General features: G+C 34.1%; 2 protein-coding genes across 10 annotated transcripts in view; one reads left to right on the top strand and one right to left on the bottom strand.

Moving 5' to 3' along the window:
• Positions 1–24,203, top strand: part of Tbc1d8-9 (TBC1 domain family member 8/9) — a 57,798-nt gene extending 33,595 nt beyond the window's left edge. For all 5 annotated transcript variants that reach the window (XM_069847806.1, XM_069847805.1, XM_069847808.1 and 2 more), the window contains 10 exons: positions 1,824–2,027; positions 2,115–2,373; positions 3,490–3,562; positions 4,366–4,521; positions 12,245–12,430; positions 13,808–13,996; positions 15,996–16,302; positions 18,686–18,877; positions 21,191–21,324; positions 22,666–24,203. In XM_069847806.1, the coding sequence (XP_069703907.1) occupies positions 1,824–2,027; positions 2,115–2,373; positions 3,490–3,562; positions 4,366–4,521; positions 12,245–12,430; positions 13,808–13,996; positions 15,996–16,302; positions 18,686–18,877; positions 21,191–21,324; positions 22,666–22,875 (1,910 nt within the window). In that variant the 3' untranslated portion in view covers positions 22,876–24,203. The remainder of the gene's footprint in view (positions 1–1,823; positions 2,028–2,114; positions 2,374–3,489; positions 3,563–4,365; positions 4,522–12,244; positions 12,431–13,807; positions 13,997–15,995; positions 16,303–18,685; positions 18,878–21,190; positions 21,325–22,665) is intronic.
• Positions 24,204–39,536: 15,333 nt separating this feature from the next.
• Positions 39,537–70,405, bottom strand: Pc (chromodomain protein polycomb). 5 transcript variants are annotated; one of them, XM_069847800.1, is made up of 9 exons: positions 69,795–70,405; positions 64,853–64,896; positions 63,100–63,223; positions 60,816–60,948; positions 52,966–53,034; positions 50,138–50,486; positions 46,052–46,350; positions 43,836–44,093; positions 39,537–40,190 (listed from the first exon to the last, which is right to left on the bottom strand). In XM_069847800.1, the coding sequence occupies exons 3-9, from the start codon at positions 63,165–63,167 to the stop codon at positions 39,693–39,695; spliced, it is 1,674 nt and encodes a 557-aa protein (XP_069703901.1). In that variant the 5' UTR covers positions 63,168–63,223; positions 64,853–64,896; positions 69,795–70,405; the 3' UTR covers positions 39,537–39,692. The 5 variants fall into 5 exon arrangements, with proteins under 5 accessions (XP_069703901.1, XP_069703903.1, XP_069703900.1 ...); XM_069847802.1 differs by lacking the exon at positions 63,100–63,223 and having other exon boundaries at positions 50,306–50,486; XM_069847799.1 differs by lacking the exon at positions 63,100–63,223 and having other exon boundaries at positions 43,836–44,090; positions 69,795–70,404.
• Positions 70,406–72,089: the final 1,684 nt, after the last annotated feature.

The following is a 72,089-nucleotide window of genomic DNA, read 5'->3' as shown; positions in this document are numbered from 1 at the left end:
CAGAATTGCAGGGTAACTTCCGGCGTTGTACCTTGGACTCATTTCGCCTTCATTAATTTCATCTTCATCTATCATCTTCAATAGTTCCAAGTCGACCAGGAGGTTCAGCAGATGTGGTGCTGTGATTCACTTACAGGTGCATCTGCCTGGGGTGTTGCATATGATCCCAGGGCTTTCACAGTGGACTATGACAGCTCAGGGATCTGGTAGTTCTGTGTAGCTCCCTTAAACAGATGGTGCCATGATGGATCACGGTATCTATGATGCTGTGATCTTCAGGTCAATACAGGGAGCAGCAGGACGCAGTACATGATTTGCGAGCAGATGCCATCAATCTGAGGAGAGCATGGAATGTCAACAGCGAGACTCCGTCAGACCTGGATGTTGTAGCTGAAATGATAAGATGGCACCAAGCAGTGAATTACATATTCACAGGAATGTGGACCTAAGGGCTACAACAATCATACCACAATAAGGAGGTCGACACAATAAGCCTCAGACAGTTGCAGAGCAAGCCTTCAGCTTCTCCTCAGAGAAGAAAAAGAAAAAAAATTATAAAAATATATTGTCGCTGCCCCTCCAAAATGCATTATGTGTGTGTTTTTTTTTAATATTTTGCAGGGGAAAGAAAGAAGCATTTTCATTTTTAATTCCCTTGATTTTCAAAGCTATTTCCGGTATAATTTCAATCATTAAAAGAAAAATAATGAAATTATACTGAAAGTAGCTTTGAAAATCAAGGGAATTAAAGGTGATAATGCTTTTTTCTTTCTCCTGCAAAATCTTTTTAAAACACATAGCGGATTTTGGAGGCACAGCGACGATATATACATGTTATTTTATTGCGGAATTTAACATTAAGCAGAAGTGAAAATAACAAAAACGTTACACAATAATTAATAATTATAATCAGTATCATCATCCTATCAATTACTAGACCATAAGGCCTGTTACAGTCTTAAGTTTTTCTAGTAAATATGATAATGATGATAACAAGTCAGCATTATACTATTTATACTACATGTTTTACACGTTTCATAACAATTAAGTTCCTTATGATGTTATCAATGATATTGTTCTGCATAGTTTGTTTTCTTGAGCTGTGATTCAGAGGCCATATACATGAATGAACTTACTTACTGTTCACTTGAATAGTAAAATATCTTACTTCATTATAAACTATGTAGATGTATGTAATTGATATTCCCCATAGTCACATAAAATAGCTATTCGTGTATTGTATTTCTCATATTTTGTTTCTTATTAAACTGGGCTTTTTAGATTTATAGAATTGTAAAAGGTATAAGTGGTTTATGTTGAGACTCATATTACCTATTTGTCTAATAACCAAAATTAAATCTGTTGTGGAAGTGAATTTCTGTCTCAGGCTTTCCTTTTCCCCAGAAATATTGCATTGTGACTATTCTACCAGTGAAAGTAAGTACCTTTGCACTCTTGGATTGTGAATTTCTGGACTTGTGCCGCGTTGTCTCAGTTGCTGGAGCTAACGGTTTTTTCATCCTGCTATGATCGAAATGGTAGCTCCAACAACTGAGACAACGCGGCACAAGTCCGGAAACTCACAATATAGCCATGGAAGCCTACCCCAACACCTTTGCACTCTCTTTTATTTTCCTTTTAGTAATTCTCTTAAAGAACTTCAGGTTTCAACAAAGTACTCGTACATTCATTGCAAGTAGAGGAATGTGCAAGTGTAATTTTCTGCAACTTAGGACAAATTGACTACTTCTCCCCAGCCTTCCTTCCTTTTTCATTCATGACAAAATTGAATACAGTAATGCGATTGATTTCATTTATTCTAGGTGCTATAAATGAGATGGCTACAAACAACGGGTTGTACAGAACATTGGTTGATCAGGCTCTTGGTAAGCCTTCAACTGCCAATGATGAGATAGAAAGGGATCTCCATCGTTCGCTTCCAGAACATCCAGCCTTCCAGTGCGATATTGGAATCAGTGCTTTGAGGAGGGTTCTGTCAGCTTATGCTTGGAGGAATCCTCAAATAGGTAGAAAGTAATTTATAACCTGAAGATATTGTAATGTATTACACTTGGAGCAAAGTGTACGCAATGTAATTGTTTCTGTTGTACCAGGCTACTGTCAGGCTATGAACATAGTAGCATCGGTATTATTGATCTACTGCTCAGAAGAGGAGGCTTTTTGGCAGTTAGCAAACCTTTGTGAAAGTTTGCTTCCGGACTACTACAACACAAGAGTTGTAGGAGCATTAGTAGATCAAGGAGTGCTTGATGATCTCACTTCAGAACATCTTCCCAATCTCCATGCCCGACTTGATGAACTTGGAATGATTCGAATGATATCCCTTTCGTGGTTCCTCACAATCTTCCTCAGGTATGTTTTGTGTTAAGTATTTCTTAATTGCACTGATTCTAATATAGTCTAAACAAGGAATGATTTACGCCTATTGCAGGGTTTATATTTTATGTCATGTCTGTATCTATGTCTCTGGTCCTTCATTATGAGTATGCATGAACATTATTTGAAGCATCACGTTGAAATTAATAAATATGTATCAAAACAATGTACACATAGTTATCTACTCATGTCTTCGTCGAATATGGACATTTATTGTAGAGATTAAAAGGAAAATCTTATATGTAAAACCATAAAAATTCATGGAAGGTTGTATGTTAGAGCTCGTAGGAAATAAGCGTTTTGATCTTGTAGAAGAATGGAAATTTGGAAAAATACAGTAAGAAAGACATGTAATTCTTGCATGTAAAGAGCCTTCAGAAAATAAAGCATCCAATATGCTCAATATAATTTTATCATTTCTATATGTTATGAACGTGACAAATGGTCAATTGCAAGGGTTGTTTGGAGTTGAAGTGCTCTCTATATTTGTTTATACTGTAGTTGTCACAAGGTGGAAGAAAAATCTTTTATATATCACCCATTCTTGGTTATGTTTACTCAAATAAATTTTGTCTTTATATAATTTTAATTTATCAACTGTAATGAAAGGAAAACAAATCCTAATGTCATGTGAATGGTAAAATTTTTTTAGGATCGTATCATTACATAAACTGAACTGGATTGATCGTCTGAAAGATAGTTGAAACATTGTTAAAAATAACACAGAATGTTTTTTTTATATAGAAGAACGAGTAACGGTAAAAGTTAACTTGATAAATGTTTTAGTTTCAAATTATGGAAGTAATGGTGAGTTATTTTTAGGAATAAGTTCTTTATCTACTATTTCAGTTTTCAGAGGATTCAGTCACACTGTCTTGTGTAATTTTGTGCATTAGATTATTTTGCTTCGTTGTACAAATTTGTAGCTTAAAAACAAAGAATTTAAATTCATCAGTAAGGGACATTTTTCAAATATCCAGAACTAACAAGAGATATGACTAATTCTCTAGCAGCAATAGAGCAATGTTAATAGCCATAAGGAAATATTTTTCTTTTAATTGTAAACATTAGAATAATTATTTTCTTTTGCAGTGTAATGCCTTATGAGAGTGCTGTGAATATCATTGACTGCTTTTTTTATGATGGTGCCAGAGTTATATTTCAGGTAAGCGCTATATTATAAGATTTCATTATATGCCAAATATAAATAAGAGGAAAAAATTTAAAACTTCGTAAAAACATTATTTGACATATTACTTAATTTTCTCTGTAGAACTAATAGAGTTTGAGGTACTTTTCTTATTTTATCAACTTTTTAATGCCACCATTGAAGTCCTTCGCCTCTCGATTTAATTAGCCTACATTACAGTTTATATTTCATTGTTACTTTCAGTATCCCAAACTCTCCTTCCAGTACAGTCCCAAAAATAAAAAAATACTGATGTTTGTAATTAAAATCTTTCAACACGAAAAAATAAAACAAAAATTGTAATAAATGAAAATTATTCATAACCACCATATCAGCTCAGAGTTAAAGGGATTATAAATATAACCTTAAAAAAATGTTATTTAATTTTTTCCTTTCTTCCCTTTCCTCATAATTTGACTGTAAATTTTTTAAGTCCCTATTATTTATACTAAAATATATTGCAGTGCTAGCTCACACAGCTGGATATTTTTTTCAGGGGGAGATAACATTCAAGTGGCTAAATTTTTTTAGTAAAAAAAAAGTGATTGTGGATAATAAGTAGAATTATTGCATGAGGATAATGGTACCTCTATAAAACCTGACCCAACGTCTTCTTTATCAACATTCAACTAATAGTACTTACTTTCCTAATCATGTTAAGGAAGTAATATTAAGTGTTTAATCAGAGGAAATATTTCTGAAATCAGATAATGATAATAGTGATGTAGGCATTGGATTAACAGCTATTTATAAGATTTTCTGTAATGGAACATTTTCAGGTAGCATTGACAGTGTTGGAAGCAAACCAGGACAAGCTTCTCACATGCCGGGATGATGGAGAAGCAATGCAGCTTCTTGGTGATTACTTGCAAGGAGTGTATAATGAAGAAGGTCAAATAACACTTCGGAATAAAGATGGCGAAAACATAAATAAGGTCTCAATTCTTGTTCTTTGCTGTACTTATTTATTTTGTGGCAGATTAAGCTTTGTCTTATGATTTATTCTCTTCGACTTTAAGGAAGAGAAAGTTATATAATATGATGTTTAAAATAATTTCCTTTAATTTAATATTAAAGACATTCCTGACACTTGTGTAAATTGCATCCAATTTAGGTATAAAGATTTAATCTGTATTAAAATAACTCATTCCAGCTACAGAATTCACATAGGGCAGAAAGTTTAGCTGCAATATATATATAGTCGTAATCATTTCTTTTAGAGTTATCATTGATTGAATGACTACATCTATATCATTAGATTTGAGGCCTCCAGATTCAAATTCGACTTAGGACAATGGACTTTAAAGGACAATAAAATTATATGTATAACTTCCTTCTATGTAGGACTGAAGACAAGTAGAACAGATGGTTCTGTGACATATTATATTACAATTTTCGATTTCTAAGTGAGAGATTTCCAGTTACAGTTTATTGGCCTGTTGAAGTAAACTCTACCAATAGCCATCATATTCTGTTGACCTTCACTTTCCAGGTAGTTACCCACCTTAGAAATAGACAGTGGTGTCGTTCTAATTTTTTAACAACCATTTCTTTCCACTAATTACAGCAAATTTCATAAATGTGATATCAAAAATATTAAATAAAGTAATAATAAGCAGCTACAAATAAGGAAAATTGCAATGCATCATGCTGTTACAGAATTATGTGTAAATTAATTTTAAAACCCCAAATGCTGACTTGCGTCATGAAGAAGTCAAGTACGGAATATTCACAAAACCAACCGTCTTTGAATATCTGACCACATTGACAAATTGTTTGAAACATTCTAAGATGCGTCTACATATTAACTTATACTATGTACTGTTACATCAAGCTGATTTATGGCCGTGTGCACCATTCTCGATCATCTAGCCCATTTATCAGCAATCACGGAAACATGGTTAATTCTTGACAATGATCAAGTTACAGATGCGGTGCACCGACAGTTTCCCTCGATCAACTCAGTACCGTCAGCTGACGGTACGCTCGCTTGAGGAGAATCATCTAAGCGCTAAGTTACCGCGTATAAAACAGCGAACGAACGCACTCTATCAATTATCACTTCGTTTTTGTTTGTCGGACTGCTTTCAAACATCCTCACAGTTTTCAAATAACAAGTTTCAATAATCATGGAAGAAAAAAAGAAAAGAGCACCGAACTTCTCACAGTTCGAAGTGGGAATTCCTTTAGAACTCGTCAGCAATTATGCATCCATATTACAGAATAAAAGTACTGACGGAAGTTCTCTAAGAGAAAAGCAGGCTACCTGGTTGGATTTAACCTCACAATTTACATGAGTTATACGTGTTTACATAATTCCACATAATTTGTAACGTAATTCATACAGTGGTTATTTCATATTATTGATAATAATTGGGAAAATTTCAGTATACGGATATCTCACTGACAATTATCTTGAAATAGGCTACTAAAAAGAGCAGATTTGTGTTTGTCGAATGCTCATCATCTTGCTTACGAAAAGACACATTTCAGTGCCAATAATTTATTTGGGAAAATTTCAGTATACGGATACCTCACTGACAATTATCTTGAAATAGGCTACTAAAAAGAGCAGATTTGTTTGTCGAATGCTCATCATCTTGCTTACAAAAAGACACATTTCAGTGCCAATAATTTATTTGGGAAAATTTCAGTATACGGATACCTCGCTAACAATTATTTTAAAATTAATAAAAAAAAAAGAAAACAATTCGTCTGTGTATGTCGAATACGCAACATCATGCATACGAAAAGGAAGTTTTTAGTGCCAATTTATTTTGTGTGCACAAGGTTGGAATTTTGGAGTAAGAGGGAAAGGAAAGTACCCTTGTTCTGAAATTTATCCATTTATTTTGTGTTCACAAGGTTGGAATTTTGGAGTAAGAGGGAAAGGAAGGTATCCGTGTAATTTCTCTTAATTCAAGCGTAAATAGCCTAATTGTCCAAAATGTCATGTAGGTCCTAATAGTTTCAAACGGCAAATCTATAGCTAATAAGTGATAATCTCGCATTCTACAAAATGGTCATTTAGTTTTGCTATATTATTACCAGCATAGAATAACTGCTTTATTATTATGTTAACAAAATTGGACAATTAGGCCTAAATAATATTTTGTCAAGTAAAGTCCCGATCTTCCAAAGCAGAAACATATATAAAACATTAGTATATTTTGAGAAAAAAGAACATTTTTATTATTCATCTACAAACTTACTCTTTCTACAATAACACCAATTCTGTTATTTCCGCAGTAATTTGCGTGTTCAAGATACATCATTTCATCTTCAATTCCATCTACGTCAAATCGTGCTGCCATTTTGGTTTTCTCGACTTGACCATGTTCAATTCAAGATAATCGGTCCCACACCCGTGATCAAATTTGATCATCATCAACTTGCTTGTTTTACTTCGATCGAGATTGATACTCCGCAAATTGGCGTTGAAGATGGTCAAGTGCCGACTTAACCACGGTCGAATTTTAATCGAGAATGGTGCACACGGGCATTAATGCCAAATGCTCAGCACATCACCGCCACTTTGTAGCAATGCTATATTGTTTTTTTTTTTTTATGTACGGAAAATACTCGTCTTTTACAAAAACACTCGTAAACAATGTCGTATTGCATTTTCTCTCTGCCAAAAATCCAATATGGTGTTCCTGAGAAGTGGCAGCAGCAAGTGTTACCATGAAAGAAGAGTATTTTCCCTGGACCAGAAATACAATTTGGCATTGTTACGCAATTGCGGTGATGTACTGAGTATTTACCAATTTAACTTTTCACTTTCCGAAACACCAACCATTGTATCATCTATTTTACTTTCCTTAGATGACTCCCATCAACCAAGGTGTTAGACAAGGATGCTGTCTTTCCCCTCTGTTGTTTATTATATATATGAACCATATTTTTTACATTTGGAGACAAAGTCATCATACTGGAATTCAAATTAATCGATACACTAATGTTTGCCGACGATCAGGTTATTATCGCTCAAACAGAGGAAGCTTTACAGAGAGCCATTTATAATTTGCAAATAATCGCCTCAGATTTCAATATGGAAATCTCAAAAGAGAAAACGACAGTCATGGCATTTTCGGGAGAGAACCCAATTCCAAGTAAGATCATGATAAATAATACTTTAATTGAACGTGTTAATTCATTTAACTATTTAGGTTATAACCTCTCTTACATCACTGATGAAGATATGTCAAACAAAATATCTAAATTTATAAAAATCACTGGCGTGATTAACACCATCTTCAAATCATCCCATGTTCAGAAACATACAAGGCTAAAGGTATATAAAACACTAGCTCGACCGGTCCTCACTTACGGTAGCGAGGCATGGACAATCAGAAAAGCTGATGAGCAGGGAAAGGATTTATATGTAAATACATATTTACTTATAAAGCTAATATAATTTATATTTTGCATTATCTTTATGTTTCACAATGTGTAGGGTTGAAAAATCCTACTTTTATTTTCCATATTTTTCCATATTTTAGAGTTTAGTACATATTTTCGTTAATTTCCATATATTTTCCATATTTCATATAAAACAGTCCATATTATATTAGGTTTAACAATAAAACAAAACAAAATTCCATTAACTTTTAAAAATACATTTCAACAATAGAGATTTAAACACATGTTCAGTAATCCCTTTAACATCAGAGTTATTTGAAAATTAGCAGTCCTATCAACAATGGGAAAGTAAGTTACAAAACTGTATTAATTTAATTTAAAATTTTTAACAGACTTCAGTTGTGCAGCTCAACAGTTAAATGCCAGTCAGAGTACACATAGGTTCAGTTTTGTAAATCATACTATAAAGACGGTAAATATGCCAAAAGTACGTCATTCAGTCAATTTAAAATCAAAACTAACAAGTTACATTTCAGAATTTAAAGAAGATGGTTTATCAACTGACAATAAAATATTATTTTGTAATTTGTGTCAGTGTGCAGTATCATCTACACAAAAGTTCCTGGTGCAACAACACATTACAACTAGTAAACATCAGGCCAACAAACAACTAAATTCCAAGCAGAGACAATTGTTTTTAACACAACCAACAACATCGAATGTAAGATCTGAGTTTAACATCGACCTGTGCCGTTCTCTCATCTCTGCTGATATTCCTCTCTACAAACTAAAGAATAAGGTCTTCAGGGAATTCCTTGAAAAATATACTCAACATACAATCCCGGATGAGTCAACACTTAGGAAGACGTATGCTCCATCCATCTACGATGAGACAATACAGAAGATAAGAGATGAAATTAAAGATAGTTCAATTTGGGTTTCCATTGATGAGACTCCCGACAAAGAAGGTAGACTTGTTGGTAATGTAGTTATCGGTTTGTTAAGTGAAAAATATTCTGAACGAATTCTTTTACATTGTGATGTTCTAGAAAAGTGCAATAACAAAACTATAGTTAAACTGTTCAACGAAGCTATGGGTATCCTGTGGCCAAAGGGTATTATGTACGATAATGTGTTATTCTTTATTAGCGATGCTGCCCCTTATATGGTCAAAGCTGGACAAGCATTATCTGTTGTATATCCTAAATTGACTCATTTTACTTGTGTGGCGCATGCATTTCATCGTGTGGCAGAAGTGGTCAGAGACAATTTCCCTAAAGTAGATTTGTTGATTTCATCAGTGAAAAAAGTATTTCTCAAAGCTCCCAGTAGAGTTAACGTGTTGAAAGAAATGTACCCTGAAATTCCATTGCCACCAAAGCCAATTTTAACTAGATGGGGTACATGGCTAGAAGCAGTTGAATATTATGCCGAACATATAGACTCTATTAACAATGTTCTCCTTGCATTGGACTCTGAAGATGCAGTCTCAATTGATACTGCGAAAACAGTTACCTGTGACATAAGTGTGAAGAATGACTTAGCTCACATTCAGCATACATTTTCATGCATCATAAAAACGCTCAAAAGTCTCCAAAATAGGCACCTTTCACTATCTGAAAGTTTTGAAATTATAAATAGTACTGTGGAACAACTGAATCGTGGTAGAGGTAAAGTTGCAGATGCAGTAAGAGCTAAGGTGGACACTGTACTTTCAAAAAACCCTGGATATGAAGAACTACAAAAGGTTGTTGCTGTGATGAGTGGTGAATCAACAGTGAAGATTAACTTGGACTTATCCCCAGCAGACATTGTGAAATTGAATTATGTACCAGTTACTTCTTGTGACGTCGAACGCTCTTTTAGTCAGTATAAATCTATCCTCAGAGACAATAGAAGAAGATTCACTTTTCAGCACTTGAAAGAAATGTTTGTAACCTATTGTTATGGTAACAGACAATAAAAATTGTGTTTTGTTGAAACTACATTGGAAGATAAGGTACGTCCATTATATTTTTTGTTTAGTTTGATTAAAATGTACCAATATTTAACGTACATAGTCATTTTTTTATAATTTTAAGTCCATATTTAATTCCATATTTTGGTAAAAATCCATATTTAATTCCATATTTTGGTAAAAATAACTACATATATATTTACATATTTCATATATTTTTAGTCCATATAAATCCGTTCCCTGCTGATGAGCAAAGGCTAACGACAGCTGAAATGAGGTTCATGCAACGAACAGCAGGATGCTCTTTACTAGAACACCGTAAAAATGTGGACATATTGCAGGAACTAAAAATGGATCCTATAGTTAATTTTGTTCAACAATATCGACTTCAGTGGAAAAAACATGTCGAAAGGATGGATCGCACTAGATGGCCTAAACAGATTCTTACTTATGTACCAAGAGGAAAGAGGAAATTGGGAAGACCACGCAAGCGCTGGCATGAGACCGTAACAGATCCTGTAGGGTCTAATACGTGAAGGATATGATGATGATGAGATGAACCACTACCACCACTACTAAAAAAAATTGATCAAATACTGTACTTTAACATTTCAGTGTCAATTAGATTCAAACATAAGCGTAGCTTAAAAATGATACCGAATATACAGGCCCAATGACCAATAATACACTCAGTATTGTTAAAACTCGTAATTAAAAAATAATTTAATTGAAATGGAATAAAACATTGTAGAAGTATTAAAAGAGGAAATCTAAGTACCGTATCTTTTAATGTGCTTAATAGTGTATTTTGTAGTTGAAAGTCAATTTATTTTTAAAATATGTTTCATTGTTGTGTACGTTATTAACATTGGAAGTAAAAAGTAGTGGAGAAAGAGTACAGCTTTGTAAATATTGCATATTGGTTCTGTTATTTGATTTGCAATATTATCTTCTTTTGGTATACCGGTGACCAATAACATGTCTTTCTCTAGTTTGTCAAACCTTTTCAAATGTGATTCTAAATTATATTCACAGCGTTTTTCTAATACCTGTTTGAAAATTAATTAGCAATTAACTCATAATCGGCCCTTAGGCATTTAACTTATTTTTTCAAAATGATGGATAAATTTTATACCCTCTGTTTAGGAAGCTATTTCTCTATAATTTTCATCTTTTTATATTTCCCGTTCATCTGTTGTTGTCTAGTGCCTTGCATTTGGCAATGAAGCCATTAGCAGCCCGTTCATCTGTCTGGAGGATTATTTTCTGCTCAAATTATGTTAAGAAGTTTGAAAAATTTCATAAAATTTTTACCATTACATTTAAATAATTGTATGTTAAGTCCCATCTCCAGGGCACTTATTGGTTTTAGATTTTTTTTAACATGTCTATTAATTTGGAAAAAGTAATGTATGTTATTATCAGAAGATGCATATTAAAGTTTGCATTGTTTTGTTTCAAGAGAAATTGAAAATATGTGAGCTGGTATTCTTTTTTTATTGTTTATTTAACTATAATGATAAATTATTAATCTATAAAAGGGGAAAAAAAATAACTATTTTAGTTGTTGTTTGAAATTGGGAGTGTCTGTCCTTGTTACAGACACATTTAAAATGTACAAAGTGTAAAAGATATAAGCTGACATACCTATTAGGCCTACAGATTGTGTGGTACAGTCCGCTGAAGAACAGAGTCGAATAATGTTTTCTTATACTGTATATGTTTATATATTGGCTTTGTAAGTCTTATTCTTTTGAGAAACAAACATGAGCAAGATCACGAAGCAAGAATCAGTAGTAAACAGAACTGTCAGCATTAAACAGCTGATCACAGTAAGAGTACGTCACTTGCAATTAGATAATAGACATAGACGAGGTTGGTGAATTTTCTGTTCATGAGCTTAGTGATATAACCTTAATTTAAGCAGAGTCATGATGTGTCCTGAGAGCAGCATTCATATTTATAAAAAGGCTCTTGGTTTTTTTTTTACACTTTCATCGCCTGTTCTTGCTCAGTATTAAGGTTAAGATGGAAATGCAGTTGATGATGTGACCAGTAGCTATTATCCAATAAAAGTGCGCGAGAGTAGAAAACGTTTCCAAACATTCTGTTTAGTGAATTTTTCTGAGCCATCTGTAGAACTTTAGCAGGTTATATTGTCTACACGCTGTATATCATATTGGTCTCAGTAAGTTACTGATAAATTTTGTATTTTTACTTTGCAACTTACTTCAGTAATTATTTTTAAATCATATCCCTTCATTCTTGTGTATTGAAGCTGAAGTATTTTTCTTATGACATGACGTCAAATTAAATTACTTATTTTGTATTGTTTACAGAGCATTTCAGTGCAGACTTTGGTATATGATGCATACAGTCATTATGGGTTCCTAACAGCTGGTAGCATCGAGCGATTAAGACTCAAATATCGTCTCAGAGTAGTGCAGCAGTTGGAGGATGGAGTGGGAAGGAATGTGGTGCGCAGTGTTGTAGGAGATGGTTATTTCTGTCAGGATGAGTTGCAGGTGAGAAATCATGTTATTCAGGAATTGTAATTTACAATATTTAATCTACATTATGTAGATTGTTGTTCACATTGTTTAAGACAATGAGCCTCACGAAGATGACACTTACTTTCTCATAAATTTAACGCATTTCCTAACATTTCAGTTCCTTTATCATGTTTCGACTGATATTGTTGTTTATAGTTTATATTTTCTTAAACTTTTTATTATTATAAAATCATTTAATGTGCGCTTAAGTAAGGTGATGAATTTTCCCGTACCTTTCCTTTTCTGGATTGCACTTAGAAGACATTCTCTGTAATTCCAAAAGTAAAATATTATACTTAGTTTTATTAATTGTGCGGCTTAAAAACGTGGTTATTACGTAACTAGTGATTCACATTATTTACATGAGTCAGCTGTACATACATTTTAATCATTTCTATATTGTTTTGAAAATCGGCATTTAAAATTTTTATGATTCCTAAAATATATTAGTAGTCGAGACTTTTTATAGATTCCTGTCTACTTCAGTGGTTTACTAACGCATAACAAATGTTTTACTCCTAACATCAATAAGGTGTAATGGTTCATTCGCTCAGTCTGAGCTTTGACAAATTGACAACAAAAATAGAAATAATTTCTCTCATCAGAACTTTTTTCAGTCAATATAAACTTTACCATCTCGGTTCTCAATTTATTGTACAAACCAGTAATATAAACAATCACGACGAAAATATTATCTGTTGATTCTTGAACTGGATGCATTGGACTTCATATTATCAGCATCATGCTGGATATATTAAGAATATTGATTATATTTCATTAACATCATTCCTGAGTAAATTGTCTCGCAGATACCAAAGCTGTCGCAAGCAAAGAACCGACTTCTGTCAGTTCTGTAACTCTATTTTTGAACTCCCTTGTACCTGCTGCCCACTTGGAACAGTCAATAGAAACTGAATTCGTCACTTACCATAAGGCAAGAGATAGCATTGCCACATAGATCCCTAGATAAGTTGTCCTTCTATGCTTGACAGTAATGCCCACTTACTGCCTACTTCTGAGGAAGAGGAGGAGAATGCAGCTAGCTGTAACACCACGCCCTGGTCATGTACCTACCTTCCATGTGCTTCACTAGAGATGTCAGAAATCATTTCTTTCGCTGCGACAACTGTAAATATGAACAAAATCCGTCCAGTAATTTGTAGAAATGGTTATGTACAAACGACAGTGTGCCCAGAACAACTTCTTCGGTATCAGGGATACTAAAAACATGCTAAACTCTCGAAATTGATTTTTTTATTCCCCCGTCACAATACTTTCTCTTTATGCTTCATATAGTGAGGAAGTAACATCTGCCTTTGAGATCTGATTGGAAACTTACCTTTCATGCAGGATCTATTGGTGTTAGTCAGAGAAGAGCTGCTGAGTCAAAGAAGGGTGACTACAGATAGGTATGATCCTACTCAGCCGCCTTACGAGGCATATAAAGTCGACTTTGAACTGTTCCGACTTTTATTTGTTGGACTCTCTCCATGGGGGAAAGGTACTCAGGCTGAATCTTTGTCGGCAAGAATCTTTAGGGTGAGTTAAATACAACATATTTTATTAGTGTAGAAAGTTAAGTTTCTTCTTCATGACATTGGGCTTACAAAGTAATTATTCCCCCCCCCCCCTTTAGTTGGTTCTCTTTTCTTCTTATCTGAGTGTGTAAATTAAACGGGATTACAAACTGAGCTGCAGTAATACGAAATACAAGTTAAATCATATTTTCACGAAATAAAATTATTCGCCCATAGTACCCATAGCTTATTTTGAATGTAATTAGATTACAGTTGAAAATTCATTAGTTTCGTATGTCCAACAATTCTGTCAAATTGGCGAGTGGATTTTTGGAGTCTAAGTCACAAAATATTTAATGCTTTTATGTAGTTCAGTGACTTTTATTTCGAACTGAACCAAAAATCATTATTGTTTTCGAATGGCGATTGTGCTCTTGAATTTTTTATAATTTCTGTGAGATTCCAATGTAACCCACCTAACTGTTCCTTCCTTACACATTTAAAAAAAAAAATTTACATTAAATGTTTTTTGTTCGACCTAGATTCTTTCTCTTAAAATTACAAACTTCTAATGATAAGATGAATTAAATAATATTCTGTACGTCAGTCTAAATGAGAGAAGTACTACCACTGTTTTTCATAGCACTTCTGACTCTGGCAGATGTGTTTGAATTGTTGCATTCTAAATTCCAAGAACCCCTGCAAGGACATGCACTCTTACATCTTTTAACTTGCTTTTCCTATTTTCTCTCTCATTGAATGATTCATTCATTCATTCATTCATTCATTCATTCATTCATTCATTCATTCATTCATTCCATTAATTCGTTCGATCATTCATTCTATATGACCAAGAATAATTCAGTATCCCATGTCTAAGTTCTTGGATAATCGTCATACCGTATTCATTAACAAAAATCATTTAAGCAAGGTACCTGTAGATGATGATAATTTCTTTTCGTAAGGAGTTGTTAACTCCTTGCCCGATCTCTAACTTTCAACCTGAGAGCCAGGGTGCTTCTCATTATCTGAGCCTTTTCTGTAACCTACAACGTCTGATAGTGGCTAAACTGTGACTAGAGTAGACGGCATTTCGGAAGGCAGTCAGCTGTTATATGCGCCATAGCATTTTTGGTATGTGACGTCACAAGCTTGTACAGTAGAACCAATCAGAATCAATCTATAACAAGTACTTCCCGAGTTCGTTTGTTCACGTGTGAGTGTTTCAATACAGTGAATAAGTAAAACTAACATTTACTGTGTGTAAGATAAATAAATGGAAGCAGAGACTGTAAAAAGACAAGTATTGTACAGACAGGCGCGGAAAATAGTGTTTAAGGTGTATAATTATTTTAAAAACGTTGACGAGCAGAACGCTGCCGGCCATCTTGATGCTGGCTGCAATGTTGCCAACATGCAAGAAATGACTGCAGAAGTATGTGTTGTGGGATTGAGAACTGTGCAAAGAATACTGTCAATGAAGGAAAGAGGGTTTGTTTCGTGTCATGCATACAGTAATCAACAGCTAAGATCATTATTGTCTTTTGATAATTTAAAATCTCTCCTGCGCTATTTGTATTGCACGTGCGCGTGAAGTACAATGTGGCAATGTTGTACGCTGCCTTGCTCTCTCTGTCTGTCTCTTTCAAAGCAAATGCTAGTAGACTACCGCCTTCCGAATTGCCGTCGACTCTAACATAGCTCTCTTTGCTATTACTGGTACACAAATCCTGTTCCCACTGTATGTCTGCAATGAGAAGTGCTACTACTCTGACTAACACAATGTAATCCATTATTATGTAAAATGGTGAACATAAATGCCATTCTTTCGTTTTACGATGTTATTTTGGTCGTGTTTAGCATAGTTGAGAGATTTATTTTATGGTATAGTGAAGGATTAATTGATATATGATTGGCAAATGGTATGAAAAATCCAAGAATCAATGTTTCAGTTCTTTAAAAATTGAAGTAATTGTTGTACAAAAATCTTTAAATATAACTTCAACCTATGCTATTTACAGTTAATGGATCGCAATGGAGATGGTCTGTTGAACTTCAGAGAATTGGCAGCTGCCCTTGGTATGACGTGTACAGCTGATATTACCCAGCGACTGAAGTTACTCTACACCTTACATTTATCTCCTCTTCTGACATCTTTGGAAATAGAATCACCTACCAATTCAGAAAATGGCGCAGAGGTTGCTGCTGAAGCAACTGATTTCTTTGATAGTATGGAGCAAAGTGTCACTTCACTGGAGTCAGTCTCGAGTCAAACAGAAGAAAGCTCTACAATGGCCGTTCGTGAGACAGAACCTGAGCGACCACAAAGTATGTCTGGTATTCTCGTTATGTTTGAATTCCGGAATCAAAATTTAATTTAGCAAATTGCTTTACTAAGTTTGTTAAGTCTGTGTTGATGTTAAGAGATATGGTGCTATCATGATAGTTGGGTTGTAATGTAGCTGTAGGATGTTTCAGCCATTTTTATTATACTATTTTTAAAAGAATGAGTAATTTCTGATAATTGTCTCTTGTGATACTGCCCATGCTTTTGCTGTATTATTGTGATTTAATTCGTAACAGTCCAAATGCTTCTGATTATTTTATATCGTTATTTCTTTTGACTGAGCGAGTGTTATGCCCTAACCTAACATACAGTTGTTGTTAGAAGATTGTGTCAGCTATGATTATTAAATAATTTTTATTAGCAGTTAGTCATGTCCCAGACTAGTCTTAAACGAAAAGAGCTTGACCAAGAGTTCATCCCCCTTCTGCTTCACCCTTAAAATAAAAAAAAGATTGGATAATACAAAAATGGTTCTTCATAACCAAGCCCAGTGTGTGCATTATGCGTTGTGAAGTCCAGCTTATATAATTTACGTTTCTAATGGCTATAATATGGGAGTTAGAGATTGGAATTGTCTGCTATCTTGTGCTTATTTTTCATACTGATATGACTGTCGTAATTTGAGTCTGTTCATAGTCGTTGATTTCTGTGTTTCATTACAGTAAATTTTGCAGTGCACCATAAAATGTCTTCACACCTATCATAATACTAAAACCAAGTTTCACAGCTTAAAAATTTCCTCTCAGTGCATTGAACCATTTATGTAGATATTCATGTAAGTTTGTTGTATCTCCAATAAAGTTAAATCCCAACATTTAGAACTACAGTATTTATTGGTTCAGTCTTCATGAAAGTTTAGATGGTACTTCCATGATCTTGGCACTACAATGAGATTATGTGTTTATCACCACGCTCCGATTATGAAAGTATATTATATAAAAAGTTGAAAATCACATTTTATTTTAAATGCAATTCTAACATCGAAAAGCTACTTCACATGTTTTAGATGTGTGTGCACAAATAAGTGAAATACCAACTGATATGCAATCATTTTATTGATCTTGTCTGTATGAATTCACGAAATTTCTACTGGAATATTTCTAGCTAATTTACAGAATTCTTACAAAAAAAAAAAACCTAACGAGTTTGTTGAACTCATTTGTTACAATGACTGAAATATTACAAGAGTTTTACTGTAAATAAGCAAAGATTTTTCTGTTTGTCTTAGCTTTTAAGATAGAACCCTTTCAACCATCTATAAAATGAATATAGACGTCTTTGCATTGTTAAAAAAGGTAGCCAGATGATGGTGATGGTGATGGTGATGGTGATGGTGATGATGATGATGATGATGATGATGATGATGATGATGATGATGATGATGATGATGATGATGATGATGATGATGATGATTCACTACTTTGTATGTGACTTTGAGATTGAATACAAAGATCTACACTTTGCAAAAATATAGGCCTTTAGATAAAATAGAACTTTGGGTAAGCTTTCCCAATCTTGTTTAAAAATAGTGTTTATTAAAAGTCTAGCTTTAAATAAACGAATTTAAAAAAAAGGTAGACATATAAACCATCCATTTGTTTACAGGCTGCACTGTGTTTTAATATCTAATTACTCGCAATTGGCTTAAATAGCTGTTCTGAAATAAAAACTCTATGTAAAGAACTCTCAAAGTGTGTATTTGGCACTACATTGCTGCTAAAGTTGCACTTGTTGGTACAGTACATCAGTAGTGGCATAGCCATGGGACAAGCTAGCTCTTGAACAAATACTTGAATACCATTATGGCGCCTCTCCATTACAGTGGCTCCATAATAGGTTTGACACACTTTTCTATCTGTTTTATATTCCTTAAGAATATAAATTCTTTGGCTGGTGGGAAAAGGCACACAAGTCAAAAAAATGAATTTTTCAGGAGAGACTTTTTTTTTAAATTTACTCTTAACTGAATATAAGTATAATAATGAAATTCATGTATGTTGGTTAAAGTAAAGACCTTTTTCAATTTAAAATACAAGAAATTTTATTATTTAAAAAATTAGAAAAAATACTTGACTTATGTGATTAGGTACAACAGAAAAATAGACTTTTCCCGCCAACCAAAGAATTGTAGGTGATACCAAACCTTCGGCACTTTTATTCACAGATACAATCAAAGAAGCCTAAAAGCCATTTCCCAGTGCATACAGTTAATAGGCATACTGCAATACTCAGCTGCATTTTAACGAACACTAGGACTTGTATCACACACACATACACAGCTATGCAGTATATTCACTAACGCATTCATTTTAGATCGTGAATTTGTTTATGTTAATGTATTCTATATAGTTCTGTATTAAATAGGAGAATGTTCATGGGAAGTCCGAAGCATGGGAAGCCTGAGGTCTCTTGTTGAGACACGTGACAGCCGTCCTGATCTAAAGAGTGTGCCCAGGATGTCACAGCCACATTTTATTATGCTCTGGAAGACCATGTATGACCTGTTTCAAGCACAACCAGAAGATCAAGATACTTTCCATTCAATAGCTACAGTCGGTATGTACATAGTATATGTAGTTATAAATATAAATAGAAAATAATAAAAAATGAAACTTGCAAGGTCGTACTTAAGTCAAACTCTAAGAATGAGCATCAACTTACAAACCCAAAAGAAAAATCCAGTAATCAGGAAAAATCGATCTAGGCCTACATAGAGACTGAAAGACAACATGTATGTATTGTAATTGTAAATAGTAATTGTAAACAATTTTATTATTGCAAATATACAAACAATTCTAGCACTCCCCTGAAAGAGAGTGATATCGTACTCAGGGGAAGATTCAATACATAATAAAATTACATAGATAAATTAAAATAAATAACATCTCAAATATTAATATTCACTAATAACAAAGTACTTACATTTTTAAATTTAAAACTCTGTGAATTAAATAGATTATGGTATTTCTTTATTAATCTGTTATAAATTCTAGGTCCAATATTACTACTATTGAAAGCAGTGCTCGTTAAACACTTAGGTTAAACGTGTTGTATCCATGCCTTTTGGTTTTGTGTTTGTGAGTATATGATATGAAATTCGTGTGATTTTTACTATGAAATATAATAATGCATTGACATAAATTTGATATATTTTCAAGACTTTAAATTCTTTAAACAATTTTTCGGAAGGATAATTAATAATTTTCTAGACATATGAGGGTGGATCAGAAAGTAACACACAATCATTTTTTTCTGCATTGGTATTGCGAATGGGTTGTTGACATTTCACCGAGATATAGTTTGAAGTTTTCACTACAGACACAATTTGTTTTGCTTGTGCAGCTCAGTGAGAGAACATGAACTATGCAACAAAGTTGGCTCGCATGTTATTGTCAACTTGTGAAGAGCAGCAAAGTGATGTGCGATTTTTATGAGCTAAAGGACATAACCCCAGTGAAATTCACAGGGACATGTGTGGCATGTACGGGGAAGACTGTATGGACCATAACAACATCTCCAGGTGGTGCACATTTTTCGCAGATAGCCATGAGAACCTTTGTGATTCACCACATTTTGGGCAGCCGGTAATAGCTGCAACCCAGCAGAATGTCACAGGCATTGAGGCAGCAATTTTGAATGACCAGCAGATCCAACTGCGAACCTTATCTCAGCAGTTCAACATTTCATACGGTGCGGTGTACGATATTGTGCATGACACATTGAAATTTCATAAAGTTACTATTCACTGGGTGCCTAAGAACCTGACAGATGACCACAGAGGCCAGCGAATGATGACATGCTTGGACCACTTAAAGCATTACGCTGCAGAAGGGCATGACTTTCTGAAAGGAATTGTCATTGGTGATGAGTCCTGGACGTACCACTACATGCCCGAAACAAAGCCAGCCTCTATGGAGTGGAAACATGCTGCTTCCCCAGCAAAGAAAAAATTCATAGTGACACAATCTGCTAAGAAAGTGCTTTTGACAATCTTCTGGGATATGCATGGTGTTTTGTTGGTGGACTTGCTAAACACGGGACCACTGTGAATGCTGCAGCCTACATTCAAACGTTGGTAAAGTTGCTTTGTGCCTTTCGTGACAAATGCCGTAATATTAATGTTGACAATGTCAAACTTGTTCATGACAATGCTCGCCCCCCCTTGTTGCGGCTTCTGTTCGTGAGAAAATCAACACATTTGGTTGGGAGGTGCTCCAGCATCCACCATACAGTCCAGACGTTGCACCATTCACTTTGTGGCCGATGCAGAAGTGCAATCAACTGTCCGCAGATGGCTATACTCCAACCGAATGGACTTCTATGAACAGGGTATACTGAAATTGGTACCACGATGGGAGAAATGTGTTGAGAAACTTGACGCCTATGTAGAAAAGTAGCTGAAAGATGTGTATTTTTTATTTTTGTTTACCTATTAAACATTTTGTTTTAAAATTATTGTGCGTTACTTTCCTATCCACCCTCATATTTTAATTATACTTCTTTGTAACAAATCTAATTGAATGAGGTCAGTTTCATAAATACTAGCCCATCCTAATATTCCATATTCACATTAAAAGTTAATATTGTTTCCCCTCCAAATATCGACTTGTGGTTCCTTCAACTTGTGGTGATTGCTTTAGATCTTCACTTATTCGACATTTGAAACTATAACTGCCATGAACATATATATATATATATATATATATATATAGACACACATACATACATAAAAGTGGTGTAATAAAAAATACTTGAGCTTTAGTCGAATAGGTTGTAGAACCTAATTCTAAGACAATCATCATGATTACAACCTTGTATTATGATTTAATAAAGAATTATTCTCTGTATTCAGATAAATTTCGTTTCCAGGAACAATATTACTACAGCTAGGAGATGTTGGAAAACGATTTTATATGGAAAAAGAAGAATCTGCAGATAGTTTACTAGCTGCTGCTGCAGCACAATGGCCAGCCTCTCGTCCTGATACCCCATCGACTGACCAGGTAACAAACATGTTGCTGTTACTTTTAACTAGAGACGAGATTTTTACGTACTAACACATATGAATAAAAAGTGTGTTAAGCAGTCTCTTTGTGTGGATTACAAACTCCACGCTTGTATCAAAAGACAGTTTAGTGTCCTCCTCAAGATGGTTAAAAATAAAGACTGGAAACCTTAATATCCGGACTTCCCAACCAGCATTCTCGGGAATGTTGCTTGACCTGTAGAATGCAGGACAGGAAACAAATAACCTCACTATTTGGCTTGGAGATCATTCATTCATCATCTTGTATCCCTATTATCTATCCCATGCTAATCTGTTAGTAAAATACTGATAATCGTATTTGTGGTTATACTTGATGGGGCACAAATAGTAATGTGCTTAAAGTTTTCTCTGAATGGATCAATCAATCAATCTTAATGTATCCAGCTGTTTGCTGACAACATAAAGTCCACTATAGTCCACTGTAGTCTAATTAGTTGTTGTTTTTCACGAGAAATGAGGGGTATTTTGATCGGTGTTCATTATAGATGCCTGTTGCTAGTAGCCAGAGTTGGGGTGTAGTCAATATATACTGCAGGGCCTGTGTCTTTTGCAACCGGTATTGATGAGTTTAATTTACTTCTTTTGTGGTTTATGGATGGACAGTATAGAAGAATGTGTTCCAGATCTTCATCATGATTATTACACCACAGACAAGTAGGATTATCAGAAATGTGAAATCGGTGTAGGTACAATTGAGTGACAATGTGATCTGTTCTGGCTCTTGTTAAAAATGTTTGAACATGTCTGGGCAAGTTTTTGTACATTTTCAGGTCATTTGGTTTCTTTTGTACAGACTGTAAAATTTTGCCTTTGTCAGAAGAGAGCCAAATGTTGATCCATAGGCTTGTAAAATGAGACTTTACTGAAGCAAAAGCACTGGATAGAGATATCACTTGAAGAGGTCTTGGTTGCAAATATGTTGCCTGTTTTGCAATATTATCGACTTTCTCGTTTCCAGGTATACCACAATGACTAGGTATCCATTGAAATGTTATTTCCTTTTGGAGTTCTTGTAGTCTACTTAGTTGTTTCTGAAGTGGAATAATTCTATGATTCTAATAATTCTAGGATTCAGATGTGTTATAATAATCAAGAACACTTTACATACAGCACTCTGAATGGATGATGACAGTGAATTTGTGAAGAACATTGCAATATGGTATATGTTCACCACAAATTTCACTTGGAACTGCCTCTTGTCCAGCATAAAAAGTCAAGCATTCCAGCAAAATTTGAGCTGTTGCACCTTATAATTTCCTGTTGACTACTTTAAAATCTTATTATCTTATTTCTACAGTCACCTGACAGAAATGGGAACCCTGGCTGCAGTCCTGATCCACATTGGTCCATCACTGTGGAACAGTTCCTGGCAACTACACTCACTGGTCAGCCTATTGTGGAATTCTTTAGCCGACAGACCTCATTGTCAGATGGAATTATGAAGCTCAGAGGACGAAGATTCAATAGGTTACATAGCTTGTCTGATACAGCATTTGTCAAAGTGTGAAAATGATAAGCTGATACATACGACTTAAACTGTGAATAATGTACAAAGAACTTTTAATGGTATCTACTTTACATAGTACATGTATTGCCATACTAGGACGGGATCACAGGAGCATTTTAAAATCCTATCACTTTAGTATTAGTATCATAAGCTATTAAATCCTTATTTTAAAGGTGTGCTCGTTTCTAGTTAACTTTTTATTGCACCAAGAAGCTCAACTACTGAATAATCTATCCCTTTTTATTGTCATAACCTAAGGGTATTGCTATAGGGAAGTATGTTTTTTACCTTAATACAAAACTGATGTATGTAATGTTTCTGGTTTTAATAAATAACGTTATTTTTAATTTTTAAACTCATAAAAAGGACGTAATTTTCTACTTACATGTTGCAAAAACACTTTTTTCTCTAAAATTTACATTCTAACAGCACAATTATAACAACTATTAGGAGATTTTCGTGTTCATCTGTAATTCTGTCCTAGCATCAAAGGCATAATATAATTCAATGTTGTAATCGAATAAAATTCTAGGATTCAGATGTGTTATAATAATCAAGAACACTTTACATACAGCACTCGAACAAACAGTATGACAAAAGGTAAAATAAAATTGGGAAAAGAGACTTAAAGAATGATTTTTATGTATGACCATTTTCAGTATAGAGCCTATTTGGTGGTTCACATATTTTCTGTTTAACCATTAAAGCTAAGCTAAGATCTCAGTATAATGCTAGATATGTATATTACTACAGTGTAGCAGTTTTAAGCTAAAATTGGGTTTCATGAAAGGCATTGTAACTAGGAGTTGCCAGCAGCAATGAAACCAGAAGCATAAATATAGAACTCCTGTATACAAATTTAAAATAAAAATCGTATTTACTACAGTTTTTACGAATTCAGTGGTGAATACGGTGTTTGATACAGCTTTTCATTGTAATATATTTAAGTTCATTGCCTAAATTTAACATTTTTATACCCATAAATTATCTTATTGTAATAAAATTCTAACTGCCTATTTCGTTCTATCTGAATATATCTGGCAACTCTAAGAATTTGAATGGGAATTTATACTCGTACCAACTACATTGAATCACTACGTATTAAAATGTGCTACTTGAGAGAATGTGTATAATGTATATATATCTATATATAATGTAATATTTTTTGGTAGCAAATTTTTATTGCATTTCAGTGCCTCTGCCCTACTGGTCATATTTTATTTAGATATTTTTAACAGATTATTTCATGAAATTTATAATATTGTTTGCATATAAGATGTACATGTGTATAAGGCAGAGGTCCAAATACAAAACTGTATAAAAATTTATTTGTAGCTTTGTTTTATTTTGTGTATCCCCTTCCCTACTACTAGCTATTAGTCCCCTTGAGGGGAGAGGCACGGACTGGAGACTACTCTCGCACGCGCACGTATGTCTCTCAAGTGGGCCCATTATACTACCCAAAATGGAATGGTGTGCATGCCATAAGGCCTCTCGTGCTAGATTGTCTTGCAAGCCACCTCTGAACTTCTCTACAGCATACAGAATCCTTTTAGCTTTCTGTGTAAGCATCACCGTGATCCCTCAATTCCACCCCCACGAGCTGCCATGAGCCCGGAGAGAGCCCATGGTACATTCGTAGCACTACCAGCAGCAACTAAAGACCACATATCATGGAGTCCAAGCTCCGTGACAGTCCACAGCTGATTCTACATCAAAGCAAGCCCGAAATATGAGGAAGTAATGTAGGTGATGATGAGAGGAAGTGTAATTATGATGGCGAAATGAAAGTTACCCAGCAATTCTGCTTCAGTTGGTTGAGGGAAAACCTCAGGAAAAGCTCAACCAGCTAAAGCCTTGGTTTCTCTGAACCGATGCATACGAGTTGCAAGGCCTCACACAAATCCAGACTGCACAAAAGATAGTGAATGGTTTCAATAACTGCCATATCTTATTAAACAGATTACTTTACATTGGATGTAATATGTTTGGGCAAATATAGCCCTACTGGTTAATTAGATTTAATTTTTGGTCAATGTTGAGGAGATTTAATTTCAAAAGGCAACACAAGTTATCTTTCCTGTGGCGTAATTCATTGTTCTTGTTCAGTAGAGAACAATGAAAGATTGCTTATTGAAATATTACAATCATTCAATTCGCATGACGAAATTAGTACAGTGAGCCATCGAGATCGAAACTCAATGTAGCACACATCATTTTATGTAGATGGCAGCAAATACACATACGTGGTACAATGAATATAGCCACTGTACGGGGACGGGGGAAAATTTAAAACTGTTTCGACCGTGGCCACCATAGAATAGAATACACGTAAATCATACAAATAATACCATAACTGTAAAGTTTTTGCTTTGCTTCGTACGGTTACAGTTGTATTATATTTGTTTACGTTCTTAACGTACCATATTCATATTTCGATTTCGAAGATGAATATTTTTTTTTGTATCACACAAGGACCAAGACCAGAAATAAAGAGAACATTTTTGAAATAATATGAGAAAATTAGTTTAAAATATGATGTTGTAATTTCGTCCGTAAAGGTTGTGGAACTTGTGGCGGCGACAAAATGAATAAATTTGTAGTGGCGCAAATGGCTAATGTACATGCGTACCGTGCTTACCGCATAATCACTTTCAGGTGCCGGAAATATTTTAACTAGTGGAGATTCGTAGGTATTCAGCTTAATGTAAAATGTGTTTACAAAATTATAAAAATTCGCGAACAAAATGTATTTTATCTGTGAATGTGCATCAATAAACTGGATATGAGTGACAAAATGCAGTGATTATATTCTGAAACTTTTCTGTTATATAACTACAGCATTCGATAGATGGAAGATGAAACTTCACACTCCCGCTCTCAAGTAAGTTTTAAAATAAACGTCATTCTTTGTATGTTTCATTTAGCAGGATGATAACCAAACATTAATCCTTGTATTGTTTTGACAGTATTGCCGTAGGCCTATATACATACGTTGTTTGTTATTTTCAAAAATGACAATATTTTTACAAATGAATTGTCATAATACTTCTATTTTTGTTTTATTTATTCAAATTTCGAGTGAGAAGGAAGGTTCGAGATGTGGTTTATTTGATAAATTTGACGTATGTCGTATAAGTATGCATAGTATGTAAAAAATATAGTATTTTACGGTACGGTACCTACTATTTGTCCTTTTTGGTGTAAATCTATAAAGCAAATTAGTGTACTGGGTGTTCAGTTCAAAATGTGTCTTGGCTCGCTGTATGCCGTCATGTGGCTAGCTGATGAGCCTAGAGAATTCAATCTTCCTACACTTCCGCAGCTCAGGTGTATAATCTAAGAGGCAGAGAAGTTGGCTATAGCAAGTACGGCGTTCATTCTGAAGAGTACGTGCCGATACGTACGGTAACGCCGGTAGTGGCAGGAATGTGAACTGTTTGGAAATACGTACTGTCGGGATATGGGGAGAGGGTTAAGACGATTACTTACGTATTTGTTGACATTAACTTCGACGGTCAACATGGACACGGAGCATTTGATTTGTGTTGTGGAATGTTACCGTACGCAACCGATGATAACAAATACCCTGCGTACGACTTGCCGGCGCAAAACACAGTTCGAAAGAGGTTATGGTAGCACACAGACCGTACAGACCGCCATCTGTTGCTACGACGTTCAAGTTATACCGTACACGTTCTCAAGTTCAGATTGAAGAACGCCTTAAATAATAGGCAACTTCTCTAACATATAAATAAACTGAAACTCGCTTCAAATCGGTGACCCAACAACAGTGACGTCATGACACACTTTGAAATGAACACCCAGTATTATTAGGGCCAACAAGCAACACTCATTTGAAGTTTAGACCTCTAGAATAAACTAAAAATACTTAGTAGTGCTTTGTCTCTAGGGTCGGCATCTTAATAAAACTGTTCTGAGCTCAAAAATATACAAGTAATATTCTTATCCTAGTTAATGACATTTTCTACGATTGGGGCAAAGGGATGAGTGCAAATAAATAGATTTCTTATTGCTACAAATCATTGCAGTGGCTAACGACATGTGGGAACTAACAGATATGAAGTTAATTTATAACTTCTGTATGTAAATCTTGCTTAGTTTCGTTAAAGCACTCTTGATTACCAGTACCACAAAAGAACGATACACAATTTGATGCGAAAACACGTGTAAGTTCTACAGTAATTTTTTTTATAATTTATTCTCGTTCTTCAATTTAATGTAAAAAGACATTAATTGTGGCTAGAGGCCTGAAAACGTGGTGGTTCATAAAACTTGACTAAGTTGATTAAAAAAATGAAAACATTATTGCCCACTAGTATGAATTGCTCTTTGTAGTCACATAGCCATTTGTATTGAGTATCCATGCTACTCTTCAATTGAAATTCTTGATTCCTAGTATGAATTGCCTTTCAGTGTAAAGCATTGTGAGAGCAGACAATCGTTCTTGAGCCATGGTTATGTTGTATGTTCTGTCAACAATCTTAAGACTGGTTGGAACCTCAAAAGTGACGCCAATAAGCCATCACTTATGAGGCAACTTGAGAAAAAGGAATTGGCTGGGTCACTGGTTGAGAAGAAACTGCCTTCTGAAGGATTCACTGGAAGGAATAGTGAATGGGAAAAGAATTCGGGGCAGAAGAAGATGTCAAATAATAGACGACATTAAGATATATGGATCATATGCGGAGACCAAGAGGAAGACAAAAAATAGGAAAGACTGGAGAATGCTAGGTGTACAGTGAAAGACCTGCTCGTGGGCAGAACACTATGAATGGATGAATATGAGGCAACTAAGCAAGGTTACCTCTCCATTGCATACATCACTGACTAGTAATACTCAATGTTTTTATTTTCTTTAACATAGAAAGCATCCTTCTGCTTCTGATGTATTCATTGATTTATTATTACGGTATTGCATGTAATAGCTTGAGACAGTCACTATACATTTGGATTTAATGTTCCTAATTATGTTAGATGAAGGAAAAAAAAAACAATGCGAGTAGTTTTGCATTGTATAACTTTCTCCAATCCCCTGTAACTTCATTCCTCTTACCCTCAAATATTTTCCTAAGCACCCTATTCTCTAACAACCTTAAACTAAATTCTAACTTTTAGTTTTTTTTTTTTTTTTTTTAAAGCAGACTAGATGACAAAAGCTTCTCAACCGAATAATAGCATGTTCTGCATTTAATTTCCTCCCGAGTGTCATTTATATTTGTTACCGTGGCTCTGAGGTATTTGAATTTTTCTACTTCTTCAAAGGATAAATTTCCAATTTTTATATTTCTATGTCGTACTATGTTCTGGTCACAAGACATCATATACTTTGTCTTTTCGGGATTTACTTCAAAACCTATCTCATTACTTGCTTCAAGTAAAATTCCCGTGTTTTCCCTAACAGTTTGTGAATATATTCACGTCATCTGCATAAACAAACAACTGATGGAACCCGTTCAATTCCAAACCCTATCTGTTATCCTGGACTTTCCTAATGGCATATTCTAGATCTAGAGCAGAGTTAAAAGGTTGTTGTTGTTTTTTAATGCCAGGCGTTTGACAATAAAGCCATTTGACCTCTTGCACTCCAATATTTTTCAAAGATATTATCAAGAGTTAAAAAGTAAAGATAATAATGCATCTCTTTGCTGTAGTCCGCAGAATTGGAAAAGCGTCAGACAGAAACTGGTCTATAGATACGGACTCTTGCTGTATGTTTCACTGAGACACATTTTAATTAATAAGACTAGCTTCTTGGGAATACATCATTGGTGTACACAGAATTTTGTCAAGGGGGGGGGGGGTCATTATTAAAATTGTTTACAATTTACATTATCGATATTACTGGATCATTCTATTTGTAGACAATGTCTTTTTCTCTCTCTCGCACAGAGTAACAGCATCGGAAACCGTGGATACCCAAAGTAGCGCAATCGGCCGCCATTGTTATTCCATTTCAGTACACTGGATAGGAACATTTAAAGAAAAATTCAATATATAAATATAATGTCAATTAAAAAAAAAAACAGTTGAACGTAAGGCACATGATGTAATCTTCTCTTTTCGGTGCATGATCTACAGGTGTTTTTATATTGAATTAACCCTGGTAGGCATTTAGCTAAGAAGTTCATTAATTCTATAAAGACTCGTGACATTCCAACTAGTAAATCTCATAATTTCATTGGGCTCTCAATTGCTACAGTTATTTGTTTTATTTATTTATTTTTTGACTGGGTTGTCTGTTTTTCGTACCCTATTTTAATCTTCTGATATCTGGTTTGTTTGTTGTGGAATCTTCTTTTATTTTTATTCTTAGTTTACATGCCGTAGTTCTAACTTTTGTTTGACCGATGGGTTATCTGTATATATTTGCATGGTTGTTATATTAGATTTGTTTTTATTGCTCTTAAAATTATCCTTAAGGTGTTGTTTTATATTTTCTCTGATTTATCAATTGTACTGTCTTTTGCTGTTATTAATATGTCTCCATAATGCCACCATGGTAGTCCAGTGGCTAGAGTGTTGGACTCGTAATCCTGTAGACCTAGATTCGATTTCCAGTGTACCCCTTCCCCCCCCCCCACCAATTTATGACATGTTGGGCAAGCCCATGGTCCAGGTAACACAGGGGTTTTCTTCAGAAGATCTGGTTCTCGCGTGGCATCCCAACAAATCTACATAATTTCATCTAATCTCATTGCAGGTGTAGGCATACTATAGATCAGCCTCCTATTGCGCACCCTAGACAATGACGCTGTCAGTAAATTGCTCTACATAACTGGCTTCTTATTGGTGAATGACGAATAGTCAAGTTCCCGCCATTAGTTAAAAAATCAGCACTGTAGATCATTGTGGATTTAATATAGGCCTATATGTTTTGTTAAGTGAATTCATGTTGCTACTCCATTTTTTCCAACGAGCACAGAATACATAGAGTAGACACTAGCATCTTAATACCATTGGACGGAGTGAAGCCGGTTTGATGGACCTGACGCCATCTTGTTGCTACCAAAACATTGCAAAATAGCTATTACGTTATAGAAGATCTTATGATAATAAGAATTCCATATGTTCCTAATTTCCTGGAGGACTCGCACTTTCTTGTTTGTTTCATAATACAGAATCGCTAGGCACGTATTTTTAGCAAAAATTACATAACTGTCATCGATAAATCACATATATACAGGTTATTTAAATTGACAGCTCTTCAAATTGCAGTATGGTATTAATAGGTAATCTGGAAGGTTAAACAAACAATAATGATAAAAAAGGAAGAAACAGTTTGACCTTATTTTGTTACTAGTCCAATAAAAATGCTACCCTATAATAATTACTTTTATAGGTTGATCCATTTGCTTCGATTTAATAATGCAACTTGCTTCTTAACGCAAATTAGCATTCTCTTCCTTTTGCCAGTATTCCGTATAGATGTCCCGATTTTGTTTAGAGAAAAAGTGGAATGCTCTTAACCATATAATATTTGATAGGCTCTTCGTTTATAGTATATAATTAGATTATAACGGCGAACAAAAGTGAAGTTTTATTACCAAGTGGGTTCAGTTAGTTCACGACCGAGTTAATGAAGCTACTAAGTCTGCAAAGCATAAGTCTGATTTCGTGATTATAAAAATTAATTACAATAATATTAATACACTATTTCTTTTTCATCAAACGAATAGGCCTACGTGCATTCGGTTGAAGAGAAACCTCGGTACACCCATTTTCTATAGCACGCGACATAAACTTCCAACTTGGGTTGTTAGGTTAGCTTCGCTCGTAAATGCTAAGTTTACAAAGCGTGTCTGATTTAGTGATTATAAAAATTAATTACAATAATATCAATACACTAATCCTTTCTCTTAATCAAACACATACGTGAACAATACGAATCTAACCGACTAACCTAGGCTAAATCATTCATTATCTACCAGTAATAAGTACATTTCACACATGCATATTTACCTGTGAAAAGTTATTCCAGGAATTTTTTGAAAACCTGTTTGTGCAGCAATACGCAGCACATGTAGGCATATTTAAATTACTTCATTTATTAATTAAAACAACGATGCAACGTCACAATCAACTGTCCATGTGCTAACCGGGAGCCCAATGTTTTGGTAGCATCATAATGGCGACTGTCTACAAAAGCGGCTTCACCTCCAAGCTGTTCATGTCTACTCTATGCATTCTGTGCTCGTTGATTTTTTCCCTGCCAGACATTGGAATAAATTCTTTTTCTTTCTTTCTTTTTTGTTCCTATTTCTTTAATATGCTCGTACCAAGACAGTTTGTTGTTTTACACACCTTCGTAAATATCTGGTGGTGGTAGTGTTCTCAATTTGTTGTCCATCTATTTAGTTGATATTCTTCTTTAGTATTTTTTTTATAAGAAGCATTGGTAGAGGGTTTTGGATACCGGTATATTTATTTTCACGAAGTTGTTTGTGGTTCACATTTGTATTTGTTTTTAAGATTTCATTTATGAGATCTGAAGTTTCTCTTTGTGATTTTTTGTGAGATTTTTTTTACCGTTGTCCATATCCTTTATCCTGCAGATCACTAAACAAAGTTAGGTAGTAAGATCCTTTATTACAGTAGGCCTATCATACACAGCAGCGGCCTATGTACTGAAATGCCATCTTTACTGCGGTAATATGTAACAGTAACATAAAATGCAGTATAGTAAAATTATATTCAATTAAATTTATACTCACACAGGTAGCACTAACTTGCTATTCCTTAAAAGGACAGCTGCTGATAAAAGATGCAAAGGATATGTGGAGGATGTAAAATGTGCATGCAAATGCACGCAGCATGCCCAAACCACAACAGATGGTACACATGAAATCAAGAGTCAATGGCAGATAAGAGTAGATTCTAGATTCTTAGCTATATATGTATAATGTATTGACATATCATCAACTTTTACAAAAATTTTGTACAACATACAGTGAACAAGGTTCAATAAAATAAAGTCTCTGTTATTCTTTAACTTTCGATCTAATCAACTGAAGCATAAATATCTATCATATCCAGGTAATTTAGACACCTATACACCTGGAGAAACTAACGAATATGGCAAGGCCAACTCTTGACGTATGAAGTAAATTGGAGAGGGGAGGAGGGGAGATGAGATGAACTGTGTTATACATTGAAACGCAGTGATTTTATATCCACTGCTTAACACTTCTTGCTTTTTTTTTTCGTGGCATTACATTTTATGAAACTAAAAGCATTGTACATCTACTCTGCTTATGAAATTTCTCAAGACTGGAATTCAATTCACAATATTAATGTGATATACAGTGAAAGTTCGCTTTTACAAGTACAGAATATGATTAAATGCTAATAGAATAAGAAGTTAATTGCATAAGTTATAGGCTAATAGATATGTTTCACATCCATATACTTAATAACTTGAGTCAATGCTCTTCGAGGAATGCAAGTGGCATAAAGGGAAAAATAATTCTTGTTAATGGTATTTAAAATGCGTAATAATTAAAAGTATTTGAAGAAGATTGATAAATGGGCAACTTACTAGTGTTATATATTTAAGCACATGGGCTTACAGCTGTTTCGGTAAATACACCATCGTCAGAGGCTCTGGCGATGCTGTATATACCGAAACAGCTGTAAGCCCATGTGCTTAAATATATAACACTAGTAAGTTGCCCATTTATCAATCTTCTGTAATAAAGTGTTAAAACTAGTGTACGCAAGACTCAAGATGGATAAAAGTAATTGTTTTACATTGGTATCACATTAATTTATAAAATTAAAATTTATGTTTCAGCTACTTACGTCATATTCTTAATTTTGTTCTTCCTAATTTTGCAAGAATAGGATTACTTTATTATTTAAAAGAGTTAATAGTTTGTTGAATGCTCATGAGATGCAATTTCGGACAATTAAATAGTTTTCTGATAAAGATTGTTTCGAAGGATAAAGGAAATTAGAAAGGTCTAGACATAATAATAGATATCAATTAAAAACGATGTAGTTCCTATACTTCATTAACCAATGTTACAACTCTTATCAATCATTCTGCTTACATCTCTATAAAAGTGAATCACTTCAATACACTGTACAGAAAACAGTTGGGACCAACATTTTGTAATGGTAAGTTCCTTGCAGTACTTTAAGCACGAACTTTCACTGTGGATCCTCAGTCCTGTTCGAAAGTGATGGAACATTGTTCTAGTTTACAAATATAAGTCCTGTTTTAATACTGCATATGTATTACACACGGTAATTTTAGTCACCGGCAATACAGTTCAGAAAATATGTCCAGTAACAAACTTGTCCTACAATACATTCACTGAACGTAATGCAATTTTACATAGTTGCACAGATATACTTAATTATTCAAACTGCAACGTATGTGCAAGATTTTAAAAATTCGTAGTGACTGTATAGTTGGTGTTAAAATAATTACAACTCTTGAGTATGTAACAGAAATATAAACTACTGGAAAAATAAATCAGATGAGTCGTTTTTACAGAAGTGTACAAACAAAAAATATTTCATATGCAATATGAATCATCATTAGTTTCAGTCCCATAGAGTTTAATATCGCAATCTGTTTCAGTCATATCCTTGTTTCTAACAAATGTGAAAATTATTGTAGATGATTTGTACCTTAGCTGTATAAAAACATACAAACACAATTACACATTCATCCACTCAAGTCAATTTACATTTCTTGCATACAATTAGCACATCATACCTCACTACCACTTATTTTTAAGAATACATTATTAAAAAAATAACAGTACTGACTAATCCAAAGTTACAACCCATATCTGGAGAACTTCCACTACACCGGTCCAAAACTTTCTTAACGTTCAACATATACAAACATATCTCAAATCTACATGCTCTAAAAAGAGAGCTACCCTGTAACATATTCAAACATGGAAACAAAACAAGCTTCCAAATAGTGCATCTCAATATAATCTGTGGTAGATAAATTACAAGACAGGGACATAAATGATTGTCATAAGAGAATCATGATTTTTTCCTTCATAATATTTAACACTACTGTACTTGTTCTTATCACCACTTCAACAAATTATGCTTATAATTATCTGTACTCTGCAAAACGTAGATTTATATAGTGGAGTGTTAATTATGCAAATGAAGCACCAATAAAGATTTGCACAGACACAAAACACAATAATTTAATAACTGTATCTGAAAACGTGAACAACTGAGTGGTTTTCTGCCATTTAATATTTGTCTCATCTAAGTGTTTTAGCACAAATGTGTATGCAAATATACCAAGACTACTGAGCTAAAATACTGTTGCGTCTGTTTGTTCTTAAGCATTGCGTTAGAATGTAACGACAAAGGATAAAATGGATAAGTTTAAGTATTTAATTTCACTTAAGTCTCAATTCGCGAAATTCAAAGATGATTTCAAAGATTTCCTGATGACAAGTTTCCAAGTCGTATAGCTAGTCACAAAGTGATAAATATATTTTAAGTAACAGCATTGTTAAAAACAAGAAGCACAGACGTCAGCATATACACAAAGTCCTACCAAAGAATACTTTTATGACAATGCTTTAACTAGAGAATTCCTCTAGAAAATAACTTTGGCACCTTTTGCAGAAAACAGAGAATGTCTTGCAGTTCTGTATATACAACGACAGAATTAGTGAAGATAAAACCATAACAAAATTATTGTGGTACAACTGGACGATTCTATAGGTTGACATTGATTTTATGAATGGGTTCTAACATGTAATTTTGCCTATTTTAAGGATGATCTGCCAGAGTACATATAGCCAATGTTTTGATGCAAACAATTCATTTAATGTTCAATAATAATTTATTAGCAATAATGTGTGGCTGTCTGTATCTCCTAAATTAACACCACATTTCTGGGCGAATTTAAAAAAAGAAAAAATGTATAAATCAAATACTTGCACCCTGAAACAATAATATTCTTGAAAACATTATTTCTATTTCTCGAAGGGAACTGAAATGAGTGATGGGTAATTTCTTAATGAATTGCCCAATATGTTTGGAAATGAAGGCAAGCCTTCCGAGCATTTCCTTGTTTAATTTTTATAAATAAATAACTTTTGAGCGTTTGCTTCTAGCAAAATTAAATATAGCCTAAATTGTTTGCTGTTTCATTTGCATTACATACATTAAATGTCCTTATAACTGTTGAGTTAAAGCATTTTCGCCAACAAGAAGCCCAAATGGTGAAAAAAAACCACTCAATTGTTCATTCTGTATGATGTCACGTATACAAAATTATAAATTATGTTTTATTTAACGACGCTCGCAACTGCTGAGGTTATATCAACGTCGCGGGTGTGCCGGAATTTTGTCCTGCAGGAGTTCTTTTACATGCCAGTAAATCTACTGACATGAACTTGTCGCATTTAAGCACACTTAAATGCCCTCGACCTGGGCCGGGATCGAACCCGCAACCTCGGACACAGAAGGCCAGCACTATGCTGACTACACCACCCAGGCCGTCACATATATATCTTCAATCCAGGTGTATTAGCAATATTTATAGTATTTAAATTTTCAATCTATACTCTGCTAGATTATTTATTTATGCATTTATTTATTTTAATCAATTACATTCTCTGTTTACTTTCCAACACAAGTTGAAGTTATCTTTGCATTGCTCATTGGATTTATCTTTTTCCTTCCTTACTTTGGAAGCAGAAGCAATATATAGATAGAGTCTGTAGTAATGGCTAATAAAATTGGATCAAACACTGTCTATAATACAAATCTTATGTGCTACACTTCGTAATCATGTAAATTTCGTATACTGTAAAACTCTGCAAACAAATTCAAGATAAATACCTAATTTTCTCGTTTACCAGGCATGTAGATTCTTATAACATCTATTTAACTTTCACAGAATTTAAATCAATAAACTGCTAAATAATGGAAATTACATAGAATGTCTCAATTTTCTTTAGAAGTGACAATTACTTAAAAGCATAAATAACCATATATTCCAACACTAAACATATGAAACAAATTAAGTGAATATACTTATCTCTGACAACTTCATAAATATATTCTAATAATTTAATGGTTATCTTTCTAATTTCCAGATAATTTTCACTCACCCCACAAAATAAACACATCGTAACAATCAATTATTCCACAGTTGATAAATATTATTAATTCTTTTTTAAGATATGCTAATGCTTGTAAATTAATGTGACAATGATAGATATAATCGTAGAAATATAATTGCTGTCCCCTCCGAAATTACTAACAGTGATATGAATGATATACATAAATTCGGAAGTCTTTAGTATTGGGATGAATGATTGTAATGCTATTCAAGTTGAAAGTGTCCTCAGCAGGTACATGTTAACAGTTTTACATGAAAATAAACTTCCTTAAATGGTGCATAGATAATAAAGTTATATTTACAAAATGCATGCATGGTATCTGAGAAATTTCAGTATTATTAAAGTACGGTACAATTCCTATATTAGTTATTCAACTCAGTAAAATATTGTCATCATGAATGAATCTGGAAACTGTCAGGATGACAATTTTTCAAATTGTTAACATAAAACTTACTTTCAAAAGATGGTAATGTACAATTTCATGCAGACAAATGATATTTAATTCGAAATCTGAGGAAAAACCGTGAAATTTAAATATTTCTAGTCTAAGATGTGTGGACAGAAACATAATATAATTAAATTATGTATTTTCTGTCCATGTTTGATTTTGCCCTTTATATTGACCTGTTGAGTGGAAGAAAAGGCCTCAAGACCTTAACTCAGCCAGGTAAAATAAAATAAATAAATAATAAGTATTATTATTATTATTATTATTATTATTATTATTATTATTATTATTATTATTATTATTATTATTATTATTATTATTATTATTATAAGCAGAATTTGAATCACCAATTGAAGTTTTTTCATCGTACTCCCAATTTACCTTAACATTATTTTACCAATTCTCCATCATGATTATAGTCATAGTCTAACAAGGGAGAAAACAATGGTGAATTATTTGGAAGAGTTGGCTTCTTCTTCTGACTCCTTGGAAGGTTGGATCTACTCTCGTTTTCAAATGAACAGCAGGATGAAAATGTTATTCTACTTACCATGTGAATTTAGCCATTTGCAATGACACCAAGAAGTAGAATACCCCTTTCAGTCTTTTGCTCATATTAAGACGAGGATGGATTTAACATTCAAATGCAGTGATTTTCACATATTTTACTAGAAATTATAAAAGTCTAACCTACACTTCTGAATGAGAATAAACATTTGAAAGGGACTATTCTTGCCATAATAGAACCTTTATCATACAGTAGAAGCTTTATAACTTCAGCTAAATACAAACTAACATAAATAGTTTTATTTCATTATTGTGAATCAGTATAAAAACAATATCAGATTTTACTAATCTGCAAAATTGTTACTTGTACATTTCATACATACATACATACCGGTACATAAATTTATGTATGTATATCAGCTTGCATAAATTATCTGTCAAGGGATTATGGAGAATTGGTGCAATGTCGGCAAGGAAAACTGGAATACCCCGAGAAAATCTGCCCTAACACGGTCCTTGTTTACCAAAAATTTCACTTCGACATTTCAATATTTGAAATTAGGACTCCAATGTGGAAAGTCAACAAAGTGTTTTGTGCCAGTCTGAATGTACATGAATAATAGCCATTTGAATGCGAATAAAACTCTCTGAAGCACCCAATTCTTGAAAAATGATAAAAACAATGTGTATTAAACTGTTCCACAAAGCAAGATTTTTACGTATAAAATAAAATTAAATTAAATCACGTGCATTATAATGCAACACAAATATTTTTTTAACAATTCTTAAAGTTATCTTGATATCTATGTTTATTTTTCATTTGGATCAATCAGCACTCCACTGTACTTAATAACATAAATTCCAATATAATATGTTTGAAATTCTTTTGAATTTCAAGACTGAGCATAATGCCATTCAAATGACATAAATCTTTGTACTTGACAACAGAACTTTCATCATATAATTTAGAATACCAAATTAAATAGCAAGTTACGTTTACTAGACTGTAAATCCTCCCTCCCATCCCCCCATCGCTGAAGTCACTTTACTAATATCTGCATTTCACAACCACAACACGAATATTCCATATCAAGAACCGTCATAAACAAATGGTTTTTCATAAGAATTACAATTACACGTTCACTCATGAACCAAGTTCATCATTACCGAAGTCCATTATCTTATGTAATTAAAGGTACTGTCATTTTATGAAAATGCATCAACATGCCTCAGAATTAATACTTGTTTCAGAAAATTAATCTTGTGAAAGTTTATGAAGAGACAATATCACAAAAACTATACCAGAAAACTTGAACTGCACTGTATTTTACTAACTTCTGGATTCTCGTGCTCTAAGAAAATTCGGCTCATATACACCACACATAAAGTGTGACATTTTTGTATCCCAGTTTTCAATGCAACTAGCAGTACCCCTTTGCCTGATGTAATTCAGGTTTGCACAAATTTGGATTGTCTTATTGAAGTTATATGGCTTACGTATGAAAAAATTCAAGTGTTGAAATATTATTTCATTTATTATTATTATTATTGTTATTATTATTATTCATTTTACTGACGAATACTGGATTGCTCATTATTGACGCAAGTGCCCCTCTAGGAGTGACACATTGAATTTTAGACCTATGCCATAGCAGAGCCTATGATATATCATCGGAGGTGATCTATATTGCACCAGAAGCAATAGTGGAATATCCCAATAAAACTTACCACCAAACACAATCTTTGATCTTCACAAATTCCATTTAAATTTTCTGGGATTTGAACACAGGTCTTTGGCATAGAAAGCCAATGTTGTTGTTACTTAATTAATTAAAATATAAAATAAATAATTTCTTAATATTGGAAGGTTTACTGATAAACCATAATGTAACTACAACATTGTCAATTTTCAATTAAATTAATAATGCCTTTCTGAGATATGGAATAGGCCTAATGATTTCGTCATGAAACACCAAATAATGGTTGATTTTCAACTTTTCAGATATGATAATCTGTATTCGTGGACTCTCGACCTGAAAATGTGAAAAGTTTCATTCTGTAAAGCAGAATTCTTTATCCCCCAAGATAAAATGATAGATGTAGATGATGACTAGTAGAGTTGAAGTGACATGGTCAAAAAATGGTCGGTATGTTTTGCTAGAAGCTCTCGCATTCATACGTACAAGCTTCATTTACATGCCATAAATCTAAGACACAGGAACTCCCAACTTTACTTTTCTTGCGAAGAAAGTCATGTTAAAAATTTTACCACCAGCAGCCAGGTCTGAATCCACAAACTGTGGATTTAATGATCTGTATGGTAACCACTCGATTACAAAGGACGACTAGATTTTAGATTATACATACTTTCCTCAATATGTATTGAAAAGCGTGTAAACCTGAATTACAGAATTTGGAGGATGGTAGGAATACTCTTGTACTATTCCTTCTATTGCATCAGCACACCTTTGCAATAAGGTAATTGTAAGGGGTAGGCTTAATAGCAAGATGTATTTGGTGAATGAGCCTATTCTTTATCAAATAAGCAACTCAATTTGATCGTAGACATTTCAATCAAAGATAAAAATGTTTAAATATTTTAATGTAATTTTACATTAAGTTATTTGAAAATGATTTGAAAGGAAAAAATATGAACTCAACACCTTTTCCTTAAGTTTACAATAACTTGCACAAGACAAGTTCATTATTGATAAAGTTTATCACTTAATATCACTCTGGTTAGGCAAGTCTCTGTTTCGAAAAAAGCCTTTTTCAGTCTTGCACTCTCGGATTGTTACTGTCTTGAGATTAACTGTAACATCTGTTATGAAAACTTGGTCTGCCACAGGATTCCTTGCATGCCAATACTCTGAACCGGGACTCATCATAACTTGAGGAATCAGTGTTGGAGGTGGCTTATCTACATCGTCCAAACTTGGTGTATTAACATTATTGTTGTTGTTGCTGCTGCTGTTGTTGTTATTGTTGATACTGATATTGCTATTCTGATGGGTATATGGACTATGTCCATTCACCAGACTTCCTGCAGTGCTACTGCTGTTGATCATAGACTCTCCTGGTTTATCTATTTCTGGAGGATGAATATTACCATTAATTTCTCCAGAAGTAACAGTACTGCCATCTTGCGAATTTCGCTTTTGCTTCTGAGAATCCTCTATCCTTGAAATTGTGGTTTCTGATGTTACGCCATCTGTACCCTGTAAAGAATTAAGCAAATTCTTTAAGATCTATTCAGCAAACTGTATTCATGTTGTAGTGTCTGCACTGTAACTCATGAGAAAGTTCTTGTTGGGGATTATTCCCCTTGGTAGGGTGCAGGAAGGAATGTTTTATAACCAAGATCAGTAGTGCAGAATTTTTGTTATTATTGGTCGACTCATAGGCCTATTCTACACGAGCTGTTAAAACGGTGCTGTTTGACTGCAAACACCCCTGTGCTATCAAAATGACAATTTTCAATCTGCATAAGACAGAAACATGTGGTCGTGCAGATGTGAATAGGAATTTCTCTGTATTTTGTGTCTGTGTGTGGTTTACGTTCTTTCTCGTTTATGTACCAATCGATTATGCTGTTATTCTCACTATCTTTAACATGGAGAATTTCTTTGTTATGGTAGATGACTGCTTTAATGTAAAATGTATTATTCCTACTTATTAGGTTGATGCATAAGTTCATAGCGTTTTTGTTCGACATTAAAAAACACTGCATTGTGGTGAGATTGTTTATCGTTTGTCATTTGGAGTGTTGTACCTGTAAATATGCCCTAAATTTTGCGAATTTGAAGAAAGTTCGTGCTATGTATGGGCTAAAGAAGATGGAGTGTAAAGAGGAAATAAATGAACACTTCCGACATGTTCTCTAGTTGAGTTTAACAGAGGAGGAAAGGCATCAGAGGCAGCTCTGTGCCATATAAGGGGAGAATGCCATTGGAGAAAGGACTGCAAGAAAATGGTTCTGTCGTTTCAATACATAACATCCTGTACAAAAGTTAGTATCCATCCACAAAAGATTATGTTATGTATCTGGTGGGATAAAGAAGGCATCGTGTATTACGAATTACTTCCTAGGAATGTTAACCAGCGAATAGGGATTACAAAGAATGGACACTGAGCAAATTTTCCTGTGTTTTGTTTCTCTGTGCGCCGGCATTTAGTTCCACTTTCAAGCACTAGAGGTTAGTGTAATCGAGCACACGCTAAGATAATAATTGAGTATAGAGTTGAGACACAGGATCCAAACATCGCCTACCTTATTGCATAATCCAGTAACGCTTTGCTTCAAATAAATTTAAGTTAACAGTTTTTTCTTATTTCTCAGTGACAAACTAGTTGTAATAATAATTTTTTATATTTTATATATAATAAATTATATTATAAAATAATATAATACATTATAAAATTATGTATCAAATTCGTTTAATACTTGTGTACAATATATTATAGATATATGGTTCTACTTCTCATAGTTTTGTTTTTCCATTTTCAGTGCTATCAAATCATTACATATTTCAATTGTTGTTGGGGTCAATGTCTCAACTCTCATTATAAAGGAACTCTAGAGTCTACACATTACAGTTAATGACGGATTTATTATTTCATCGGTCCAATTTATTTTATTTGAGTACATAATGTACCTAGATGTATTAATTGTATGTGTTACATTTCCGCTGTGTCGACTGCTAGCTGGTGTGATATCAGTGCCAACTCCTGGGAGAAAGCAGAATCTCACACACAAACTGGTTTGAAGGTCACTGAAATCAGTCCTGCTACATCAAAGGTACCAACGTGAAGTGTCCATACTGTATAATTAATCTATACGCTGATGTAACCATAACTACTGGTATTTACTGTCAACAACATAAGAAATCTTGCGCCCTCAAATGAAGAAAAACGATTAAGAAGACTACATCAAATGCTGCTGTAACACGAGAATGCATGCCCGCATTCTGTTAACATGATAAAAGCAGCTATCCAGGAGCTTGCTTGGGAGGTGATTCCACATCCTCCATATTCTCCCGATCTTCGCATCCTCAGATTTCTACCTTTACCGCTCTCTGTCTTCAACGAAACTCCTTTGATAACGAGGATGCTTTACAACCTTTGTTTGAAAACTTCTCAACTCCAAACTAGTAAATTTCTTAAGACGTGGAATCGAAAAACTACCCCAACATTGGCAAAGAGTCATAAATAATGTAGAAGAATATAATTTATTTTTGTCTTCTATTCATCTCAAAAACTTTTGTTACAGTGATAAAACTGAACGAACTTTTGTATCAACCCAATATTTTCTCTCTTTCTACCTCCCTATCTAGTTTTATCTTAATTATTACAAGACCTAGTAAAAGCAAGATGCAAGGAAGTTCTATTTGGGCTTAAATATCGTCTCTTGCTGCCTCCATCACTGTCACAAGTTTTTTAGCTGCAGTAATACTATTCCTCACGTTTTGCAATTATTTTCACTCACTATGCCAAGTAGTTACGTTAGGATAAACATGTTCTTTTTCCTTGCATTAGATTAAGAAAAATTATTCACTATTTTGTTAGCCCACGAAATTACTTGACTATCCATACTTTACAACTGATTTACCTCGCATTAGTACAAGCTATATTACATTATGGTATTATAAGATTGGGTTGTGCTTTTACTACCTCCCTCATGCCAATAACACTCTACAGAAAAAAATAAATAAATATATGTCTTAATAAGTCTCTTGATTATCCCTCAGAACTGTGGTATTCTGAATTTAAAGTATTTGATATCCATCAAATTTAAAAAAATGTCTTACTGAATTTCGTACATAAAAACTGAAATATATTTAATTTGTATTCACATAAATATAAGACTAAAAGATCAGACAACATATACCTGACAGAACCTAAATGTACCACAACTGTAGCTTATAATCACAGTAGCAACTTCGGTCCCAGGTTCTATAACAAGATAACAGCTAAATTCTCAAACATTCAATTTGCTAATGCTTCTTATTTAAAAAAATCAATTAATAATTATTGTTTAGGGAGAAAACACAAAGTTTCAATTGTAATATCTGTGTTTTTCTTTTTATTCTATTAATTAATAAAATACTTATCTTAAAATAATTTTGTGGAATGCTCCCTGAGCAGGAGTATGAGCACCCAATTAAAAAAGAATATGTACCGGTATCCTTGTTGTAGCAATACATTTTTATTATTTAATTATTTAAATAAAGAAACTGACATTCTATAGGATTAAAAGAACTTCTCTGGATACATTCTATGTTTACCGAACATGATGTGAAACTACAATGTTGAAAGGCAGTTAGATAATGTGGGGTGAGTCCACCAACGTCTCTTTTGACAAGTTTTTTCTTTACGAATTTACAAAGTAGGGGAAAGCAGGAGTACCCCGTGAAAACCTACTACCAAATACTGTCTTTGAATACCACAAATTCTACTTGGATCTGACGGAATTTTGTTGTAATAACATTATATTTTTATGTATTTCTTATTCATCCCATGCTTGAGTTGAAGAGAAGACCTTACAGCCTTAACTCTGCCATAATAAATAAAGTATTACTACTGCTGCTGCTACTACTACTACTACTGCTACTGCCAGTGTGGACACTCTAGACGTTCAGCTAATAGTGTATCTGGTGATGACAAAGGAAAAAATACTGAAATGACAGCATAGGAAACGAGACTATGCTGAGAGAATTTAAACATTGTTTTTGGCAACCAATTCCACTTATTTCGTCAGAGTAAGAATTCTTGTACGGAAAAGCTGATGCTCTAACCATTCTGGTATTATAACAATGAGAATGTGACTGAAGCATGTTTCAAATAGTTATGCTGAAATTACTCACCTGATCTTGTGATGAATGAGTGATGATTGGAGACAAGGCAGGAGCTGTTGTTCGCTTGTCAGTATTGTTTGACCTAGGGCTGGTAGGTGTCAGAGCTGGGGGAGGAGAAGATGCAGGTGATTTTGACGCACGACCAGAAAGAGGAGTTGGGGATCCTGCTCCAGGCAATGAAATCCCAATAGTGTCATCTTGAGGCGCTACTTCTGAACCTGCCTTCGAACTTGAGGAGGGACGTCGACTTTGAACTTGCTGTGACTGCTATCAAAAAGAAAAAAGACTGTTATTTAGTGGATTTACGACTTATTAATCGTATTTATAACAATGACGTTTTAAACATATACAATAGTATTGTTTTTTAGATTACAACAAAGTTTAAATGGTGTAAATTTTTTCCTTTTTGAAATTCAAACTTAATACATTTCACTTTTACTTTCAATTACATAGGATAATGAAAACTTTTACAACTCCATGAATTTTCATTTTACATGTGAAATATTCTGCTTGAAACTCTAAATGACCACTTCATAGCATCACTGCAGACTCGTTAGAGTTTTACATGAAGAGAATAACGCAAAAGTTCAGGTAGCCACTACAGTGGCCCAAAACACATAATTCTAGATGAGCACCACTGATACAGTGTGTTTCAGGAGGAATGTAAAATACTTCAGGATGCATTAACCTACATTGATTTAACCTGATATACCTATATCCTTAGGGTAAGGGTTGGAGAGAAATACAGGAACATCTTGCGGTTCCATGTACTGTACTGTACTGTACCGTTATGCGAGCTCTTTTGCACATGGTAGCACCTGAGCAACAACAATGCAACACACACAACTGAATACACGTTCACTTGACATTTAGTTCGTGTATTAGCATAGCGAGTATGCAGACAGGCATTTGTTTATAGATTTTGTGATGGCAATGTATTGGCTGCTGTTGAGGAATACAGACTTTTCCCAATCAAAAGGTTCCATCTAGTTGTGGGGTTTCCCGTGTTTACCAGATGTTCTCTGAAACTGGCAAGCTACCAAGTGTTTCATTGGAAAGACAACCGGTACTGTTGCCTGATATGAATTTACAATTCATGGAATCCATATGAAGGACAACTTTAGTAATTTGTCTTGTATAATTATTTTATTTTCTTTCTCAGTTTGTACTTTATTATGAAATAAACTTATTGGAACAACACAAGATGCAGCATTTTCAATAATGTATCATATCACAATGTTCTAAAACATGGAAATACGTCTATAATGCCTTTCACCATTTAAGTTTGCCCATCAATAACTTCGCAACCGTTACATTTCGAACATAAGTGTATCAGGTTAAATGACATAGATTAACTCAAATTACATTACCCTGAAGCATTTTTACATTCCTCCTGAGTTACTCTGTATTTTCGTTTAAATTTTGGGCTCTAACTTCTTACAAACTATGACATTGAGGAAAATGATAAAATTTCTTCTATATAAGTACAGGTTTAACATATAGTTTAAAGCAGACTTAAATATAATATTTCTATCACCATTATTATTTTTATTATTATTATTATTATTATATTAATGATTCTATGAAATCTACTTTTTAAAATTATCGATTAATGATAATGATGTAATTACGACAAAAAAATGTAGCGAAAAAATAGTGGCAAGCATTCTGCAGTCTAATTTACAATGCTTCTTTAAATTTATATTGAACAGTAACAGTAAAGTTAATGCAACATATAATGCAAATGATAAACATGAATAATCACTTCTCATTTTCACCTCGAGGTTTTCCTTTGCCTTGTCTTGCGTATCTTCCATATGCATGTTCACTGCTTTTAAACTCATAAAAAAATAAGAACTTTTTATAACTGTCCTATGCTTTTCTACACAGCTATCCTTCAGTTTCGGGAACAATATGAAATTATTTTACATGAACCAATCAAAGTGTCACATTATAAGCAAGCAGCGTGAAAGACAAATGTCTATGCAGAACAAAATCTCATGAGAGTATAGATGCCCCTAATGGAAAAGCATGAAACAAAATAGAAAATTTGAGGGCGGGCATAATAAGCTTAGGTTGCAATGTATTTGGGACTGAATAGTGGAAGAGGACAGAGGAAAAACTAACAAGTGTTGTCTTCAACTAATAACAAACCCACGAAACTTGGACATAACGACAATCTTTCAACCACTGACTTATTTATGATACGACATTTTCTTACTTACACTGTAAGTAGGTGATGTGGGTGCTGTAACAGATTTGAATGGGAGTAAGCGAGGCAGTTTCGTGGGTGGTGGGCTACCAGCACCACTACTGCTACTGGAAGAACTGCTTGTTGTAATAGTAACACCAATCTTTCCAGATTCTCTTAGAACCTCTGCCTTTCGTTTTGTTCCAACTGGTTCTCTTCTGTTAAGGATTGGTCTGTTATCTTCACTGCTGCTGCTGTCACCATCTGCAATATCTGGAGGGAGGGCTACCAATTCAGGTGGGGGTGGTGTAGCACTTGTTGGATCTATGCAGACTGTAACAAAAGTATTTCATAAAACATTAGTGCAAAGAATATATCACCTTTTAGAATATTTCATATAATATTAAAAGATCTGCGCAATTTAAAAAAATGGAATATTTATCATGCATCTTTTTTCACATTTAATTATTCTCTGGTCAACATCACAAAGCCTTTTCAAACATGCCTGATTTCAATAAAGCAAAAGAACTAAGTTCAAATAGCAGATGAAGCTAAATGAATACAATTAAAACTGACAATACCTATTTTCTTGGCAAATAAAATCTATAAATTCATGCAACTGTGTTACTTTCAATGCATAACAATTTGTCTCTTCTATGGAAGTCAATAATTTTAGATTTCAGCATAAAATGCATCAATTTCAGCATGGGAGTGCATAAATTTAATATAGTTCTCAATGACACAAACAAATTCATTTTGTATACTCTATTTCAAACGTATACATACTTCTGCTGTAATAATGCTGTCAAAGAAGTTTCACAGATTTATAACATTCAAAACACGTGTTCTTTGTGAAATTGCAAATTTTTATTTTAAAATGTTATATTTTATGAAAAGAAACTGAATTTTGTTTTGTCAAGAATACACCATTTTAAACAGAATTGTGAAACTTTAGAAAAAAAGTGACATAATTTTACATTACTTTGTGATTAGAACTCCCCGCTATTTTTAATGTAATAAATTTCACTAGCTGATTTGATTAGGTGCAAATTTTTTTTCACATATACTTTCATAATTATCTGCAAAATTATTTTCCTCCATTTTTGGTAACTTTTCTCCCTACCTGGCAGTAACTCCATACTTACCATAAAAATTTCAGCACTGCATTAATCCTTTTGCAAATAAACATTATTAACATAACATGTTTGCAAAAAAATTAGAATGTATGTTCATGCTTTTATACCTAATTAAGTTCAAATTAATTGGTATTTTCTGGGAATATAACTATTTACACTATATACCATATGTTGTACGTAGGAACTTCAATAGCCAAATCAAAGCTTGTGTTGCGTGATTAATTTTCATTGCGTACAGTTATAGCTAATTAACACCTGGACTCTGTTAGTCAATAATGTACACCAGTCACAACAATAGCTTTGTAAAGGGTAAGTGTACGAGCCATAACAGCACTTGTGTTTTAGGAGTGGCATTGGTGGGTGGTAACATATCCAGTATGTTCAGATGAAAAATATCAGGTAGCAGTAGTAACTGCGTATCTTCTAATTACAGTCTGAGTAAAGCTTTATCTACGACTCTAAGCTTCCTTGTCTGCTCTGAAATAATATAAACTTACTTACTTATTTATGGTTTTTAAGGAATCCGAAGGTTCATTGCTGCCCTCACATAAGCCCACCATTGGTCCCTATCCTGTGCAAGATTAATCCGGTCTCTATCATCATATCCCACCTCCCTCAAATCCATTTTAATATTATCCTCCCATCTACGTCTCGGCCTCCCGAAAGGTCTTTTTCCCTCCAGCCTCCCAACTAACACTCTATATACATTTCTGGATTTGCCTATAAATGCTACATGCCCTGCTCATCTCAAACGTCTGGATTTAATGTTCCTAATTATGTCAGGTGAAGAATACAATGCGTGCAGTTCTCCATTCCCCTGTAACGTCATCTCTCTTAGCCCCAAATATTTTCCTAAGAACCTTATTCTCAAACACCCTTATGCCAGTATATACATAAGTGCAAGTATGAAAGAAAATGTTTTTAAAACTAGTAATTCCCTTAACTCATCACGTCATGCTGCAAAGCATTCATTCTTGGGTTTTTATTCTGTCTGAACATATCTAACATTAGGATTTTTGGAAAATATGCTTTGACTAGCAGAGCTGAATTTTGATATGGGTCAGAGAAAATCAGCAATTTTAGTCTGGAAACCTCTCAACCATGACAGAATTTTTATACCTCTTAATTCTAGGTACGTTCGGTTATTTTTAATCATTTATACAGAGCACCAGCTTTAGAATGACTGTAGATCCAGTTCTAATCCTGGTGATGGAATCGTTTTGTGGTGGACAAAGTCAAGGTTCCCAAGGGTTTTTCTTGGGGTTCTCCCGTTTCCCTCCATCATTCCACTGTCACTCTTTATTTTCAGTATTCATCATCATCATTATTATAACAGCATTAATCAAAACTGTGTTGGTGTGATACAATATTGTGACTGGTGTACACATGACATCAGTCTGAGGAGGCACAGTAAGTTTTCAGGGGGGAGGTTGAAAGAAAAGTCTATTGGGACTTCACAAGGATGTTAAGCCTACATGATATCAAGAGAGATCTTTGGTGACGTGAATCTCTTGTCTACACTGTTCTACTTTTAGACACCACAAAGCGCTCTCGAATGTTAGCCAGCAGTGCCATCTACAACTAAAAGTAAAAACTGTAAGCAGCCAATATTATGCCAGTTTATGAAGTTTGCTTGATATTAATTGGTCGAATGTCATAAGGTTCTTTATATACCACCAATTTTATACAACAGAACTCTGCCTCCTTCATTTTAATTCACTCCCAAAGGAAGAAGTACTTTGGCTTTTTTGTCCGAAAAATTTATCATATTCATTTGGATTTGAACACGTGATATTTGAGTTAATAGACAGGTATAGAACCTACAGGAGCATAAATGACGACTGCTTTCTTTTATGAACTCTACACAGGATTTCTTTTATGTCTCTTTCGAGGGAAACTATGCTAGAGATTTTCACTGCCATTAAAAAAGTAATTACCCTTACCAAAATATGTTTCACCTTTAAAGCAAAATATAGACATGGTACGAGATTGTTGGGTATTTGCACTGTGTCATAGATGTAAAGACACCCAACGTTTAGGACTCGCGTATCAGCTCCATTATCAATCAAGATATAAAAAGGGGACAACCTAAATGTTGGATCAAAGGAGTAGGTCTTGGTACAACTGATAGGTTGCCTGTCTTCCTGGTGATGAAGCTGGAAACACTGGATATCCTTATATCTGCGATATAATGCAATTACCCACAAACCTCATACCATGTTGAATACTGCAAAAATCTCAAATCGTACTTAAAGCATGAACATATTTAAGAATATGCAACATAACTAATAATTCAAGCAAGACTCCTAAAAAAAAAAAAGGTTAAACTGTTATAATGATACAACGTAACATTTTCTGTTCATATCAGAGCATTCAACATGGTCAGAAAGCAAAATTTCTATAAATAATTCAAGCAATCTAATTTTTTCATTAAACAAATTATAATAATGTTACACTTAAAATATTCTACAATAGTAAGAATATTCTGTGCATTTTACTATTTGATTTCTAATTTATTTGTTAAGTTAAATGAAGTAAAGTGTGACTGTATTATGGTGGGATATTCAGAACCAATGTGATAACGTATCAATGTCATTCATTGAAACTATGAATTAATAAAAATCAATTCTACTGTAAATACAATTTTGTAGCAATGGAATATCGTCTGTTTAGGGATTAAGACAACAGTTCAGATTGTGATGTTGGTTAATTAATGTTTGTAATTTAATTATCACTTCATCCACTGCAGGGAGAAAACAAGGACTACTAGATATAAAATTACTACTTTTCCTGTTGTATTGCATGCAAAAGGTAAAAGCAAAAAATTAGAGGAAATTCAGCTATTTACAGTGGAATGGAGTGACTCTGCTTGAATGATAAGACAAGTTTGTTCTGACCATTGAGTCTGCTCTAATTTCTCTTTGCCACAACTTGCCTGTTTCTATCGTAATCACCTTTGCCCATTTACATTTCTAACTTCTTACCATCTTTGTTGTCGATATCATGTGCCCCTGGCTCCAACTCTGGCAATTCACTGCTGGCCTTTGTTGCCCCCTCATCATCCTTGGTGGTGTTCCCTCCTCCTCCTTCACCTCCTTCTCCTTCTCCTTCACCTCCTCCTTCGCCCCCTTGCACTTCCTCTGGCTTCTTACCAGCATCATCATCCTCCCGTTCCCCTAGCTCCAACTCTGGCAAAGTGCTGTTCCCTCCAGTTCCCTCATCTTGGCTGCTGTCCCCCCCGCCACCCCCTTGAACATCTTCCATCGTATCCTCTGGGTCACTTCGTCCAACCTCTGGTTGTTGTTGTTGCTGTTGCTGCTGCTGATGATGATCCTAATAATATTATTAAAAGGTTAATGCAAGAAATAGTATATGCATTTAATCACTCAGAATAGGTAGCTGTCAAGCTGTTATGACATAATTTATAAGTTTCTCGCGCAATGTCGTCTTATTTTCACAAAAGGTGTCACATCACAATGAACTCGCAAAATTTCTTACTAAATACCGCAAGATATACATTCGTGTATGTCACAGATATATGTATTCTATCAGTATACCATTTATGACTAACCTTCGTTAAATTTTATTCATAGAAACTTCGAATTCCTAAAGAAAACAATGCAGAGCAATAAGTAATTTAAAACATAAGAGGTTCATGATCAAATAAAATGCTCCGCAGAAACATATTTACCAATTAAAAATGCTTTAAAATTGATATTTGAGATGAAAGAGATACGTAAAGCATTGCTAGTTTGCAGGAGTCATTGTCTAATACCAGCAATTACTCGCAACAGCTGTTCTGGAGTCCATGAAGAAAAAAGTAGATAAAGCTATTCTTACAATAATTAGGCCTACAACAGTAATTAAAGTTGAACCAATATTACTGTGTTGCAGGTGAAGCTTATTCATATGTGTGTGTCAGAAAGGGGCACTATCCAAAAGGAAACTCAGTCATTTACCACGTGCTTCAGCTCAGATAGGTCGAATCCAGCTTGCATATCTCTTCCAAAACAACTTCACTTCTGAAATACTTTGATCTATCACTTCTCGTTTTCTGTAATTTTTTTTTCCAGACATTCAAAAATGCCTTTGCTGTAAAATTCTGTTCAGACGTCCTGCAGGCAATGATGAACATGAGAACAGATAGGCTCACAATATGTGCTGTGAGAATCGAGAATACAGGGTAGAAACTTCAGTACACAACAAACAGCCAAAATTTTGGTTCTTTCAGGTTATCATCTGGATTCATAAAGGATAATACACGAGGCTGCTACTATGAGATCACCAAAGTTGTTTGATACATTCAATATGTGAGATACCACGAGTGAGCAGAAAATGGTAAGACGTTTTTAACATACCGTAATGAATACGACCTTCTGGACCTTCTTTAATCGTAATATTAGTTGATGATTTTGTATAGCCCTCGTACTTTTTACTTTTATTTATTTTTTCAAAATTTCGTAAAATGCAAAATTGTGCTGCGACTTTTTGTTCATGTACATTAAAAATAAAATCGATGTCGTACTTAACTAGGTGTATCAACAGACATTTATTATTTCCATTGTTGAAATAATGTTGAATGTACAAAATTAACGTGTACGGTATCTGGTAATTTTTCTCAAACGGTAGCTATTGACATTTAGAGATGGTAATTTATGGTAATAACAAAGTAACAACTCTAGCTTTCAAAATTATATTAATTTCTGGATTTGAATTCTCTTAAATGATTAACATAATGAGGTCAAAACAACAAAGAAACATAAGGGGGGAGAGGAAAGGACATAACTAATAATAAATCTTCAATTTATTTTTAATATAAATTGACTAAAGTTGATTACACACTATTAAGAGAATATATTTTAGGATAAATGCCAGTATTTTCTAAATTCGTTGCTCTTTGTGAATTTGAATCTGACTGTATCAGAAGTAATATCCACTTTATTCGTAATGGAAATTGGATACTTTATTATCTGCTATTAAGGGACTACATTCTAAGATAACATTGTTGGTACTACAGCCTGTTGCAGACCCTGACCACCCCTATAATACGCCTCCATTCGCTCCTATCTTCCACCCCCATACTCCCAGTATTTTCAATTCTACAATATATACTTTCAAAATTCGGCTTTCTTTATGAGTCTGACTGATGTGCAACAATATCTTCTTGATTCGTAGTTTATATCATGTCGAAACTCAACCATAATATCTATTTGTGACATCCCAGTAGCAATTTCTCATATACAAACTACAGTACCATATAGCAGTTTTGTATGAGTTATTAAAAGTTACTCACAAAGTCTAGAATAACCCTTTAAAAATAGAATTAGCTTCCTCCTATTCTTCACTCCATTCTCAATTCAAAAACTGTAATTGATAGCTGGCTTTATGTACCAATAGTACTCAATAAACGTCATATAAAAGTATGATGAATTTTGGTCATTATTCTCTTACAAAGACCTCTTTAGAAAATAACTATCATATAATCTACTAACTGTAATGTTTGCTCATCCCTACTCAATAATGACATTTATTCTTCTTTTCCATACATATCTTTAAACTTGACTTAGTACATAATGTATCTAGTCATAATACATCAGTATATCAAGGGCACATTTCTCTAGAAGATAAGAATTTCTTATAACTTATTACATTAAAACCAAAATTTCAACTGCATTATTTATATTCGTTTTACTGAAATCAACATTTAAATGCCTTTATATTTGTTGCACACACTGGAGACATGAATATTTTCATGGTATTTCCAAATTGTATATATAAATGATGGGTGCTACAATAGGCACATTATACTTACAGCCAACAGCATTGAATATTGGTAGTTGGCTCTTGCACGCTTCATTTGTTTAACTGCTTTCATGCCATGCTGTTAAGGATGGGCAAAAATGTTCATTTTAGAAAACGCTTAGCCGTTATCACTGGACGTCACTTACGCAAATTTTACACAAATGATAATTCAAAGGACATAAATAAAAAGTTGTCAAAATTATTATTAGGGTTTACATATTTCTTTCTTCAGTATTTAGTTCTTACAATTGAGGTCATTTCAGTAGTTTTGTCTCTATATTGTTTAAAACAGCGTTTAAACAAATCTGCAAAATAAAAAATTGCCTTTCATATATTTAATACTGATGAAAGCATCTTCTATTGAACATATTTTTGCTGATATTACTTCAGCGCAATGTATAATTTTTTCTGTAATAAATTTTCTTATGCTCTTTAAAGTGCCAAATGAACCTGCCTGGCAAAGTTTTTTTTTTTCTTCTACTAACAAGTAAGCACAAATTCACAGCTTATTTCAATTTGTTAATAAGATATGACGAAAGTATGGGCATTTATTGCATTCTTGCAAAAACTATTTTATCACTTTACATGAAACTCATCTAATGTGCATTTTTAGGAACATTTACAGTCTTCTTAAATTTCAACAATATTTTTTATTTGTTGTGTGTTAATTTCTAAAATTAACTTTATACCAGTAATATATCAATTTTCATCTAATAAATAAATGTCACATATGATGAAGTTAAGACATAATGTAGCAAGTACTCCAATAATTGAATGTCAATGCAGAGCGGGTAGAACAGAAAGTGACATTACTTCCTCTAGTTCAGTGGGTTCATCGCCGAGTGTTCTGGCTTGTTTTCCGACCGCTGTTTCAGGAGTGCTATTCGAGTGAATGCAAAAGGTTTTTAAAAATAACCCATTAGATAAGAATGTATTATAGAGTGGTTTGTTACAATACTTTACTTATTTAAAAATGTAATATAACTATATTAAGAAATTGTGAGTTATATATAGGCTACATGCCTGAACAGTAAATATAATAATCAACCGAAAACTGGAACATTGTGCCGGTGTTAGCCAGAAGTACGCACAAAAAAGTACAGCTTCGCAAAAAATGAATATAATATAATAAATGAGACCCTTTATTTTCAACAATAGTTTTTACCTATTATTTACTCATTAGCTGCAGCTGTATCTGATTTATATGTAATTCAGGGGAACAAGAAATATTACGTGCAACTCAGACTTATAAATTAAGCTTGATCTTTTGAGATATCTAGGTTATTTTGTGTTTTGTAAAATTAAAATCATTTACTAGCACTGTATTAACTAGGTGTATTCTACTTATTGCAGAATGTTAAATTAACGACTTTTCCAAGAAATCTATTACTTTCTCATATGATCGATTAGAAACCTCTCATGATGTGGAACATAATAAACAAATATAATATAATTGTAAACCAGATTAAGCTCTACAACAATGCTGCATTATACTGTACTTATATTACAGAAATAACTTTTACGTTAATAACGACTGAAGTGTTATTATTAAAAATAAAATAATTAAACATGTACAGCTGTCAAAAGAAAAAGTGGCCGCTCTCCTGAAACAAAGTTCCCTTCGGGTATCTTTGCTACTATTCGGAGACAGGCGATGTTACATGTTGTTGGACCACGTTGCCTGATATCTACAGTTATAATTGAAGTATTCTGTGTGTTATTCAGTAGCGTAATGGTAGCGTTCAGGCCTCTTATTCATGAGGTCCTGCGTTCGACTACAACCTCGTGCTTTTTATGTTCTTTTTTGTTCTGTTTTTGAGAGAGACAAACTATACATAATGGCTCCTTTCTCTTTTACGATTATTTTAGTAATTAACATCAGGTTCATTAATATATTATGCCATGACTTAATCATTATGATATTGTGGCTGCAAATGGAAAGAAAAAAGATTTTATTCTCAATAAAAATATCTTTCGTGGCATAAACAAAACAAATTTACTGGCGTCGGCTTTAAAACATTCAAACAATTAAGCGTTCAAAAAACACAAAACAAAAAGCTACAATTCAATATTTAGTCTATCTTCCTCTTATCTCGATCATCTTGCAGTCGAGTGGGCATGGAATTGACTAGTCTTTGCAAATAGCGACTGTTCTTAGACACGATACATACATAAGTGTTCTGTCCTGGGCAGGTCTTTCATTGCAAACCCAGCAATCTCCAATCTTTCCTATTTTCTGCCTTCCTCTTAGTCTCCACATATGATCCACATATCCTAATGTCGTCTATTATTCTTTTCAACCAGAGACCCAACAAATTCCTTTTTCTCTTTCTAATCAGTTTCAGCATAATTCTTTCTTCACTCACTTTTTCAAATACAATTTTATTTCTTATTCTGTCTATCCACTTCACACGCACCGTTCTTCTCCACATCCACATTTCAAATGCTTCAATTCGTTTCTCTTCATTTCGTCGTAATGTCCATGTTCCTTCCCCATACAATGCCACACTCCACACAAAGCACTTCACTAGTCTCTTTCTTAGTTCTTTTTCCAGAGGTCCGCAGAAGATTCTTCTTCTTCTATTAAAAGCTTCCTTTGTTCATGTTTACAGTTTTTCTTGGGAAATATAGGTCTAAATGCGGTAACATCCCGTTGCTTTCCGCACACCACTATCTCTTTCGCATCTTATTTCTCTTATCTTATCTCAATTAGCCTTTGCCCCCCGCATCCTGGACTAGCTTTTACGAATCATCAGAAAATCTTAGAGTGTGATTGGGCCAATTTTTCCGAAAATGTTTCCACACTTTTGCCCTCGTAGCTCAGCGGACCAACGTCGGAATTTAGATGTCAACGTCTCAGGTTCAATTCCTCGTTACTCCTTCTCATTTTATTGTGGTTCAAGATAGTATAATGTAATAATACAAAAAGAAAAACTAATACCAGTATTATGCAACTGGATTTTTCCAAACCTAATATTAAATTTATGTTATTTATATCACTAAAGAACGATTACAATATAAATAACTTGAATATTATTTATACAGTATCATTAAAGAACGATAACAGAATATAAATAATAAATATAGGTTTGTTTAATTAATATAAGGTATTATATAATACGTATTTAATTATCTAATTAAAATAACCTATTTTACAAAGAAAGATGGTTATTTGTGTTATAATAATTACCTACATAAAATACAGATTATTTATATTGCGAAGGAACAATAACAATATAAATAACTTGAATATTATTTTATAATGCTAATGAAGGAAAACAGAATATAAATGATAACTTGAATATTATTTATATCGCTAAAGAACGATAACAATACAAAAAACGTGAATATTATTCATATCGGAATTTCACAGATTTATTACAGATGTATTTAAGACATTGTAGAAGAATAGTAATTAGTAACAGTGTCTTATTTATTCTTCTTGGAGCCAAATTTGTAACTTTTAAAAATGTGGTTACTATGTTGAAGTGTATGTGTTGCAACGGATGCTTGATTTGTTATGTATGTGAGTCAGTTATGGGATGCTTGATGTTGTCGCAATGTCGTAATTATAGTTTGATTGTGTTTGTGTGACTATTGTGTATTAATTTATGATGTATGGTACGGAAAGCTGCATATTTGTGTTATAGAAGTGTTACATATGTGTGTTGTTAATGTTTTTGTATGTTTCAAATTGATAACTGATATTTGTTTTGCAATCGCAATGCCTAATTTACGGATTGTTTATGTTTTGTTTACATCGCATAAGCTAAATTAATTTTCTTTTCCATTTCTCTTTATGCTTATGTTTTTTGTGTATAAAACTATAGCCCTAACATATATATGTAAAATAGGGCTAACCCCCATTGGAGATACAATAATAATAATTATTATTATTCATATCGTTATAAAACGATAACAGAATACAAATGATGACCTGAATTTTATTCATATCTCTAAGGAACGATAACAAAATATAAATAATGTGATATCCATAAAGAATGATAACTGGATATAAATGATAATTTGAATATCATTTACATCGCTAAAGAACGATTAAAAAATAAAATGAAAACTTGAAGAAGGCCCAAACCCACAACCTTTGAATCATTAAACAAGCACTCTACCGCTGGTCTACGAGGCACAGATATAGAACACTTTCATAGTTCCGGAATTGCTTGTACAAGCACATGCATAGTGTAACATCGCCGCGACCCGAAGTGGACTTTGAAAATATTTGCTGTTCACAAGTGCGGCCACTTTTTTTTTTGACAACTGTACATTTAATGAAATAGAAACTAGATGCTTGGGTTCAATTAGGAGTTCACAATTATCACTTGAATACAGCACATTTTTTAACTGGCACATAAATTGAAAAATGTTCAAATGTAGAAAATCTATGGTGATCATCACAAGATAATCATTTTCTAATTCTAAAATGTCGCTCTAGAGGATCCTGGTTAAATTTTTTTTGTCAGAATATATTTAAGTCTGTTATTTCCACAAGAATTAATATATTTCGTGAGTGCTCTGAATTGTCACTCTATAAATAATTTAAGGGTTCTTTCTTAAGCAAACGTGTTCTTCGTATTGCCAATTACGTGTAATATATTTTCTAAAATCGTGTAATGCAGGGCAGAGGAGGAAGTCTTAGAGTTCAGTGTATCTGCAAGGTCGTTCTTTCACCTTGTACTTTCACTTCCCTCGAAGGGATCACAGTTTATGGTCTAAAAAGTATCGATTTTGACAAACTCGCACTGAACACCTGAAATGCTGGAAGGAATTACAGCCAATGTAACTAGACAATTTTGGACATCCAAGTGTGGAATAATGGTACATACATGCACACAAGCGCAAGATTAGCTAACGTATTCTTCTGATTTTCGTGTGTCACGTCCAATTCTTTTTTTTTACTTGGTTATTTAACGATGCTGTGTCAGCTACTGGGTTATTTAGCATCGATGAAATTGGTTATAGCTAGATGGTATTTGGTAAGAGTACATTGTTATGAGAAAGGACTGATGTCCTCTTGGTTGGAAATTTTCTCTTCTTTTCATTTTTTAAGATATCGAGGCAAGTTCGGGAAAATATGTGGTATAGCATCTGGTTTTGGTTGCCAGTTCTTCCATGGAAGTTCTACCTCTTTACTGCCAATAATAAATTTATCGGCTCTTACTATCAAAACCGCAGAAAATGGATATCACAGATATAAGAACGTGCATACAGTTTTCTATCTTCGTGGAAATGCTCTACACCACTTCTGAAAAATAGCCTAGTCTTTGGGTGGAGAAAAAAAAAGTCTTACTTCCTTACAGATTATTCAGTGCGATCGAAAAGTTCTTCCGCAGCTCCATTAGTTTTAGCAAACTTGTAGTAAGTTGGCACTCCCCCATTCATTCCGGTTTGACAACCTCACACTCCCAGTTCTCATATGCTTAGAGGCCAGAGTTGCCAATTGAATTTTCTGTGTAGTAGTTTTTCAGCTACACAAGCGCTGCAGAGAGACTTGGTAAAGTTAACATGTTGCTTGAATGGTTGAAAAGTGCGAGGTCAAAGAATATTCACATTAGCAGATCACTTATGAAAGAAAAGGCTTTGGAAATTTCTGCACAAATTGGGATTACAGATTTCACTCTTAGATAATGTGACTTGTAAGGACTGAAAAGATCTTCTCCCTTCAACATTGAAAGACATAATATGAAGGACATCTAAAATATAGATCAGAGAGAGTTGTTTTTTTCGAGCTTTACCATCCAAACAGATCTTTGTATTAATGATAAAATCACAGCAATATGCAGGCAGGAAAATGTTAAAAGAATGTTTAACTGTGTCTATCTGTGTGAATGGAATAGGTGAAAAAGAACCACCTCTAGTTACTGGCAAATTCATTCTCCTGAGATGTTCTCTAGTCACTGGCAAATTTCTTCTCCCATGATGTTTCAAAGACACAGATTTTACAAAGAATGATGCGCTTACATGGCGTGCAAAAAAAAAAGTATGGATGACAGGCCTATTTTTAAAGAACTGGTAATAAATTTTTACAAAAATGTGTAATCAAAACAGTTAAGTTATTCTTTTACTGACAATGCCCCTTACCATGTCATTCAATTACAATTATTTAAGATTTGAAACTCCAGTAATAAATTAGAGGACGAAATTGTAAAAAAATGTTTGCACACCAATTATTAAAATGCAAGAGTGTGATCCCAAAACTCGCTCAATCTATTTGGCTATTTTTATGATTTAAACACATATACAGTATAATCCCTCTTCACCAGCATCAAAGGGAGCAGGCTAGTTCCGGATACGAATTTCGTCAGATAACTGAATAATATTAAAAAAAGAAATACCTATTCGTATTTTATGATATCAACTGTTGAAACTGCAGCCATGCGGAGCTTATTTCTCAGTCACTCGATCATAGCTAAATAATATAAAAACTGTGTGGATTTTCTTTATTAAAACACAACACAAATAATACACCAATTTAAGCTTCGAATATTCACTGAATATGGTTCGTGCGAACTGTGGCAATGTGACAGATTTAAACATATTTTTGGCTCAAGCAAAAGTGCCATATTGCCGGTTAATTAGGTGTCTGTTGCAAAGGATTTTACTGTATGATTTTTTTTAGACCTCTATCATTATGTTTTAAGCTTCTTTTCTTCCAAAACAACGCCAATCCTCGTCTAAAAATTTCTGTTATTGGGCATGTCACTTGAAAACTCGCTCAGGCTGTACACCAGTGGATAAAAACACTAGCCCAGTCCTTTCATAAAAATGGACTGAATGCATTTTGGGATCGCACTCTTCAATTAATAATACATTCCAAGTTCTTTTATTTCATATTTACATACAATAGTTTAACTTATTATTTGTATAAAAAAATCTCCCCTAAAAACCAATTTTTCATAAGTTATTAGTGGCCTTTTAATACAAGTCCTGCTGTAGCTCCAAATATGTTGACTGTCATTACTGAAGGGCGAGAGTAAAATTTCGAAACGTATTCTGTTCACTTAAATTCTGAATTCTATTATTAAAAATGTATATTTTTAGATATTTGTGGGGTACAAAATTTAACATATTATGGAAAATTTGTAAGTATGGTTGTAAACGACCATTTGTTTGCAAATGAATGGAGAATGTTTAATGCTCACAGTTCTTTGAGAAAACAGTAGTGTTTGGATTTACATTTAACAACTTTCTTCAGTTAATATACATAACAAAATTATAAAAAGTAATTTCATCTTAAAGTACATAAGCACTTGACATAACTTCTGAAATGACCAGAATTCTGCTTTTAAACAATTGAAAAGACCTGGTTCAATTTTTTTTATCTCAATTCAAAATACAAATTTGTTTCAATATATATGATACAATTCAAAGTATATATGCCTAATTAATGTAAGATACCATATGTCAAATAATTTAAATAGTTTAATTTTAAATGCGATATTTTATATTTATTAAATCAAATCAAACCGAACATCAGTGTAAATTTAAAAATAATTTTATAAGCACACTTTAATACAATAATGTGACTTGTAATTAATTAAATATCGTAAATGGAAAGAGTATATTATATCGTTTAAGAGACTTTATTTCATGTGATTTCCTATTTCTAAGAAAGAACATAATTGGTCATTAATTAGGAAATTTTATTTTCATTTCTGAATTATATATGTTATACATAGAGTTGTTCTTTTAACTTCGCTATTCATGTTATTTAATTGGCAGCAATTGGAGAACCAAATAACAAATAATGTCTAATGATTTTAATGACTGAAATGTTATAATGTTCTAACAGTGTGTTAATGAGAAGTGTTTGTATTTCTGATCAAATATAAAGACAGAACATACATGATAGCGTGAAGTGTCCTTCTTTCTACCAGGCCCTCTCCTGGGTTGTGGTGGATCTCCACGTTGTCCCTGTTCGAAGATATCGATGAGGCGTACGTCCAGTATATTTTCCTCTGGCTCCCATGTGCTATGCCTGGAATTTCTCTTTTATTAATAAATGTTATATTGGATAGGCATATACTTTATGTGAATTAAAATATACATTTAACATCAAGAACAATAAAGAATTTAACTCAAAATCAACATATTCATCAATTTCAAAAGTGTCACAACTTTCTGCATCTACTTTTTGCAGAACAGTCTGGGTTTCTTGAATAGCAGTTTCCATTCAACTACCTTTACTTTCTGTTCTTATTTCTTCACAAATTTCTTTCTTGTAAGACATAACATCAAAAAAACTGCATGTTTCATCTAATAGTTCTTTTCTTATTAATTGCTACTACCTTTACCACCTTCCTCAGTGTGAGAGATGTAAGAAATGGATTACTATATCAGTTGAAATATTTCTACGTCATGTGAAGTGATGCATATATAAATAGTTCGAAAGAAGTGTAATTGTTGAATAAAATTAGAGGCAGACTCTTTTTCCAAGGAATATTTATATATTTAGTGTCCTATATACAGCATTATATTTAATTTATACAATATGTATGGCATTATACAGAATTTTCAATCTCGAGCATTTCCAACATGAACAGGCCATTTGCTAGTCTGCTGCTAGTCCTTCAGGGTCCCAGCCACCGTTGTAGCTCAAATGGCTGAGGCGCTTGCCTGTCAATCCAGAGTTGCACTCGGGCTTGGGTTCCATTCCCACTAGGGCTGATTACCTGGTTGGGTTCTTTCCGAGGTTTTCCCCAACCATAAGGCAAATGTCAGGTAATCTACGGTGAATTCTCTACCTCATCTCGCCAAATACCATCTCACTATCACCAATCCCAATGACCTTGATACGGGGTTGTTAAATAACCAAGGACTAACTTTCACTATGAAATATGGAAGCAGAGAGATTATCTTCAATCTTATGATTAAACTACGAGACAGAGTATAATTAAATGCTATTACAGTGCTTATTAATCATATCTTAAATTACAACAAATGTTGTGTAATATTAACTGATGAGGTACTTCTGAACTTAAATAACGATTGCTTTGGGAATTTATATACACTTCATCAGTAACAAATGTCAGTTCTGGAGTCACAATTCCGTCATGTATAGACAATTCCAAAACTGATTTCTAACATTACCTTAGTTAATCTTTGAACAGCTGAAATCTTATATGGTCGCAAGTGCAGTAATTTTGTACTGTATTTATGCAGATCCACATGAAACTGCACACTGTGCTAGTAGACGATCAAGAGATTTTCTTGGACTTCTTTCTAATGCTGTCCCAATTTCGTCCAATTTTCCTTCTGTTAAAATAGTCCTTCTCCTGTCTGCTTTTGTCCGATTTTGAACTAGTGGAGCAAAACTTATAAAGTCTCCTTGCAATAAAACTGATTCCTTTGGACATTTACACCAGGAAATACTCAAAAATTTAAATGAACAGTCATGATACGATTTATGCTTGGCAAATGTATTCACTATTAACAAGTGTTGTTCCACTTCATATTTTGAAGTCTATCTTGACCTTAGATAGCCTGGTTTGCGATAAATACACCTGGATGCCCGAGTACCATGTATATATTGTGTGGTAAGTACAGCATCAGTCCTATTGCCCGAGTACCAGGAAACGTGGATGTTCTTCCCCGTTTTCAGTTTTCAAGAGACTGGAGGTGCTCGAGATTGAAGCCCTGTACTATTCCACCAGAATGTTGTTTTGTAACTTAAAAAAATAAAATTTTATATAATATAATACATCAAATTACTGCTTTGAGGTGATACAAAGTAAGTTAGGACCTCTGTGTCGAACTCTGAGCAGTAATAGATTTCGCAATGAGGATCATTTTTCGTGAAACAACCCGTGTTTTTCTATACTTTGTTTAGAAGCTATGCACCATCAAAGAAAAGACAGGATTTAATGGCATTTACAATTATGTAATTAATTGTTCATTTATTTCTTCCAAGTATCCTTATGGACAAGTTACATAAGTTGTTCAAAGTGTCTATCCTGAACCTGATTATATTCATTACATCATTGTAGCAGCGACTGTTGTCAGAATTTGTTGAACATTTCAGGTCTGTCACCAGCAAAAATTTACCATAAACATCTGGGTTGGAATTATTGTTGGTGATCATCTGCTGGGACCTGTCATTTTGCTGCCCCATTTGAATGGAGCAACTTACCTTGAGGTCCTTTGGAACATGCTTCCACTGCTCATGGAGGATGTGCCCCTCGTAATGCACAGGGACATGTTGGTTGAAGCATGATGGCACCCTGCCACACTTCAGCCTGGTTGTACGAGCACATCTGAATAACACATATGAAGAGCAATAGATACGAGAGTGGAACCTGTTATGTGGCCAGCACGATCACCCGACTTAATGTCCTTAGATGTTTTTTTTTCTTTCGGCACATGTAAAGAGTGTCATGTATGCCATCCCAGTTGACACCAGAGAGGAACTGACTATGCAACTAAGTTGCTGGTTTTGATCAAATTCGACACAAACCTAAAATGTTCAACAGTCTGACAATTACTGTCACAATGGTGTAATGAATGTCTAATCAGATTCAGAGTAGACACTTTAAATATCTTCTATAACTAATCCATAAGGGTACTTGAAGAAATAAATTAATTGTAATTGTTATTAAAACCTGATTTTCTTTTCAATGATGCGTAACTCCTAATGATGCGTCAGAGAACATAGTTTCACAAAAAATTATCCTCACTGCGAGATCTATCTCTTCTCAGAGATTGTCGCCGAGGTCCTGACTCAACCTGTATAAAATCTTAATTGGGAATATAAAGAATTGATGGCCAGATAAAATTTTCTTAGAATTGTCCTATTGTGTATTTAGAAAATGTATTAAATGAGTAGTGGGATTTACACCCTCTCACACTCTTTCTTTCAAATTACAAACTTCACCAAGAAATAATACTGCTACTTGATTTAAGTACTGCAAAGCAAATACTTCAGCATTAATGGATCTTTAATGACCGTTACAAATTGAAATATATATTTGTTTAAATGATCTATCATTGCAACTGTTTCGTCGATAACAATTGTGATTAATTGTTCAACACATCACCGCCACTTTGTAGCAACCCATATTGCAATTTTGGTCCAGGGAAAATACTAGTCTCTTACAAAAATAGAATATGGTGTTGCTATGAAGTAGCAGGGGTGAATATTTTTGTAAAAGACGAGTATTTTCCCTGGATCAAAAATACAATATGACAATTATGAACACAACTTAAAAAATTTGGGTATTAAGGAGATAATTCATCATTGTCATCATCATCATCATCACCGAAAAAAAGTTTGTTATTATTAAGGTTTAACAACAACTGTATTTCGGCTATACCTCTCCTTAGGTTTGGCAAATATAGAGAAGAGCATTTATTACGATCCAAGATAGTGGCCTGTTATCTGGCTTAAGAGCAGCTAGGCACTAGTTCGAGGTGTGGACGCACACACACAGACACATTAAATCACATCTTTGTTATGTATGTATATGTTGTTATCAACAATCAACATTTTGAATTATAAACAACTGTTTCACAGCCTCTCAAATTGTGACATTTTGATACTGTCGGTTATGTTTATTACACGACTTAGTGGGTTAGTGTGTTGAAGAAAAATCCAGATTTATCAGTGCTGTGGCGTCTGAATCAAGTCATGGATGGAAAAATGAGAATCTTTGTGACAGTGAATAACAATTTCATAAAAATATGTGAACAATGTCATAGCTAGGCTGGGACTAGCACTGTTTATCGCCCGATCATGATAAATGCTCCTCACTGTATTTTGAACAAATTTTCCATTTGCAGCACAATTTTATTGTGAGAAGAATTTTATGATAAATACTGTCTTTATACATGACTGACTAAAAATATTAACAAGATTTATTTGAAGCCAACTCGACAAATATACTTACTTCTGACTCCAGCCTTTCCACTTAACAAAATATTCCACTCGTCCCTGTAACAAGAATAAAAGTTAAGGCAGTCTTTTCACAGATGAAGAACAAAGAGGGAGAAAGTTTTACATATTGGACATGTTAGAATATAATTGAAGACTAAAACAAAAATGCTGTAAGTACCAATATCTAAAAAAGAATCTACTGCCCCTTGCTCATTCCAGTACTTAAGAAAAGAGGGTAAAGTCCTATTGTAATTTTACTTAGAATTTGCACAAGAAAGCACTGTTTTCCAGAGTTTTTGTCTTTGGCACTTACAGCCTCTTTATGCCCAGTCTTCAATTTAAAGAAAAAACTGAATACACAGATTAGGTTGCTGGGAATAACATTGCCGCTGTTGACAATCACTGCAATACATGATGCACTTTGTTTAAATGTAACATTTCCATCTGTGCAAGAAATATAACACAAAAATTTGTTGGACCTGTTAATTACATGCAGAGAACTCAAAGTACCGCCTCTATTCGTCACATAGTATAAATTATAATTTTACAGAGCATTGTAGAACGAACGAAGAATGGAAATTTGTGGTTACTGTCAATCACAGGTCAGAAATGTCACCTTCTAAAATTTAAATGAGCACTTTGCTAAAAAGAAACGATGTTCAGAAGACAAATAAACACACAGCTTCTTTGAAAAATGTTCAATTAAAATTGAAAACCAAAATTCAAATTCAAAACCAAAATTTAAAACTGCAATGCAGTGTCAATGTGAGTATTTCTGGTGTTGCTGCTCCAGTTGTTACTTTTAAGCGCATGTTCCTAGTTAAACTCTTTCAAAATTACTCTCAAGGATTACTTTATAGCTGCAGTAGTCTCGATTATCCGGATTATACGGGTCGAGAGCAATCCGGATAATATGGAGTGTGAGAGCACTATATGGTTTTTGATCCTGTAATCTTAAAGGGGACTAAGGTCGAACCCAGTAATTAGAAAGACGTTGTTTACATGTACATAATAAGTTTTTATTCATAATACAGTACAGTATGTAACTGACTTCTAAAAACGTTGTTATTGTTCAGTAGGATACTGTATATAGGTAGGAATGTATGTATACACTACTATTGTAACAAAAAAAAAAGTAATCCAGATAACATGGAAGATCGGATAATCGAAGTCCGGATAATCGGGACTGTATTAAACTTCATAGTATAAACAAGGGGGGCAAAGGCTAATTAGGATTTCCCAGTCTCTGATTGGCTCAAAAATCCCTGATAGAACTGATATTTAACCCTTGCGGTGAATTTCGGTGAAGTCCAGAGGGCTCAATTAGTCATATCCACTCTCTTCACCTTCACGCTGGCCCCCCTGGGATCTTTTAAGATGCGAAAGAGAGAATGGTGTGCGGAAAACAACGGGAAGCTACTGCAGTTATCCTTCGTAAGAAAAACTGCATGGGATGAAGATAAATGCAAACAAGACGAAGACCATGGTTGTCGGAAGAAAAATAAGATAAACTTGCCAATTCTAAATGAGGCAGTAGACCAAGTGGACAACTTCAAATACTTGGGATGTACTACAGTATAAGTAGTAACATGAGCTGTAGCCAAGAAGTCAAAAAGAGGATAGCAATGGCAGAGGAAGCTTTTAATAGAAAAAGGAGCATCTTCTGCGAACCACTGAAAAAAGAACTAAGGAAGAGACTAGTGAAGTGCTTTGTGTGGAGTGTGGCATTGTATGTAGCAGAAACATGGACATTATGACAAAGTGAAGAGAAACGAATAGAAGCATTTGAAATATGGATATGAAGAAGAATGGAGTGTGTGAAATGGACAGACAGAATAAGAACTGAAGCTGTGTTGGAAAGAGTGGGTGAAGAAAAAATGATGCTGTAACTGATCACAAAGATAAAAAGGAATTGGTTAGGTCACTGGCTGAGGAGAAACTGCCTACTTAAAGATGCACTGGAAGGAATGGTGAACGGGGCAGAAGAAGATATCAAATGATAGACATTAAAATAAGTGGATCATATGCGGAGACTAAGAGGAAGGCAGAAAATAGGGAAGATTGGATAATGCTGGATTTGCAGTGAAAGACCTGCCCTTGGGCAGAACCCATGTATGTATGTATGTATAGCTCGATTCAACGTTATTGGCCCCCGTCCTTGGTTATTTAGCTAGTGAGCGAGCCGAATGTTGCGTCATAAGAAAGAAATTTAATCACATTAATGTGCATAGGAGGGGAAGAGGAAGAATGAAAATAATATCTATGCTCGTAGCTGAGGGATATTCATGGCAAGTCATAATGACATTGTTTAGTCAACAGACGTAGTAATTAGTAACGGGACGTGTGGAAGAATATCGTGTTTTAAAGACGGGGTGTACCGCGACATGATAAGTGTTAGGTGTTTGTTATGACCGCGCGGTCTGACCTGTGTGACTCAGTACACCAACAGTGATGAGTAATTCGCTTTTAGTCTATCTACTTTTTGCAGGAGCCAAAATTCCTTAATCAAGCTGTATGTATGTATGTATGTATATGCCATGGGATACTTTGCTCCATCGACGAGTAATAACAATAACATACTAATAACAAGGTCGCAATTATTTTATAAATAGAAAGGAACTTGGTTGAGTGGCAGTTGTACTAGTGAAGTGGGTGGAATGCAAAAATATTTGCATTCAGATTTAAGAACTAAAACTATAATGATAGCAATGCTGCTGTGAATTCTCTATACAATGGGAATTTACTGGTAAGTTTGTATTTTTGGTAGGTACTTGTTAGCTATACATGTTGTATCTTGGTCCTTGGAGGTGAATGAAACTGAGTTTCCCTTATTGATGCCACCTGCCAAGAAGCAAGCAACTTACAAGCAAACATTTTGATGGGGGCAGATAAAAAAAGTTTTTTTTTTCTTCCACCATGTTAATAATGCCAAAAGAACTGCTTATACAAATTTTGGCCACTCGACTGCAATTATGAGAGCCGTAAAAAAATAAGTTCGCCAGGGGCCGTTACCAGAAAGAAAACACAATTTCATTGAAATAATTAATTTAAATGGACAAAGCACTTGTAGAGTTATTTTTCAACATATTCCCCACCGGAATTGAGACATTTGTCATATGGGATCGACAGAGAGATGCAGACGGCTGTCACACACTGGTTCCGATCCTAGGCGGCAGACTTCTACGACACAGGGACACAAAAATTGATCCCATGGTATGACAAATGTCTCAATTCCAGTGGGGGATATGTTGACAAATAGCGCAACAATTGCTGTATCTGTTTCAATAAATCTTTCCATGCAATTGTGTTTTTTTTTTTGTAACCTGTCCCAGGGAAAATCACTTTCAGAATGAGAAATTTCGTTCCTTCACCAGAAATTATCTTCATTAAAGAATGATATCGTAACTATAAAAATATAAAAAAAAGCCTGTCACATGAATCACTCTACGGAAATCTATCTTTATTGTACAAACAGGGCATTAATTTTTAAACAATTTTACGATTTAAATATAAATATACCGTACTAAAAATGTACTTCATCTTACAATATCGTACATAGATTAATTTTAGTATGTAGGTATGCAATAATTGTATGCAGTTAAATATGAAGGTGTACCGCTTTCCCATATTTATATTAGTTTACGTTTGAAGTTGAATTTCCTCGGAGTTTACTCTGTTGCAATCGTCCTGTACCATGTTACTGTACCATAATCTCATTCCCTTTGAATGACATATACATTTTTTTTAATTTGTTAATTTAAAAATTAATTACTTTACTTTTAAGAAGAGCCTTTGTAAGCATTTCTGCTTACCTTTCAGGCGTCAGTTTTCTATATTCCGAATTGACATTGATTTATGCCATAGATATTGTTGTACAGTACTGGTGTATTGTGTACACATAGCAACGTCTGTTTATATTGAATGGATGTTAAGATAACTGTGACATACAGTTGTGATAAATAATGTAAACAATGGATTCGCGAGCATATTTTTGGAGAACGGTTTTGGCGAAAGAATGGGTAAGTAATGAAGCTCTAACAAAACTGAAAAGAAAACAAAATTCATCCTACACATGCCATTTCGACGCATAAAAACAGTCGCACCCGTGTCACCTCTCTTACATACCCATACAACGGTTTTCTGGCACAGAACTTAGCCTACATCGATAATCTTATGATTATTCATGATAATCTGACCTCTTTATTTCTAGGGAAAGGACTCGTTTTCCATCTGGAACGCCAATATACCATTAGTTTATTTTATACAGTCCAGTAAACATCTACATATAAGTATCATGTGGTGGTCTCACCATTCATAAAATTGTGACTGGTAGTTCTTTTAAATTGAATTAGCTATTATCATAGGCTACCGGTATTTCAGGTAAATTAAATCTCACATTCCAGTGTAAACCCATTTCATGGAAGAGGCTAAGTGACTAAATTTCAATACAATTAATCATTATAGGCTATTCAATAAGTTAAATGAAGTTACCACAGTTTATAATGAATGAGTAGGGAATGTGGAACAACAGGCCTGCATCGGGATTGCGTCTAAATTATAATTATCTGAAGAAAATTCACTTTTATTGTAGTAGATTCTACATCTGACAGTTTGAACGTTAAGCAGTATTATTTCATGTTTATTTAATATCGCCCGTATATCTTATAGAGTGGACAAGACACAACTGTCATTTCTAATATAAATTTATAATAATTATTTTTCGTATCACCCATTGGTTTTTAAACACACATACATGTTCTATCCTCTTTAATGTCATTACTTGTATTATACACAGTGCTGGGAACCTATTTGAAAACAAGGTCAAGTTCAACATGTTATTGCATACTCGATTTGTGGTGTTAGCGTAACAGCAATTCATGTTACACCTATATACAAGCGTTCACACGTCAGCATACTACTTGCTACCGTCAAGCGTAGAATACGATTTCACTTACCCGCCTCACCCTTTTCTTCATGATTCTCTCTGCCGCATAAACACGATCTCCCATTGGCAACTCCATAGTATGTTACGAACACTAGAAATCACTTGCACTCCGCTGTAGTATTAAAACAGTGTGGTTAATGCTGTATGAATATCTTGCTAAAACAAATGTATATAGATCGCACAGTGCAACTCATAAACACAGCTGCCAAATTTACTATACGCAATCGTACTCAACGCATTTGGCCTTCACATCGCTTGTTGTTTTTCTCTCTTCCTTGCTTCTCATTCGTTTCGTGCACGAGACAAGGTGTTTCTGATGTCTACCGCGCCGCTTTCGACTCTGCTTCTCTCGGCCCCGCGAACTCGCTCTATCTACCACTGGCTTCTGACGTCACTAGCCGTCTCCCCTCCCACCGACGCGAACATCCGAGAGTATACCAAACGTGGAAGTGGGAATGCGAATCAAACTATGGGTCAATAATATTCAAAGGTACTGGACCCTTCTAGTTGTGTATATATGAACATTTATCGAGCTTTTCTAAACATATGAATGTTTATCTGAAACCGAACACCATAGATCCGAACGCAATGTTACAATGATTCTAGAACTCTCTTTCCCTTTCCCGACAACACCCAACCTCTGGTACTGAAATGGACTCGCCCAAAACCCGGACGATGCCCATGTGTAAGAGAGAGACAGTGAAAGACAGAGACGGAGACCGATCAACTGTCAAGATGGCGATTCAGTGTTGCTAAACTAAGAGCTACGCTTAAACCATTACAAGATATTCATTTACAAATTAAAATTCGAACTTTGAAGTATTACTTTCCAGCTCTGGCACTAAAAATAAGTGTTTATTTTCGTATATTTAGACATGTCATTGCGTAAATCGGCAAATATCTGAATTCTCTTTTGTGCAAAATAACAGTAGACTTAATGAACCTAAAGTCTAACGTCTACTTAGTATCTTCCCGTTTATTGGCTGCAGGTCTTCGTTTAAAGAACCCGCTGCGATTGGTGACCAGTAGGAAGGGTAGGTTGTAAACTGGAGCTGCCCACTGAGGCAACACCTCTGTCAATGGGTGGAGCTACAGTCAACATCACAAATTTGCTACTGAAGGAATTTCGCGCCAAAATAAGATTTCACATTTCGTTGTGATGTACTGGAATTCATTTGAAAATATTTTTGCAGTATTGAAATATTTTTAAATATTAGAAACACTAATTAAATTTATATTAAATAAGTAGCCGAGAACTTACTGTATGTTAAGGGCAACTTGTGCCGTTCCCACTAGCTACCGCGCTACAACTGCAAATTAAAGTAAGGCTTGTAAAAATTTACACAGGCTTCGTAACTGTCCATCATGCGTTAGCATTTTTTGCGCATCAACTGCTGATGCATTACTGCCCAGTAGAGTAATTATCAGGGAACGGATTTATATGGACTAAAAATATATGAAATATGTAAATATATATGTAGTTATTTTTACCAAAATATGGAATTAAATATGGATTTTTACCAAAATATGGAATTAAATATGGACTTAAAATTATAAAAAAATGACTATGTACGTTAAATATTGGTACATTTTAATCAAACTAAACAAAAAATATAATGGACGTACCTTATCTTCCAATGTAGTTTCAACAAAACACAATTTTTATTTTCTGTTACCATAACAATAGGTTACAAACATTTCTTTCAAGTGCTGAAAAGTGAATCTTCTTCTATTGTCTCTGAGGATAGATTTATACTGACTAAAAGAGCGTTCGACGTCACAAGAAGTAACTGGTACATAATTCAATTTCACAATGTCTGCTGGGGATAAGTCCAAGTTAATCTTCACTGTTGATTCACCACTCATCACAGCAACAACCTTTTGTAGTTCTTCATATCCAGGGTTTTTTGAAAGTACAGTGTCCACCTTAGCTCTTACTGCATCTGCAACTTTACCTCTACCACGATTCAGTTGTTCCACAGTACTATTTATAATTTCAAAACTTTCAGATAGTGAAAGGTGCCTATTTTGGAGACTTTTGAGCGTTTTTATGATGCATGAAAATGTATGCTGAATGTGAGCTAAGTCATTCTTCACACTTATGTCACAGGTAACTGTTTTCGCAGTATCAATTGAGACTGCATCTTCAGAGTCCAATGCAAGGAGAACATTGTTAATAGAGTCTATATGTTCGGCATAATATTCAACTGCTTCTAGCCATGTACCCCATCTAGTTAAAATTGGCTTTGGTGGCAATGGAATTTCAGGGTACATTTCTTTCAACACGTTAACTCTACTGGGAGCT

The sequence above is a fragment of the Periplaneta americana genome, chromosome 15 (genome assembly GCF_040183065.1).
Source record: "Periplaneta americana isolate PAMFEO1 chromosome 15, P.americana_PAMFEO1_priV1, whole genome shotgun sequence".
NCBI lineage: Eukaryota > Metazoa > Arthropoda > Insecta > Blattodea > Blattidae > Periplaneta > Periplaneta americana.
Note: the sequence above shows the minus strand (reverse complement) of the source record. Positions and strands in the feature narration are given on the sequence as shown.

Bases quoted from the DNA above. Each gene is read 5' to 3' on its own strand.
- Pc (XM_069847798.1), bottom strand. From the start codon at position 69,860: ATGGAGTTGCCAATGGGAGATCGTGTTTATGCGGCAGAGAGAATCATG. The intron at 64,897-69,794 runs GTAAGTGAAATC...TTCTTGTTACAG, and splicing joins TGAAGAAAAGGGTGAGGCGG to GGACGAGTGGAATATTTTGT. The intron at 46,351-50,137 runs GTAAGAAGTTAG...CTTTTGTTACAG, and splicing joins TGATATCGACAACAAAGATG to TCTGCATAGATCCAACAAGT.